Genomic DNA, 72,089 nt, shown 5'->3' with positions numbered 1-72,089 from the left:
TTGTTGGTCGCACGCCAGACACGCCCACCGGCAAGCTTCAACACGACGCTGCCGTGTGGACGTACCGTTACACGACACTTAAATGTCGACATAGTTAGCTTCATGCTAACTATGGTTGGGTTTCTTCACTGAGGACGTCTTGCTCATGTTTAAATGTAAAACTACAACCAGCGGGTAGTTAGCTGATTTTGTACGGAACAAACAATATTTGATTGACGCTGGGAGACAGATGTTGTTGCTATTGCACAAAGGTAGGCCAGCTGTTTTTCCTTATTTACATTAATTGTGCTAAGCTAAGCTAACGGGCTGGATTTGCTTCGTATTCATGAAACAAAAGAGTGGTTTCGATGTTCTCATCCAACTTTTGAGAAAAAATAAAATAGAGAATTTCTTAAAATGTCAACGCTTCATCACTAAAGGCCTTCTGAAAGGTAAATCTGGCAAAAGGTGTAAAAGCACAATTAAATGTAGCTGTCTTGATAAGTCCTTCTTTTTTTACTTGGCTGGTGACTAAGAAAAATGCAGTTAAAAAGAGCTCATGTTATGAATCACTGCTCCCCTGAGACATGTGTGCAGAAACACATTTACGTAACAGCTTGTCTGTACGCAGACACACACACAGCTCAGCTCCATCCCCTCCATACACATGAGATGTATTGCGGTAGCTATAAATAGACGGTGACTCACTTTGTTCGACTTGGGGGGGCTGTTTCATAACAAGCCAGGCGCGTGTGCTTGTGTGTATGCAGGTATATATGTTTATTGATAACTTGTTGTCAGTGCACTGGGTAATATAATCTCCCTCACTAAATGTTTCAGTATTTACTCTCAGCTTACTGCAGAGGTGGGAAGTAGTGGAGTACAAATACTTCGTTACTGTACTTACATTTTTGTGGCATCAGTACTTTACTGCACTACTTATTTTCTGACTACTTTTTACTTTCTACTTCTTACATGTTGAACACAAATACCTGTACTTTCTACATCTTACATGTTGAACTCAAATACCTGTACTTTCTACTTCTCACATGTTGAACTCAAATACCTGTACTTTCTACTTCTCACATGTTGAACACAAATACCTGTACTTTCTACTTCTTACATGTTGAACTCAAATACCTGTACTTTCTACTTCTCACATGTTGAACCCAAATACCTGTACTTTCTACTTCTTACATGTTGAACTCAAATACCTGTACTTTCTACTTCTTACATGTTGAACCCAAATACCTGTACTTTCTACTTCTCACATGTTGAACCCAAATACCTGTACTTTCTACTTCTTACATGTTGAACCCAAATACCTGTACTTTCTACTTCTTACATGTTGAACCCAAATACCTGTACTTTCTACTTCTCACATGTTGAACTCAAATACCTGTACTTTCTACTTCTTACATGTTGAACTCAAATACCTGTACTTTCTACTTCTTACATGTTGAACACAAATACCTGTACTTTCTACTTCTTACATGTTGAACCCAAATACCTGTACTTTCTACTTCTTACATGTTGAACTCAAATACCTGTACTTTCTACTTCTTACATGTTGAACACAAATACCTGTACTTTCTACTTCTTACATGTTGAACACAAATACCTGTACTTTCTACTTCTTACCTGTTGAACTCAAATACCTGTACTTTCTACTTCTTACATGTTGAACTCAAATACTTGTACTTTCTACTTCTCTCATGTTGAACACAAATACCTGTACTTTCTACTTCTTACATGTTGAACTCAAATACCTGTACTTTCTACTTCTTACATGTTGAACTCAAATACCTGTACTTTCTACTTCTCACATTTCCCAAACAGCTGGTTCCTTTAGTCTGAATGTGTGTTGGTGCGTGGTCATTATTCATAGAGTCACTGCGTGCCTATTGATTTGAACACGATCCGTGTATCCATCACTTCCTGGTCTTCTCTAAAGAAGAGGGACCAATGGAAACGTTGTCATGTTGCCGTTGTTCAGCATGGAAACATTCATTAGCTAACAATGACATTATTGTTCTATTGATATAAAGGGAGGTCAGGTACTCTTTAAAGCAGCTGCTAGCTATGGGTACTTTTTACTGAAGCACACTTCAAAGCCCTCTTTACTTTTACTTGAGTAAAGAAGTTTAGTCAGTACTTCTACTTTTACCAGAGTATTTTTAAACACGAGTATCTGTACTTCTACCTGAGTAAAGGATGTGTGTACTTGTGCCATCTCTCAGCGTACTGCGTCACTCATAACCCCAAGAGTCAGGTGATGTGTTTCTGGGAAACCACCTTGAGGTAATCTCCCCTCTCGGAGCCAACAGAGACCCCGCTGTCTGCTGCGTAATCAGACACAACACAAATGTGAGCGGTGGCCCCTGACACACATTAGAGGAAAACATTTCGAGACTGATTTGTGAGGAAGAAAGCCAAGAGACTTAGAGCCGGTTTCCTCATGCGTCTATTCTTGGGATCTAATATACGTCACGCTGTTTCCAAAGCAACTGCTTTCGATGGTTTGAGGGTGGGGAGGGAGCGGAGGGCTTATGAAATGGTCGTAAAAACATATGACGTGTGTTGGAGGGGACATGTCTGTTACGACTGGAGGACACAACAAAATGATAGGACCCAAATGCACGACTCCAGACAAAAGATGATTCAAAAAAGGTTTTACTTGCGGTGATAAGCCAGGCAACACAATCACATAAGCAGAGTTAGGACTCCAAAAAACGAACCGAAAATTCACAATAGCTTCGATAACAAACTGGCTGACTCGTATCACAAGGTTCAAAAACGATCTGGCACAGGGAACACACAGAATATATACACATACACGGGACTCTACAGGTGCAAACAATAAGGGCGGGGCAGGTAATCAGGTCGGTGAGCATACTGACAAGGTAGGAGTCGAAGTGCCTGAAATGAGAAAAGAAATAACAAAGTAAAACAGGAAATGGCAGACAACAAAAAGGATTAGCAGACGCGGACGTGACGATATTAACTATACAGAGAAATAATATTAACAAATCTGACGAGACACAACAATGTCTCCGGGGGGGGGAAGGATTATTCAAGATAACAGGGAAACCAGCACAACAATCAACTGGGGGAAAATGCACTCATGTTGCCGGGTTACATTGTATATGAAAATATGCTTAAATGCTAATCAAGCAAATATTAAGGAATCGCAGGGTTTGTTTTCTGCTCTGTCATAATTGCTCACAGGAAGGGGTCCATCAACACTCCACGTGACATAATGATGCAATTAAATAAGAATACAATACATTACGTTTATTTGCACTTTATTAGTGTTTATTTTAAGACATATGTACATCACTCACAGCTACATGTAAAAAAGAAGAACACTTAAAGGGGACCTATCATGCAAAATGCACTTTTTGATGTCTCACGTAAATATGTGTCCCCTGTGCTCTTGAAAGACCGCTCCGTATTTTTTTGAAAGTAATTTTTCTGTACCATCGTCTGACAGACATTTCACATATGTGACCTGCTCCATCGAAATCAGTCGCATTGACCCGAAGACACATTTTGAGTTGTATACACGGTTGAAAAGAGGATATTCCTATCTTTCTAATGATATCAGGATTGTTTTTGTACTCCAAATATTAAGCGAAATATGTCACATTATATAACGACTGTCACAGAGTCCTCATTTTGAGAAAAAGGCCTTTAAAGTTTCCTCTTCTCTGGAATCCCTCGATCTGATTGATTATTAGTGGAGCAAATGATCAAAATACTACGGAGGGAAGATATTTTCGTTTGGAGGGGAAGCTCGCGAGTGTGAGTGTATACGTGTGCGCGTGTGTGTATTTGTGTATTTTTGCGTTTGTGTGTATTGTGTTTGTTTCCCAGAGAAAACCCTCACAAGAAACACCGGCTGTTGTTGTGCCTGCTGTGGCGTTAAATTACTCCGTTCTCCGCTTGTAATTATGCCGTTACAAGCTTCAAAGTTATATTTATCATCTGAATTTGCCGAAACAAGTTTAATATTCTGAAAGCCAAGACTCTGTTTAATTTAAATCAGATGAAAACAAACTGTAACGGACCCTGCCGTGTTATCTATGATTACTTTACTCTTACGTTCATAATGTCAGCCGGAGGGAGTGGGGCGGCGCTGCTGGAAGAGCAGAGTGCGAGTGAGAGGTGCTTGTCTTCGTCCCTTCACAAGCTTCAAAAATGTACTTATCGTGTGATTTTGGAAATAAAAGTTTCATATTCTGAAAGCCAAGACTTGGTTTGTTTAAAATCAAACAAAACACCCGAACCCTGAAAAAATTGTTTTTTACGTAAATCCACGTTTACTCTGAAATGAGCCGTTGCGACTTCCGACTGATTTCGATAGAGCGGGTCACATATAGACAATTACATGTAAGTACATAACTTTTATTACACGAGATCTCAGTCCTGTATCTCTTGTGTCTATTTTGTTCAATGCATAGTTTTGAGTAATGTATTGTGTTGTCGGACACACATCTAATCTCCACTGATCCTGTGGTTTGTTGTTGACCAACAAAGAAGTAGTGAGGAAGTCCCGGTGTGTCGGGGAACTCACGCAGCGTCAGGAAAACCCTCTCTCTTTTCCTCCGTACCCACATCTCTAAAAACGGGGAACAACGGAGCTGATCCAGATTTGCGTCCGATATGACGTCATATCTGAAATGAGGACCCACGGGCCAATCAGAAACGCTGCTATCAGAAACAATGCCCGACTGTTTTGGACGTAATATGGTCGGTGTTTACATTAGCATCGCTAGCACTCAGAGCTAACCTGTGCTGGAGAGCATGTGTGTGAAGAAGCAGGAAGTAGAAAGGAACTCACCTTGTGGTGTAACCGGCAAGAGAGAAAGCCTTTGAGCTCCAGACTGTTTCAGAGATACATGATGAGAGGAAACTGCATTTTCAAAAAACCACCCGTACGAACAAATGCCACACTTCATTGCATCTCATCAAAAGGTGTTGGTCTGTGGAATAACTGTAATGATGAAATATTGTACAAGTCTATCTAAACTGAAAGTATTATTTAGGAGCCAAATCATTAATGGTTATGAACAGGACCTGTAAAATCCCATTTGTTGTTATTTCTTGTAATTGTAAAAGTAATTTCTTTCTGATTGTTTTGTAAAAAAACAAATTAACATGACAAACATGTCGCTGATGACGATGACCTAATGTTTTATTCATAAGAAACATATATGTTAGAGGGGGTAGGACCAGACAAGTTTTTTTAAGCTTCTTCTTGCCCCTGTTGAACATGACAGAGACTACCTGAGAATTATTTTGTTGTTATTATTTGTTTTTTTGTACTTTGTTATAATTATTAATTTGAGTGAGAAAAAAAAAAAGAGGAAAAAACAGAATATATATATATATTATTGTTGTATGTTTTTGTTTCTGACATGTTCAATAAACTGACTACTCACGGCAGTATTTAGTTTAGACAGTAGCTGCTGGGTCCCGCTTGAGCTCAGACCCCTCCTTTATTTTCTTTCTTTTCTTAAAGCTTTATCCCCAAATCAGCACTTTTGAAACAGGAAGTGAAACAGAGAGATATGAGGCGTGGGTAGAATGGGTGATCTGTTTGGTATTTGGAGCAAAACACTACATAAACATGTTTTTTATATATTTGAGACCTGTGCTATTGCCTAAAAATAGCATGATAGGTGCCCTTTAAATAGAAACTGGTGATTTTATGAAACATATTGTCGTTATAAGGGTGATAACTGAATTATTTATTATAAAAATGAATCAACTTTCACACTTAGGAGCCTTCCCTTGACTTAGAACAATCACACAATCCTTCAACAATGCCTCAAAATAATACATATCACAACATATTCTTGCCACTCTCCATATTTTCTATATTTGAATCTCTTTATACGGCTAGAGTTACTGCATGACTGAGTGAGTGGACAGAGCACAGTATGTAGCACCTAATCGTATCTCATTAAATCAAGTACAGAATGCTTTGTGAGTTTCAGGGCCAAGAATTACAGACGTTTCCCTTCCAGACAGATTCCAAGGAACGGTCAAATGTCAAAATAAAACGATGTTGATACTAACCAAAAAAACAACAACCCCTTTCTCTATTTCCCAGCAGCCTCTGAGTTGTAAAAATAAGCAATAAAATCAAGATTACAAATGTATTTTTAGGCAGAGATTTAAGAGATTTGGCAGGTCATAATGCACTTTCCGGAACGCAAACTGTACCAACGTTATCAACACTAATCGTCACTTAAAATAACTCTGAGTGCACTCGATATATTCATAAACAGCCTCTCATTAAAGCGCCGATTTGCATTACTTGCAATATGACCTTTATCTCAAAACAACAACAACAACAACAACAGATCCCGGTGTTGATGCGGTTTCGAGAGGGCAAGGGGCTTGGATGGAAAGGGGGTCGGGGCTTTTGAATGATTCACTCGGATGACAAAGGGTGCTCAGAGAAGGAGAGCGTGGCCGTTGCAGGTTATGTAGAGCATGCTGTGCGGTTGCATAATCCATTTATAATCAGAGGGTAATACAAATATAGATGGCCCAGTTTCCAGCTTGTTGGTTCCAGCGTGACAGTGGCTCAGTGTCCGACTCAGGCTCACCCGGGGCATCCGTGGAGGAGGACGAGATTCTCTTTTTATTTGGGCCTCCATCTTTGGGAGTCAATGAAAAGACTATTAAAGGTCACCGATGAGGACAAAAATCCACTTCTTCGTGTCTCTTCTACATCAACATGTGTCCCCTCTTCTTCATGTCTCTTCTACATCAACATGTGTCCCCTCTTCTTCATGTCTCTTCTACATCAACACGTGTCCCCTCTTCTTCATGCCTCTTCTACATCAACACGTGTCCCCTCTTCTTCATGTCTCTTCTACATCAACACGTGTCCCCTCTTCTTCATGTCTCTTCTACATCAACACGTGTCCCCTCTTCTTCATGTCTCTTCTACATCAACACGTATCCCCTCTTCTTCATGTCTCTTCTACATCAACACGTGTCCCCTCTTCTTCATGTCTCTTCTACATCAACACGTGTCCCCTCTTCTTCATGTCTCTTCTACATCAACACGTGTCCCCTCTTCTTCATGTCTCTTCTACATCAACACGTGTCCCCTCTTCTTCATGTCTCTTCTACATCAACACGTGTCCCCTCTTCTTCATGTCTCTTCTACATCAACACGTGTCCCCTCTTCTTCATGTCTCTTCTACATCAACACGTGTCCCCTCTTCTTCATGTCTCTTCTACATCAACATGTGTCCCCTCTTCTTCATGTCTCTTCTACATCAACATGTGTCCCCCCTTCTTCATGTCTCTTCTACATCAGCATGTGTCCCCTCTGTGGAAAGAGACTCTGAAAGTTTCAGGAACAAAGATTCTCTCTCTTTTTGTCCTGATCCATTTCTATAAAAACCTGTCTGAAAAAAAGCTTAATTTAATCGAGAGAGAGAGAGAGACCACCTTTATCTATTTAATATAATTGTAAAAAATAAAGTAAGAAATCATTCCAAAGTGTTCTATAGGACAGTAAAAAAACAGTTTAAAAGGGGAGTGATTAGTAATATGGATGAAGCAAAAGAAAGAATACTAACTAGGTAACATAAGATAAGAATAAACAAGTTTAAATGATATGTTATTGGTTGTGATCATATTCTAAAGATGTTTGGATCATTGATAAGTATACAGCTCCCTCTCATCTGAGTGTCGAGAGCTGAACCCATAAATCCATTTGTGCTCAAAGTGCACAGGATTGATGTATTTCACAAAAATCTTCCCGGGGGAGCATGCCCCCGGACCCCCTAGAGGATGTGAGGTCCACCGCCAAATAAAGCAGTTAAAATAATTAAATTGCATACATTTTATTTTGATTGTTTGTTATGTGGATGTGTAGTATTTGTGTGACTGTATGTTCAATAAAGGTGATTTAGCAAAATACACCTGTCGAGCCTCAAGAGCCTTTCAATAGGGAAAGTGCTGTACCTGTATGTCTCTTGTTTGTTTCTTTGCCATGTGATATGTGATCTCTGTTCTGTATCTCCACTGTAAAATGTTTGGCTGTAAAGTTACAGTAAATTACTGGCTACTAGTTGCATGGATTTCACAGTAATTGACTGTAAATATTTCACAGTAATTTACTGTATATATTTTACAGTTAATTAGAATACAAGTACAACTAAATACTGTGACTTTGCAGTTGCCATGCCCATGGAATTACTGTGATATAGCAGTACAGAGCTGTGGTATTATGGTACCTTGCTGTCCATAAATTACAGTAATTACCTGTATATTCACACTATTACTGTAGAAGTAATGCAACACAGTAGCCAGTAATTTACTGTAAATATACAAATCTAAATAATACGATAATATATTGTAAATTTGACTGGGATTGTACCATAACTACACAATTCAATCAGCTCAATCAACAAAGAAAAACAAAGAAAATGCCCATTTAAACTTTTTTAAACTATTACTCCATTGAAGTGCAAAGTACATTTCACAGTGTCTTGGAAATGTTGTTACGGCCCCAACCTCTACTCCGCGGTAGTGGCTTGTGCTGAGACCCGCAACATGAAAGAATACACGCAATAACCGGTACTTGGTAACGAGCATTTATTTAATCAGCCGTTTGCTCACACAAGCGAAACAAAAAGAGGTCTGGAGGACTGGCCAAAAGGAACAAACAGAAGGAGGGAACCCGAGCCAGCCACACCACGGGCCGTAGGACCCAGAACTCCCCCGCCTAACCAAAAATCAAATATAAACCCTATGGGAAACAAAATAAAGCCGTGAAAACTGGAATGCCAGGTCCTCCGGGCTAAACATAAACACATCTGCAAAAATATGGCCTACAGCTCAGAATGGCAAAGAGGTATTCTAAGGACAGTGTCTCGGGCGTTAGGATAGCTTCTCTTTATATATACACACGGCTGAGTGGAATTTGGAACACCTGGCAGAGGCGGAGCCAGGGGCAGATCAGGTGCACCTGGGCAGAGGCGGAGCCAGGGGCAGACCAGGTGCACCTGGGCGGAGCCAGGGAGACAGAAAACAAGGAGGGGAGCACTTAACACATGTCTACACAGACATCCACTCAAAGTCAACAATTTTTCTGAAGAATGTGCTGACATGGGGGTTTAAATTGCCATGCCTCTTTTTGGCTTTCGAGTCCGTCTCAGGATTAATGCAAAATGCACCTGAAAACACTAAGCCAAGACAACAATTTCAATTTTACATAGATGTATATGTTGCCTCATTTATTTGAAGGCACATGCAGCGGTGCCCCTTTCAATTTAAGTAAAACCTGCACCAAAGAAATAAATTAGTATTTAAAGCCAAGCAAGAACGATAAAAGCAAGAAAATCACTTAATTTGTTGTGTTATCACAGAGGATGGTCTGAATACAGTATTTTACTGTGAAATAATACGGTAACATGTTGTGAAATCCTGGTAATCATTTATCCTGTACATTCACAGTAATTAAATGTGCCTGTATTGATTTCACGGTGAAATTCTAAATTACAGTGTTATATTGTGAACATTACAGGTAAAGACTGTAAAGTGGTAAAACAGTAATTTATTGTAAAATATTACAGCTAAATATTGTGAAATCATGGTAATATTTTACAGCGCAGTATGAACACTTCAAAAGCCCCATGTTTTAATCGTTAGGGACAAAGAGTCTAGAGTTACTTTAACTTTATATTCAGTTGACAAAGGCCACACCGGAGAGGATTGAAGGCGGGGCTTAGCAAAATAGCTTTATGGGCGAAATGTTGGCTTTACTTAGAGCAGGGGTGTCAAACTCAATTTCCTCTCGGGCCACATTAGCATCATGGTTGCACTTAAAGAGCCAATTTTATAGATAAGACTATATAAAAATATATATATATAAATATTTAATAATATAAAATAATGTATTATATTGCATTATTGCATTGGATTATTATGAGATAGGGTAGTAACTTCATAATTAACTACGTCTGAAAGCAGAAGTCTAGGGCAAATCATTGCAAGTCCCTTCAGTAAGAATGTCACAAAATGATTTAAAAAGAAAAACCAAATTCTGAAGAAAAAGAAAGTCAAAATAAAAAAAAGAAGTCAAATTTTGAGAAAAAAAAGGCATATTCGAGATGCATTGTGGGACATGTAGTTTATGAGCAACGTGCTTCTGTAAAGCAGCATGTAACTGTATAATAAACATATTATATTCTTTGCAAGCTCTTGCGGGGCCACATAAAATTATGTGAGAAGAGAAACTAATAAGGTCCAACCCCTGATACTGTTTCCAGTTCTTTTTATACGTCCATGGTCACTTCAGTCCAGTTCTGAGGTCTTTACACTGACTTCCTGTCAAAATACTGCTGCTGGTTTATAAAGAACTGAATGGTTTAGTGCCAAAATACATTTCTGATCTCCTGTCACGTTATGAACTCTCAGGTCATAAAACTAAATATGGAGAAGCAGCCTTCAGTTTTTATGCTCCATATATCTTGAACAAACTACCAGAAAACTGGCACTTCTTTTAAATCAACAGTATACTTTTCTTTTTGCCAATGCCTTTTATCAATTAATTCTCTTGTTTTAAAATGTATTTCAAATAAACTTCCGGTGCTTTGCCTTTTACTGCATGAATATGGACAGATGTGGATGTTGTTTCTGGCGTGAGTCATCATTTGTTTGTTCGATAATCTCTCCGCTTCCTGAGACCTTTTGTCGTGACTCTCCACTAGAAACACAACATTTTACAACCCCTCTAAGCCATGGCACAGATTACATCCAAAGTAGACAAATAATGTTTTCTAATGTTGTCTGTTTGTGTGTGTATAATCTCCAGAGGTGGGAAGTAGTGGAGTACAAATACTTCGTTACTGTACTTAAGTACATTTTTTAACACAAATACCTGTACTTTCTGCTTCTTACATGTTGAACTCAAATACCTGAACTTTCTACTTCTTACATGTTGAACTCAAATACCTGAACTTTCTACTTCTCACATGTTGAACACAAATACCTGTACTTTCTGCTTCTTACATGTTGAACTCAAATACCTAAACTTTCTACTTCTTACATGTTGAACACAAATACCTGTACTTTCTACTTCTTACATGTTGAACTCAAATACCTGAACTTTCTACTTCTCACATGTTGAACACAAATACCTGTACTTTCTACTTCTTACATGTTGAACTCAAATACCTGTACTTTCTACTTCTTACATGTTGAACACAAATACCTGTACTTTCTACTTCTCACATGTTGAACTCAAATACCTGTACTTTCTACTTCTTACATGTTGAACTCAAATACCTGTACTTTCTACTTCTCTCATTTCCCAAACAGCTGGTTCCTTTAGTCTGAATGTGTGTTTGGTGCGTGATCATTATTCTTTAGAGTCACTGCGTGCCTATTGATCTGAACACGATCCCTGTATCCATCACTTCCTGGTCTTCTCTAAAGAAGAGGGACCAATGGAAACGTTGTCATGTTGCCGTTGTTCACCATGGAAACATTCATTAGCTGACAATGACATTATTGTTCTATTGATATAAAGGGAGGTCAGGTACTCTTTAAAACAGCTGCTAGCTATGGGTACTTTTTACTGAAGTACACTTCAAAGCCCTCTTTACTTTTACTTGAGTAAAGAAGTTTAGTCAGTACTTCTACTTTTACCAGAGTATTTTTAAATTCATACTTCTACTTGAGTAAAGGATGTATGTACTTTTGCCATCTCTGATAATCTCTCTGGTTGCCACCTGCAAATCAAACGTGATACTTGGGTTTGTCTTTTGTTTTGTCTTCCGCAGCAGATAGAGTTTGCATTGGTATATCGAAGCAAAAAGCCACATTTCATATTTATTATGAAAAGTAATTGGTGTAGATTTTCCAAAATGTACACAAGTATGCAAGAAAACCATTCAAAAAGTGCTATTTTTAAAATGTCTCATCACTTTTCACCAGTTCTCGCATAAAGATTGTCTACCCGCCGAGTAATAAACCAATTACTGAATGGCCGACTGACTTCCACCCTGGAGGCGCAGCTCGACAGATGGGAAGAGTATTTTGAAGAAGCCCTAAACGCCACGACCAAAGAGACACATACTGAGTGCCCAAGGCCAGAATACCAGAACAAATTAATACCAATGCAATTAGAAGAAAAAAAATGCAATCGTGACACAAGAAATAGGTCCTGAAATCCCACCTGAAGCCCTTTACGGAGACTCATCAAAAGACTTGCTTTATGGATTATTTGGGAGAATTTTGGAAGAGGAAAATACAGCCATTGTCTGAGGAACAGGAACGTGACATTTCCCCGACATTTAACAACTACTGTATACGAGATACTTACTCGACCTTGTTACATGTTCAACTGTCTTCAGGAAGACGTAGACAAGAGGACCAGGAAGCAGGGGAGGTGTGCACATCCATTCATGTCTTGGGGTTTGTTTGACAACGTGTGTTTTTTGATGAAGACGACTTTATGAATTTAACTTCTCAATCTGTAACTTTTTCCTTCTAGAGAAGCATCTTCTGAACTTGTACGTAGCCGTTCCTTTATCTTGTATATTCATAAGTCTTCTTCACCCGGCAGCCACTTCATCAAGCTGACAATCACTTTCAAAAAGAAGAATCAGAAATGGATAATAATTGCCTTGCGTTTCAGACCAAGAAGAAGGTCTTGTTGAGTCTCATGAACCTTGTTCATTAACAACATGTCTTAACAGGGGTGTCTTATTACAGAGGTGGAAGAAGTACTCAGGTCTTGTACTTGAGTAAAAGTAGAAGTACTCAGGTCTTTTACTTGAGTAAAAGTAGAAGGAATGAGATCTTGTACTTGAGTTAAAGTAGAAGTACTCAGATCTTGTACTTGAGTAAAAGCAGAAGTACTCAGATCTTGTACTTGAGTAAAAGTAGAAGTACTCAGGTCTTGTACTTGAGTAAAAGTAAAAGTACTCAGGTCTTGTACTTCAGTAAAAGTAGAAGTACTCAGATCTTGGACTTGAGTAAAAGTAGAAGTACTCAGGTCTTGTAATTGAGTAAAAGTAAAAGTACTCAGGTCTTGTACTTGAGTAAAAGTAAAAGTACTCAGGTCTTGTACTTGAGTAAAAGTAAAAGTACTCAGATCTTGGACTTGAGTAAAAGTAGAAGTACTCAGGTCTTGTACTTGAGTAAAAGTAGAAGTACTCAGGTCTTGTACTTGAGTAAAAGTAAAAGTACTCAGGTCTTGTACTTGAGTAAAAGTAAAAGTACTCAGGTCTTGTACTTGAGTAAAAGTAAAAGTACTCAGATCTTGGACTTGAGTAAAAGTAGAAGTACTCAGGTCTTGTACTTGAGTAAAAGTAAAAGTACTCAGGTCTTGTACTTGAGTAAAAGTAAAAGTACTCAGGTCTTGTACTTCAGTAAAAGTAGAAGTACTCAGGTCTTGTACTTGAGTAAAAGTAGAAGTACTCAGGTCTTGTACTTGAGTAAAAGTAAAAGTACTCAGGTCTTGTACTTGAGTAAAAGTAAAAGTACTCAGGTCTTGTACTTGAGTAAAAGTAAAAGTACTCAGATCTTGTACTAGAGTAAAAGTAGAAGTACTCAGGTCTTGTACTAGAGTAAAAGTAGAAGTACTCAGGTCTTGTACTTGAGTAAAAGTAGAAGTACTCAGGTCTTGTACTTGAGTAAAAGTAAAAGTACTCAGGTCTTGTACATGAGTAAAAGTAGAAGTACTCAGGTCTTGTACTTGAGTAAAAGTAAAAGTACTCAGGTCTTGTACTTGAGTAAAAGTAGAAGTACTCAGATCTTGTACTTGAGTAGAAGTACCAGAGTGTAGGAATACGCTTACAGTAAAAGTCCTGCATTCAAAATGTTCCTCAAGCGAAAGTAGAAAAGTATTCTCATGAAAATATAGTGAAAGACAGTAAAAGTAGTCGTTGTGCAGATTGGTCCATTTCAGAATAATATATATGATGTGTTTTATAATGATTGATCATGAAAGTGTTCTCCAAGCTGGTGAAGGTGCAGCTAGTCTGAAGTACTTTGTAGACTGCAGGGTAGCTGGTGAAGGTGCAGCTAGTCTGAATGGCTTTGTAGACTGCAGGGTAGCTGGTGAAGGTGCAGCTAGTCTGAAGTACTTTGTAGACTGCAGGGTAGCTGGTGGATTTACTCCAGGTGGAACTAAAGTCTGATTCAACACTAGATTAGATTTCACATCATTCATCCACATCTGAGAAGTAACTAAAGGGATTAAATACATGTAGTGGAGGAAAAGTACACCATTTACCTCTGAACTGTACTGGAGTAGAAGTACACAGTAGCATAACATGGAAATACTCAAGTAAAGTCCCTCAAAATTGTACTTAAGTACAGTACTTGAGCAAATAGTTACTTCCCACCTCTGCTTATTGGTGCGCTAACGTTAGGTCAGTCCGAGAAACAACGGGTAAAACTTTCCACGATAATGGACACATTGTACTTTTCCTGACGTCACATACTTTAAATCTTTAATACGTCTTAACTTAATCCTGATACACGCAGTATATTTACTTAACTAGTATGCTTTGATGCAAACAGACTTAATCTCATTTAACACTTAGTAATTGCTTATGCTTGGTTCGTTCTTTTCCACAAAGCCATGAACTGGGCCTTATCGGATGTTGTGTTGTCTACAGTTTGTGTGTATCTGACAAATCTGTTGGCGCCTCTTGACATTTCAAAAATGTTCCTTCCTTAATTCCCGTAATGCCCATCGGCACGTTGAAATGCTCAAGGCTTCCTTTTTTGGTTTGACTTTCATCGAGGATGTTATCTCCCCTTTTATGTAACGCATGTGATCCTAATCCCAGGGGAGTTCCATACCGTGGACTGAATGGATTTTCTTGAGAGTCGAATGAGAATACCATCTTTCCTTTAAATCCGAAAATAGACCGAGCAGCAAGAGAGGCACACCATGCGAAAAGGGGCTTTGAACAGTCGACAGAGCTTAACCAGAAGTGAACTGCTCCACCGAGGCTCAGAGCCAAAGCGCCAGCAGCCTAAGGACAGGAGAAACAAGTATGCTCAGTGAAAGGCTTGTTCCAAGACTGATCGATAACATCTCTTAGATTAGACCACCTTGCCCCCTCAAATAGTAAAGCAACTCTACATGTTCCTGCATTCATGGCAGAGGTGGGAAGTAGTGGAGTACAAATACTTTGTTACTGTACTTAAGTACATTTTTCTGGTATCAGTACTTTACTCCACTTCTTATTTTTCTGACGACTTTTTACTTTTACTTCTTACATTTTGAACCCAAATACCTGTACTTTCTACTTCTTACACTTTGAACACAAATACCTGTACTTTCTACTTCTTACACTTTGAACACAAATACCTGTACTTTCTACTTCTTACACTTTGAACCCAAATACCTGTACTTTCTACTTCTTACATGTTGAACCCAAATACCTGTACTTTCTACTTCTTACAAGTTGAACTCAAATACCTGTACTTTCTACTTCTTACATGTTGAACTCAAATACCTGTACTTTCTACTTCTTACATGTTGAACACAAATACCTGTACTTTCTACTTCTTACACTTTGAACACAAATACCTGTACTTTCTACTTCTCACATGTTGAACACAAATACCTGTACTTTCTACTTCTTACACTTTGAACACAAATACCTGTACTTTCTACTTCTTACACTTTGAACACAAATACCTGTACTTTCTACTTCTTACATGTTGAACTCAAATACCTGTACTTTCTACTTCTCACATGTTGAACCCAAATACCTGTACTTTCTACTTCTTACATGTTGAACACAAATACCTGTACTTTCTACTTCTTACATGTTGAACACAAATACCTGTACTTTCTACTTCTTACATGTTGAACACAAATACCGGTACTTTCTACTTCTTACATGTTGAACTCAAATACCTGTACTTTCTACTTCTTACATGTTGAACACAAATACCGGTACTTTCTACTTCTTAGAGAGTAGTTTGTGGTGAAGCTAGCCCGGTAAGGAGCATATTAATACACCATTTTGCTTTGAACTCCTTTTGTGAACTTGAGTGTTTGTAGGTTGTCTATCGGCATTCATATCAAAGAGTTTGGACAATTCAAACGTCAGTAAAACTCTTGTCACAACTTTGTCTCCAAAAAGTGTCCAGAAGAGATTTAAGGGAAGCTACAGCTAGCATCTTAGATAAGCATAAAGACCAGAAACGAAGGGAAACAAAGTATTTCTAAAGGTAACACGTTCGTTATATTAGCGGCTCAGTAATTAACACTCTATACATCATGTCTATTCAATCGTAACAAACTGAAATGTTCTCTTTTACTGGGGTTTATTTGTTAGGTTGTTGGGGAGTGGGGGTCAAATGGTTGCTACTAACTTGACCCGTACTCTAACGGCCCGTCCACACTACAGCGTCGACAACTCCAATCTGCCCATTCACTTTCAATGGGGTGACGTCACGTAGCCTCGCTTTTTCGCCGAACTGAATTGTGGGTAGCAGAGCGGTCCGTCTCCGCCGTCTCCGGCGTCAGAAGTTGAACAATGTTCAACTTCTGACGCCGGAGACGCCGGAGTAGCCAGCGCCAGCCAATCAAATCCCGTTTCGGAAAATCTGACAGCTGAAGCCGTAGCCAATCAAACCGCGTCTAAGCTGGGAGAGATATCCCGCCGTTCATTTCTATATTTCAAAAAAAGTTGGAGGAGAAACTAACTATCGCCGTAGCAAATCACCCGGTTTTGTATGACCAGACCCTCTTCACCTACCGGGATACAAACCGGAGGAACCAGGCATGGAGGGAGGTGGCAGAGACAGTGGGGAAACTGGTAGGTTTTCGCCTGTTTGGGGAGTTTATATATATATTGCTCCCATACAATCCCCGGGGGTTTTTGCTTTGTATGTCGGGGGCGGGAGATTCATGTGATTGGTTGTTGGTCGCGTTGCTTGAATAAAATCCCCAAGCTCCAGACAGGCCCAGCTCCAAGCTTTTTTTGAAGCTGTAGTGTGGACGCTCCGTTAATGTTTCATTATTTGTTGGTTATAAATTCTGTTACACCCATATCGATGCTGAAACTTAAATTAATGACGTTACAGATATGTCTTAGCTTTATTACTGTTCTGTAACACACTATTGTATTTAATAGAAACAAAAGCATCTGGCTACTTGATTATTTAAAGGTCCCATGTCATGGCCATTTCCACTGATCATAATTCCATTGTTGAGGTCGACTAGAATAGATTTATATTGTGCAATTCTCCAAACTCACATTGGTTTCTCAGCATCTCTGTAAACTACGCGTATTCACTGAATTTCACTCTCTGCCTTTAACGGCTCGTTGTAGCTCCAATAGCTCCAGTAGCTCCAGCCCCCCCCCTCGCGCTAAGCTCCGTGGAGGTGTTGTTTCCTTGTTTAGTGATACACAGCCAAACTCACCCTGCCTGAGCACACACACAGTCTCAGCCGAAGTAAAAGCAATAAGTGTGGCTTGATATTGAGTAAGACAAAGGTTGATAATCGCTGTGAGAATGGGTCTGCGGAGAGCATTTCGCCGCGATCCCAACTGTCCCAACTGCTTTGGATAAAAGCGTCAGCTAAATGCAATGTAATGTAATGTAATGTCTGTTATCAGCCTGCAGCCAGGGAGGAGAGATCAGCAGAGCTGCCTGCACTGAGTGTGTGAGGAAGGCCGTGGATTGGTCAATTTGGACCAATCAGCGGGGGCTTAACGTAACGGCTACGCGGACGTAACGTAATGGCTCCACGGATTGGTCCATTTCGTTCCGGGTACGGTTGACATTATGCGGAAGAATCAAATGGACAGTGACGTATCTCCAACGAGGCGTTTTGGGGAGGTATTTTCTGTGTCACGGCCCGTCTACACTACAGCGTCGACAGCTCCAATCTGCTCCAATCTGCCCATTCACTTTCAATGGGGTGACGTCACGTAGCCGTGCTTTTTCGCCGAACTGAATTGTGGGTAGCAGAGCGAGGCGTCTCAGGCGACAGAAGTTGAACAATGTTCAACTTCTGTCGCCTGAGACGCCGGAGTAGCCAGCGCCAGCCAATCAAATCCCGTTTCCCAAAATCTGACAGCTGAAGCCGTAGCCAATCAAACCGCGTCTAAGCTGGGAGAGATATCCCGCCGTTCATTTCTATATTTCAAAAAAAGTCGGAGCAGAAACTAACTATCGCCGTAGCGAATCACCCGGTTTTGTATGACCAGACCCTCTTCACCTACCGGGATACAAACCGGAGGAACCAGGCATGGAGGGAGGTGGCAGAGACAGTGGGGGAAACTGGTAGGTTTTCGCCTGTTTGGGGAGTTTATATATATATTGCTCGCATAAAATCCCCGGGGGTTTTTGCTTTGTATGTCGGGGGCGGGAGATTCATGTGATTGGTTGTTGGCCGTGTTGCTTGAATAAAATCCCCAAGCTCCAGACACGCCCAGCTCCAAGCTATTTTTGGAGCTGTAGTGTGGACGCTCCGTTAGAGCTTTACTCGCTACAGGGTGTACTTTGAGGGTTTGTGACTCTGCAGACCGTTTACATGCAGAAAAACCTTCATAACACACGAGGGGACGGGTGATAACCGGAAAAGCATGACATGGGACCTTTAATAAAAAAGAAAAACCAACCAATTGAGCACTTGAGTTTTCATTAGCAGCGCCTAGCTACAGCTGCGGAGCTTCGGTAAATACCGCTAACAGCCTATTTCCTTATAATGGTACATATCGCTGAATCTATATTTTCATCTTCAGGTGATTGAATCTGCATAACGTCCCTGTACAATAAGATTCGAGCATTTTGTAATCCAGTGAGGAAATTCAAGACCAGTAAATATTGATTGATTAAACAACACTAAATAAAATGTTAGTGCTTTCTTCAAACTCAGACTCTCTGCTGCGGCTGTACCTCAAAGACAAAACAATTGTCTGATGATCTTTGTTGAACAAGGTCTGGTTGTCCTGTACATGTACAATGTGGGGTATTTTTAAATACTTTACTAAACCACATTCAATACTATGTTAGACACAAGTTAGTTATTACTCACATATCAAAGTCTTTTCATCTACAAGATGGAAGAATAGCTGGGTGCTGCCTGGAGAGACTGATGAGACACAGGCTGGCGTCAGCAGCTTTCCACACAAAGCCATCACATCTTCTCTTCCATAGTCCTCGCTGTCCACTGGTGCTCTGTCAAAAGAGTGAACGTCACAGCCGTCATGGTAACCCTTTGTTACACAACATACAACCAACATGTGTCAAAAGTGACCCGAATTAGTTTTAATTGTAAATATCTTTGCAATAAATTACTTTAACCATTCAGGATTCCAGGTATTCCTCAATTAACCTGTTTTGGATCAACACCAATTCTAAATTTGTATTTTTCCCTTTCTTACTTTTTGAATAAAAATCATGTTTGTATCTCTACACTTCTAAGGGACAACATGGGTCAAACATTACCCGTATTCTTTTGCTATGTTATTTCATGCATGGCTGAGTGTTTCTTTACTATACATTATTATTATTATCATAACCGGAAAAGCATGACATGGGACCTTTAAGCTAACTTACAGTAAAGGCTACATTTTCTCTTTTTATTGTCATCATGCTTTTTTAATACAACTCCCATCAAGTGTTTATACATTTCCACTCTGCCCTAGTTATTTTGTAAAATAAATTGTGCAACAAATCCATATTTGAAGCGAACTTGTGGAGAGTTTAGGTTGCAGATACATCAAAAGTAGTAGGGTTAGTCAACTGACTGTTTCTGTGTGATGTTTTGAACTCTCCCCTTCTTTGAAAATTACATAACATGTGTCTATATTTACTTTTCACATTTGGCTAATTTGCGTAACTTCCTCAAAAATCGATTTTCCGAAGAAAGTCGTTCTGTTTTCCAGAAAGTAAGTAACACAGTTCAACCCAGAGGCGTTACAGCCGAGGGCAACTGGAGACAAAGAGTTATTGAAGCCTGTTGACGAACACACATCGTCCTGTCATTGCAAGACTTCTTTATATTACTGTGGAGTGGGGTAATGTGGGATCGTGGGATTAGACGATTGAGTTTTCATTGTGTGAAAAGAGAGAAAGCGCTGGAGGGCAGTTGAGGAGGAGGAGGAGGAAGAGGAGGAGAATACAGGGTTTGTTGAGGACAATGGCTCGACTAAGCGAGGCCATCTGAGGTCTGCTGGTTCTTACCTCATGCTCCGGTTACCCAATGTTTATTCACTCATTTCACTTCAGTCATTCGAGGGAAAACACAGGAACGTCCAACAGTTGCAGCATGGCCCTCTGTGGAATAAGATAATGGGATGAAATATGCTAAATTGATGTTAATACACAGAGCGAGGGACTTCTTAACATAGATAGATAGATGGATAGATGGATAGATAGATAGATGGATAGATAGATAGATACATAGATGGATAGATAGATAGATAGATAGATAGACAGATGGATGGATAGATAGATAGATGGATAGATAGATAGATAGATAGATACATAGATAGATGGATAGATAGATGGATAGATGGATAGATGGATAGATAGATGGATGGATAGATAGATAGATAGATAGATAGATAGATAGATGGATAGATAGATAGATGGATAGATGGATGGATAGATAGATACTTTATTAATTATGTTATTTAGTATCAACAATCTGTAACTCAGGGCTTCTCAATCTGTTTCAGTTTAATGTATCCCCAAAGCCTTTTCAGAGGAATTCAAGTGTCCCGTTAACGCCCATTGGCTCATGTCTTATGAAGTGAGCCGAGTCAGTGTTTGCACAACACTCATGAGGAAACCTCCGAGCAGAAAGGCTGCAGTCTCCGAGCTCTCCGTGCTGCTGTTTGCTCTCATCAGCAACATTCACGCTGAAGAACTCATCGTCATCCGAGAGGAAAGAGACTCTCTCACCTTCGAGCTCCCAGAGGAGGCCGGCTCCTACCTGATCTCCAGATCTGTTGGCGAGGAGAAGCTGGTCCTGCGGAACACCTCTGACCTCTGACCCCAGAACTCCTCAGTACCTGAAGACCTGAAACAATGACTCGTCAGCGTGGCCGATACTTCTTCCTTCTACAAGATCAACGACCTGACCCGTTCAGACTCCAGCCTGTACCAAGAGGAGTGCTGGACTGAGGGCAACGTGACTCATGAGAAACACTTCACAGTTACTGTTTGTGGTTCAACAGATGGGACCTGGAGTGAATACATGGAAGATGAAGAAACAAAATACCTGCCTTGTCGTGGAGCAGCTGACCACCTGGATGTCCAGTGGCTCAAACGGGATTATCGATATGAACAGAAAATATGGGCCAGAGTTTTTGGGGACGATACGGCATCAGTGATGGACAATGAAAGAGGAAGATACCAAGTGGTGGAAAACACGTCAACTCTACGTATATCCAACATCTCAACAGCTGACCTCGGAGAATACAGATGGAGATGAACCAACAGCAGCGTGTTAGCAGTCACCCTGTACAGTTCAGGCTGAAAACAGAGTGGATCTATCGCTCAGTGGGAGAAACGGTGCCCTGACACTGGTTTCAATGGAGATAAGCCTCCATATTGGGAGACTACATTTCACAACATTGATCACGGACAACGTAACTACACTGTGGGCTTAGTGGACCAGAACCACTCTCTGGTGTTAACATCCGTAACGTTAAATCACACAGCTATGTACACTTGCAATACCTTGACCACTTTGAAATCATATGTGCTGCTGGTGTGCCCCAAATCACCCCCCCCCCCCTGCTGTAGAGCTCTTCTCAGAGGGACGGTGCGTCCACACAGCAATCAACAACAACCAATCACATGAATCTCCCGCCCCCCGACATACAGAGCAATATATATATATATATAAACTCCCCAAACAGGCGAAAACCTACCAGTTTCCCCCACTGTCTCTGCCACCTCCCTCCATGCCTGGTTCCTCCGGTTTGTATCCCGGTAATAGTTCTGGTCGTAAAGAACCGGGTGATTTGCTACCGTAACTTCTCGTTTGGAATATGAGGAAATGAACTGCGGTCTGGTTCTCCCTGCTTACACGCGGTTTGATTGGCTAGCGCTTCTACTGGCAGATTTGCATAAACGTGTTTGATTGGCTGGCGCTTCCAGCTCAGCTTCAAAAGTTGAACATTGCTCAACTTTTGAATCCTGGAAATCCTGGAAATCTTCGCTTCGCTCCCCCACAATGCAGTTCGGCGAAAAGCGAGGCAAAGTGACGTCATGTTAGGAACCTTGACTCAATAGCTTGGAGGACTCAAATGCACGACCCAGAGATAAAAAGGTTTTGAAGAAAAAATAGTCTTTACTTGCAAATAAACAAAATCACTCTTTTAGAGGAATGAACAAACTGACAAACGTAAAGCGCTCTCGTGGAGGGTAAAAGGCAAAACTCTGACTTTCATTAAACAATGGCTTAGATCTTACTTCTTGGAGCAATGAACAAGACGAACCGACCACTAAGAAGGGGAGACAGGACAATATATACATGAGGTAAGTGGGCACAGGTGGAAACAATCAGGGGCGGGGCAGACACTGATGATGGCGGGAAAAGGGACCAGAGCAGGAAGTAAAGGGACCTGGAATGAGACAAGGTGAGGAAAAAATAAAACAGGAAGTGGAACATAAACTAAACTAACATGACAAAACTTAACATAATTGACGGGACACAACACGTCATCCCCATTCAAAGTCAATGGGCAGATAAGCGTTGGAAGATTCAACAGCAATATGCGCAGGTGCCCTGATGGGAGATGGGTAATTCCTAATGTGTCTCTGCAAGACACAGGAGAGTATTGGTGTGCCATTGTTGACCATGATCGTCAGTGTTTGTTTTCAACCAAAACCGTCCTGAAGCACCGAGACCCATTTGGGTTCACTCCACCTTCACGCAGTGAGATGCTCAGCGCTCAGGGTTCTGCTGCAGATGCTCTGTGTTGTTGTGGTCACTGTGACCCTGAGGACCCGAACACGGGACACTTAATATCTGACAAATAAAGTATTATCGTATCGTATGATATACATCTGTTCATTTCAGTTCACTCTGTCCTCGTCCTCTTTAATACAGCGGCTCAGAAACAGGATTTGAACGCTGGATGTTAGACATTCATTCATGCAAATACAACATCTGAATCTGATCACAAAAGACAAAGTAAACCAACGGCATAATGTAATTGAATTATTATTATTTCCATTGATACATTATTTGACCATTTTCAAATCACAAAAGGTGAAACTTAAGATAGCAATACAAATATATACGCAAACATATAAATTCTCAATATTTCAAATCAAATGATTGTGATTTCATTACATGTAAAAACTAGGGCCGGGATTTTAACGCATTAATTAAGATTAATTAATTACACAAAAATGAACGCGTTAAAAAAATTAACGCATTTTAATCGCACTTATTTTTGCACAGCGGAACGTTTCTCACTGGATGAGTTTCAGGCGTACCGATTATACTGGAGCACCAACTAACGTTCATGACTTCAGCACGGGACTTCAAACAACAACAAACCACGGTGAACAATAGTCAAACATGAACGAACAAGCTGATGAGACCGCTTTGGTCGGCCCCCTGGATGGGACATTTTGTTTTAAAAAACGGACGGATGGAAGCGTCGACAAGAGCACGGCTGTGTGCAAATTATGCAAAAAAGAATGTGCATATCACCGCAGCACATCAAGCCTAAAGTATCACCTAAATGCAAAGCATGTAGCAGCTAGCGTGGACGTTAGCCCGACTCCGAGTGCAAGGAACCACACCCTGACCCAACCCACACTCAACCAGATGACTGGTTTCAGGGCCAGGATAAGTCAGTCCACGTCTGAGAGAATAACCAGCTCCCTGGCTCACTGGACTGCACTCGACTGTCGACCACCTGGAGTCACATCCATGTGAAAATGGCTTCTCACTGTTCTCAGGTCAAATATGTATATTTGATTAAAAATGCGATTAATTAATTACAAAGCCTCTAATTAATTAGATTAATTTTTTTAATCGAGTCCCGGCTCTAGTAAAAACGTTTGATTATTATTGGATTTTATGCATTTATTTTTGTTGTATATTGCAGTGATATATAAACTGTTCTCATACCTTGGTATATATCTATCAGTAATCAAGTATCTATAATAAAGCTTACAAATAACCAATAAAACATGGAAGCCAGTTCTTGCTGTTTTGATTGTGATTTCTGATTATAATAATTATATTATAATACACTATTATTATTTCATAGAGAACTTTTTCATAATCCAAACTTATATTAAAACATTCATTCGCAAAGTTGATGAGTTGAAGACATTTGTAATTTAGAGCAGAAGTAATTTAATCCTCAGTTGATTAAAAGTTTTAGAGGGTTAGTTCACTTTTGGCGGTTTCATGAACATCTTCTGGGGAAATGTGAGAGGAAATGGAGCCAAAGACACGTAATGTCCTCAAACACAGATCACTGAGATATGGAAGTACAGCCTCACAGATCTGTATGACGGGTTGGCAAGGCAAGTTTATTTATATATAACATCTGTTAACAAAAAGCAATTCAAAGTGCTTTAAATAAATGAAAACATTTCATTAAAAAGCAAAGAGATCAAATCAAACATAAAACAAGCTAATATAGAAAAACACAGGTATAAAACACATGAATAAAAGTTACAGTGCAGTTTAAGATGTGAATAGTTCAATTAAAAGCAGCGACAAAAAGAAAAGTCTTCAGTCTGGATTTAAACGTAGTCAGAGTTGCAGCGGACCTGCAGGTTTCTGGGAGTGTGTTCCAGATATTTGGAGCATAATAACTGAACGCTGCTTCTCCATGTTTAGTTCTGTCTCTGGGGACAGGAAGCTGACCAGTCCCTGAGGACCTGAGAGATCTGGATGGTTCATCATTTAGCAGGAGGTCAGAAATGTATTTTTGGCCTAAACCATTCAGTGCTTTATAAACCAGCAGCAGTATTTTGAAATCTATTCTTTGACACACAGGAAGCCAGTGTGAAGACTTCAGAACAGGAGTGATGTGATCCACTTTCTTAGTGTTAGTGAGGACTCGAGCAGCGGCGTTCTGAATCAGCTGCAGCTTCCTAATAGATTTTTTACTGAGACCTGCAAAGACACCATTGCAGTCGTCGAGTCTACTGAAGATAAAAGCATGGACAAGTTTTTCCAAATCCTGCTGTGATATAAATCCTAGATGTACTCTTAAGGTGATAGTAGTCCATTATTACTACAATTACCTCAGTCTTATCTTTGTTTGATGTAATAAAGTTCTGACACATCCAGTCATTGATTTCTTCAACATACTTACTCACAATGCTTGATTTGGAGCATAGTCTCCTGGTGAAATGGTTATTTAAATGTCTCTTCTACATAGCTGTGGTAATTTATTCTGTTGTTTTCCATTATCTGAGCCAGTGGAAGCCTGTAGATGTTAAAGAGAAGAGGCCCCAGGATGGAGCCTTGAGGAACCCCAAATGTCATATTCTTCAACTCAGAGTTACCAATAGAAATGATTACCTGTACTTTACATAGGATTCAAACCGATTTAGAACTTATGCAGAAAGTCACACCCAGTTTTCAAGTTGGTCTAGTAACATGTTGTGGTCAACAGTGTCAAATGCAGAGCTAAGATCCACTAAAACTAACACTGAGATTCTGCGACTGTCTGTGTTTAAGTAGACATCAATGAAGACCTGACTGGAACACATCCAAACTCCACATTTTAAATCCAAGAAATGACACAGCTGTTGAAAGTCAACTTTTTCAATGATTTTACTTAGAAATGGGAGGTTTGATTTGGGCCTGCAATTGTTCTTTACTAATGTGTTTATATTGTTCTTTTTTAAGAGCGGTTTAATGACTGTAGTTTTCAGGGCCTGTGGAAATAATGCTGAGTGAAGAGACTTGTTTACTATGTGAAGTAGATTTGAGGGAATGCAATGTTAAACATTTTTGGAAAAGCCTGTTGGTATAATATCAAGGCAGCAGGAGGAGGATGGCAGATGTTGTGTAATGTCCTCCAGGTCATTCTCGTTGATCAGATGGAATTGTGTCATGGTGTTTGAATTTATTTTAAATGGACACAGGGACAACACATTTCCTCTTTTAAATGTGTCAGGGAAGGAGGCAAATTCACCGCAGGCCCTGCATTTAGCTTTTCAGCACTCTCTTTTTTGTGTTCTCACAGTCATGACCTTTTTTCTATGACGAATTTTTTTTGCCAGAAACGTCCTTTCCCTTAAGAACAACACACCCCTAATGTGCTGGGTTTATGTCAGCCATTCCTCTGAGTTTCAGCAAACATCTGAAGAAATGGCCGCCCACATGCTGTTGCAGAAAGTGACGCACATGTGCTCTTTAGCAACATCTCTCTCCTCCTGGTTCATGGAAGAGAGAACAGAGCGGCTGACTCTGAGAAGTCAGTCAGTGAGTCATCGCTGGATAAATTACAAAGGTTACATAACTGAAGTACTTTCTAACCATATGTTTACCCTTCCTATGAACTCACGTCTTGGTATTAGCAATCCTTAACATTAATATGAAGGGAGGCGTGTGGCACAGTGGGTTAGTGCGTTGGTGTTGGGATCAGGGCAGCACAGGTTCAAACCCCACTGCAGTCAGCATGTCGTTGTGTCCCTGAGATGCTTCACCCCACATTGCTCCTGTGGGGATTGCCCACAGTATTGAGTATATAAAAGCGACTAACATGTAATGTAATGAACAAATCTTCACATATTAGTCTCTAAATTCATGTTATATTACAGGGTTTTAAGGATCCATGGTTTTCTGTCCTGTTAAAGATATATCATTCGTTTTCAGCGATTTTTATCATAACATTTCAACCCTTGTACATTATTGTTTGCAACACCTATACTCTGATTTGCAAGCAATTTAATACACATAATCCTGTACAAACATAAATAGTGTTGATGTGGCCTTGACATTTTGTCACTTGATTACTGAGGCTATACCGCCCTCATGTGGTAAAAGATGCAGCATCTTCACACCCAAACTATGGATAAACTGATTTATTGGAAATGTTAGAAGAATAACATTTATTTTTTAATTCATCACTATGGCAACAACTACTGAAGCCTTGTTGATAAGATCAGTCATGGTCTTTATAGCTATATATACTGTATGTATAATATAGATTCACAATGACGTGACATTATTCACTCCGATGTCTTCTAAAGAGTTTAGAATTCTTTAGACGTTTTCTTATAAAAGAAGATACTTATATTCTAAATATAGCATAAGCCCATCCTGAAGGACATCATTCTGTATAACTACCAATCATCTTCTTTTACCCCATCCCAAAAAAGGTCCGACTCCACCAGTGATTGAAGACGTATTAAGAAGAGTAAAGGTCCCAATACAAAAACAATGTAATAATGATGCAGTACATGTACAAATATGCATTCAAAATATTACTGTAGTAATGTTATAGTAAATTGACTGCACTTTTCCAGTCTTTAAGTGCTTTACTGTACAAGTCAGCATTGAACCATTCATACAGGGGCTACATAAAAGGTATTTGCTCAAATAAATTGCACACATCCGGGTGACTGACTGAACCCCCAACCTCTGATTGTAAGACAACCAACACCTCACAGCCTAAGTGGCCCCATAAGCAATGAATAACCCTTGTATCTTACATGATTAAGACCCATTGCTTTTTGTCGAGGGATCCCTTGCAATGCTATCTTCCAGGTCGCCTACAAATACGTCATCATCTTTTGTTATGGTTTCAAAAACTGATTGGAGCGGCTGTCACACGTGCTGCGAGGAACTCGGATGGATTTGTTAGAGACTGGTCCCAAATTGCCCTGTACATGAAAGAAGAATGGTCATGGGTTATAACTGTGGGCAGGGGCGGTTCTAGGGGGGGCCAGGGGGGGCCAGTACCCCCTAACACTGACCTCCCTGTGGCCCCCCCTAACAATGAAAAGTTTTTTTTGTTTTTTTTAAATACTGGTACTCAGGATTTTGTTGCTGTAATGTGAGATTGTGCAGACACCCTTATGTAAAGTAGAGATGTAACTGTTCATTGCCTTTATTTTTATATAAATATGGTGTTAGTGCAACATTGCACTATAACTTAAGCTGAAGCTAACAGTAATAACTATAAGATCTATCTGAAATAAATAAGTGTACTGAAACAAATACTAATAACTGTATTGCATTGTTTTCTTATGCGCAATTACTTCATACTGTCTAGTTCTCTTTTTCGTCCTGCATTTATTGTGCCCCCCTCAGAAAATAACTGGCCCCCCAGTGGCCCCCCCCAGTCAAATTGGTCTAGAACCGCCACTGACTGTGGGCGTAAATATAACATGATAAGTGTGAGTGAGTACTAGGTTGCTGTTTGTCTGTTTTTGTCGTTGTTTGTTGTTATTGTTTTGTGGGTTTTATTATGTTTTGTTGTGTTGTCCCTAATGTTTCTTGTCTCATCTGAAAATAAAATAAAAAATATTGAAAGAGAAATACGTCATCCCTGCACCTCTCTATAGGAGGACTGTTGCTGGTTTTCTCCAACATCACACACTCTACGGTTTGTTCTTCTCAAAAAGCCCAGGCCTCGGGGGTTGGTGGGAACTGTGGCCAAGTGACACTGGGATGCCCGAGCCAGGAAGTGAGAGTGAAAGTCCTTCCTCCGTTGGCAGAGTCACTCCGCCTGACAGATGGTACTTACACCGGCTAAACTGCGGAGATTAGAAACCAAGCTCTCTCTAGTAAATGTAATCACAGGTCAATTTAAGTTTCCTGCACTTCTTATAATGGCTTCATTTACCACTCACTTTTTGGTTCAAGGCTTTATTGTCATTTGTACCAGCCCACTCTCTTCAGTCTGCGTACACATGACACGACTTTGCAAAGGCATGAAATAGATACGCAGAAGTACGATTTTGCGTGCATATGATACTCCCACGTTACGTTATGAACGTATCTTAAATGCGTTTATTTTCTACATATCTTTGCCATTGATTTAACCCTATCCCAATAAGCTGCTGTGTCGTTTATTGCACCGCAAACATTAAAACTGTCATCGGAACGGCGATCAAGCCTGAAGCCACAGAGCTCTTCATTTTAATGTTTGAGGTGCGATATCAGCGCATCACATGCACGCAAAATCGGACTTCTGCGTATCTATTGCACGCCTTTGCAAAGTCGTGTCATTTGTACGCAGACTGTGAGACCGGGTTGATTTGTACATAGCTACAGTGTAGTTATGACAGTGAAAATCCTAGATCACAGGCTATGACACAATGTATTAGTTATCAGGCTTTTTTTACTGTCAATTGTATTTAGACTCAACTCATGATCGGTCATTAAATGCAGTGATTTTATATATCCAACATTCATTTGGGTTTTATATCCAGACTTTAAAGAGCCATTTCAACCAAAGAGGCTGTTATACAACTGTGAGTACAGGCTGAGTAGTAGTAATGGCTTTTTAATACCCGCACCTGCCTGCCAGATGAGAGGCAATCTGCACCCACACACACACAAACACATGTGCGTTAATGAACCGCCAGAAAGGGAACATTTGTGAAAAGAAACGTCAACATGTTGAACACATCGGAACCCGATTTTTCACTAGAGTCCATCCTTTTAATTTATTGTTAATCCAAAGAAAGAAATACAGTTGAAATGTGCATTTAGATCTTGTGGAGAAAGAAGCGTGAGTCTGTAGCCAACTGTAAGTGGAGATGTGTCTTCCCATAAACAGCATGACTACACTTAATAGACGTGTATCATTTACATAAACATAAACATGATGGAGAATGATACTTAAGCTTTATTTACATGCTGATTAACAGTGTTTAAAGAAATCCCCAAAAGTATTTTGACACAGATACAAAGCAGAGTAAGAAGAGCCAGAAACTGAAACTACCTTCATGATTAATCTCGCACATATGCAGCTCTAGCATCGTAGCTTATTGACATTATTATATATTATTTATTTTGATATTTGTAGGCTCGAAGGTTGTCAGTTATTTTCCTTTGACGGCTTTCCGTTGATCAGGCCGGCCTCCCAGCGTTGCCACAGAGTTTTCTGACCTCCTGCTCTTTGAACTTTTGCCTCCTGCTGGGAGATAAAACAGAGCAGGATTTAGAGTCGGAGAGTAGCTCCCGTTTTTTTGATCCTCTGAAGTTGAGATACATTCAGAACCACTTATAGTAATCCAGGCATTTGTAAAACAAAAAGCATTTGGGAATACTTCCGATCTAATGTCATCTTGTATTCAGATTAAATACCTCTTGATCCTAGAATAACACATTGGGAATTAAATGAAACCTGACTTTCTATCGTGAGATAACTTTTTAGTCCTACTTATAGTGTTTTCTCAGGATAATCCATCGTGTAGTGTGCCCCTGAACTAGTGACATTACATCATGTCACACTGTTTTCGTGCCAGTGGTTGGTGTACACGAAACACATGCAGATTTGACGGAATGACGAAGTAAACAAGAAAGAAGATTACATACAAATATTTATTTTATGTCACTTCACCTGTTCAGATTTCTTGGACAGCGGCGGCCAAACTCGTTCCAGTTTCCGACTGGACTGTTTCCTGATAACTAAAGAACAGAAAGATAGATAGATATATTACAGTTTTCCATTGAACCATTCAGGATTTCATAAATGTAACCAGGTTAATCCTTTTTGGTCTGTATGCTCTAACGTAAACAGCAACGTTAGCATATCAGGCTAACTAGCTTACTGGTGCTTACTGTGTTGCCCTGCTCTATTGGATTTGGGAAAGTGTACGCTCCAGAATACTGAGCTATACTCATCCTCTGAGATGGATTACATTGTCAAAACACAAGGTTAGTCCTCATCTTAAATCCTTGTAAACTAAAACAACCTCTGACAGCTTGCTATTGGATAAGCAGCTAAACAGGCTTATGTTGAAAAGATGTAGCCTCAAGGTCTCATCTTATGTTGTGTTGACAAAGCATTTAACCTGTAATTAGCATCAAACTTGTAATACTAAGCCAAACAATATCTCTACAACGACAGGCACGTCAACAAATAACTGGCAAAATAGTTTGAAATGCAAGACTTTGCATGTTAGCAAGTCTTTTAGCACGATGTTGCGCTATGTAGCATTTGTAAACATGCTAAACAATAAAAAGTCAGACAGAGAAAATGATTTAGCTAACGTTAGCTCAATTAGCTAACTATCTAACTACGGTTGGCATTTTACCAGACAAAATCGCTAGAAAAACCTTATAAATAGTTTTGTTAACTCCTACTTATATATATAGTCTAGGACAGTGTTTCTCAAACTTTTTCATACCAAGGACCACTTAACCAATAAAAAAACACTCGCGGACCACCTAACTCCGCAAATATAAAAAAACACATCGTTTTTCTAGAACAGATTACGAATCGCCTGATAATGGTACAAACAAGTGGCAACATGTTCGATGAAGGTGTTGCGCTGGGCTATTTCATGCAATCGAAAGTGAAACTTAAGCTCGCTCCATTGCGGAGATATTTCCGCGAGGGTGCGGAAAACTTAAATATATTTATTTATTTCAAATATGAAATGTTACCAATATACTCACGGACCACTAGGGGGCGCTCACGGACCACCAGTGGTCCGCGGACCACACTTTGAGAAGCACTGGTCTAGGATTCAACACTTGCCCTGTAATCATTGAAAAACAGGAAGCAAAAAGAGAACTTGACAGGAATATCAACAGCCGTAGCGGGGGGCCAAGTTCAGCCTCAATTTAAATATCTTAGGTTGGCACTCTTAGCATGCTAAATCAGATTCTGTTTTGACAGTTGAAAGGCTTTGATGGGACAAGATTAAACATTATTCACTGTATATTTTAACCTATGAAGGTTATATCTTCATTGAAGTGTCAAAACTGTCTGGGTGACACATTATCATACAGGTTTGTGTCATGACTGGTTAGGGTAACACACTACAGCTTATTCAACCTTTAGAACGAGTCATTTCCTCCAGTTGATCCCAGTTTTACCCTCACACACATTATCATGTTGTCACACCACGTAGCGAATCTTCCTCACCTCGACTCAACCCCACACATCATCACCATGAACATAGTAACATGGTGCTACATAATGACACACTTCTTGGCTGGCTGCACTGTTTTGTCGCGGCCCGAAGCTCTGCTGCTATGCATATAGGAAACAACATCAACAAAATACATTCACACAAACCGTACATACTTTCAACAAGACCTATCAAATGTCTGAAGTCATTGGTATTTACACAACACTATAACGGGACCATATCTGCCCTTAGGCTCCAGCTGAGGTGCAGATAGTCGCCTTCATGTTGTCACTCAGCCCACTGGCATTTGCTGACTCAGATCAGACGGCTGTTGGAGTGATTCGCCCTTAACCGCTTGTGACAGGGTTGACACTAAGTTGTCGATAAGTCTGCTTAGATAACACTATGTGACGCTAATGTGGAGAGGCATTCATTAAAGCGCTCAGACTGAGTGTCAGAAGGCCGGGATGTGGAATGAATAAAGATCTAAATGACTCTTATAAGACATAGTCATGCATCCTAGCAGTCTGATGGAAATAACCCATGAATCTTTTATTACTTTCTATTTATTTTTCTCCAAGCGTCGTCTGTAATGTTTATCCGAATGAACAGATTGTCGCTGAAATGTATAATAACTTTGGAGAGTGTTTAATTAATGTGCAAATTAACCTCTATGGTGCATGCAGTCGCACACAGAATACTTATCATTAGAGATGGAAGAAATCAGCAGAAACTAAAGTAAAATAAGAAAGTCATGGAAAAAGTAGAAATTAAAGTCATGCATTATAAAATACTTTGTACAGGGGAATCGGAAGGAACAAAAGTACTTTTTTTATTTTTGATAAATTAGTAAAAGTAACCATTTGAGAAGTATATTATTTATTCTACTGGATTGTGCCATGATTGCCCTCTGAAAAAAATGTAAAGTGGAAATACTCAAGTACCTCATAATTGTACTCGAATGCAGTACAATTCTACCCTTGTATGACGGAGACCACGCAGACTTACCTGGTCCGAGCATTGTTTCAAATCGTGATTTTTCTTCGTCTTTATTTCTTTTCCCGTGTTCTCCGTACAAAGTGCGTCTCTGTCTGCGCAGCTCTTCCTCTCTTTCTTTGGCTTCCCGGATTTCTTTCAATACTTCTGGCTTCAGAGCGAGAGCTGGACGCAACTTGAAGAAAGGGTTATGTGTAAGGATTGGAGATTCTTGTTTTGTGTTTCCATCCAGAGTTTTACTCCTAGCACCTACGTCGCACGTGAAGACATCTTTGTTTATGGAGTCCATGGATCTGTACTGGCTTGCCTTCCGGTCTTGTTTTGCGAAAGACCATACGCATTTTTTGTCTAGAGAACCGCCTGTGGAACTCAGCGATCTGGAGATGTCAGGACTTTTCTCAATGTCTTGAAGCAGTCTGAGGGAAGGTGATCTGGATACAAGGCAGCTTTTCAGTGACAGCAACCTCATGCTACGTGTGCGCTCTAGCACAGAAGGGTAGACGTGACCTTTCGTCGGCGAAGTAGGTGGTTTCCGGTGTTTTCTCGGACCCTCTGTGTTGTCCTGTTGGAAAGCCTCAAACACCAGCTTTGTCTCCTTTAACTGGCGGGTTTCCTCCTTGCTGTACCCACCTGGGATCTTCCCCTGGTTGACCAGCACCAGCTCCCTCTGAAACTCCTGACTTATCTCCTTTTTCATCTTCTGCTCGGAGAACTGCCAGTCGCTGCGCTGCTGGTCCGGGCCATCCTTCGTCGGCTCAAACGGCTCCAGCAAGATATTGGTCTTAAAGGGAAACTCGAGCACATCTGGATTATCCGTGAGATATAAGAGGCCACCAGATCTCTGCAGGTTCTGCTTCTCCTTTGCTTCCTCGAAGATCTGCCTCTCCAACAAGGGCTCGTCGACGGAGAGTCGGTGGCAGGAAGATAGGAATGGAATTTCGGTAGAAGTTTCAATGGGGTCGATCGGAGATTTGTCTTCATGTACGCAGCTGTAACTTGGGTCATCATCGGAGTCTCCTGAATGTGCGTTATACTCTACAAACATTGTGCACGAGGACATTCCTGCTTTTACATATTTACTCTCATTTATTTGCTCTACAGGGTAAAATCTTTTCTCTTCTGTCTCAACTCCACCTGGCAGATCGTCTTCTCTTGCCTTCATATCATCTTCTTCATCCCAAGCTCACCCTCTGTCTCACCTCCAGTCTCTTGGACCACCGTCTTGGAGGTACAAGGACTCTCTGGAGTACATACGTCTTGTCGCAGCTGCACCTGTTGCAGACGTTGAAGCAGTTGCTCTCCTTGTTGGATTTCAGTAGCTATTCTTACACTCCCATCTTTCTTTGTCACAATCTCTTCATAGTCTTCAGAGTCCAGGGACCCTTGTGTCTGGCTGGTGCCACTGTCGCTCTTCAAGCGGTTGTGTTTTCTGAAGGTATAGTCGTCAACATCCTCTTCATCATCGTCATCATCAATAAACATCTCTCTCGGGATCGTTGATACCTGTGGCTGAACGTACATTGATGCTTCCATCTTGTTATGGCAGGACTCGAAATAGTCATCACTCAGACAAGACAGTGTCGGGGCTTTTGTCTCCACATCATCAATATTGTTGGTGTTTAGTTTGGACTCAATGTCCTTTGATTTTTCATCGTCTCCCTCTTTGTCAAGATGTGTCACATCTTCAGGATATTTATCTCTTCCTGCTTCAGCTTCCCTCCACTTTTTCTGGCCCTCAATCAAAGTTGAAATATCCTCAGGCTCTTCATTTGATTCTTCGTCCCCTGTGCTATCCTGACAGTGTCTTCTGAGTGAATCGTAACATGTCTCCTCCATCAATGTTCCGTCTCGTATTTGGACCGTGAAACGCTGTTGTCTCCTTAGAAGTCTGCGCTGTACTTTCTATCATCCGCCTGATTCACTGCTGCCATTAACGGCCTCTCAGCAGGGTGCCCGTCTAAGCCACTGGGATTATCTCTAGGCTCTGTGGCGTCAGATGGCCCATTTGTAAGGGTCATACTGGAATTATTCATCTTAATAGCCTTGCTGCCCTCTGCAGGCAAACAAGGTGCCATGTAGGAGGGAGGAGGTGGCATGAAGACAGCGGCCCGATTCCAATCCCTTAAACCTGACTGAAAGATCCCAAAACCTCCAACAGTGAGTCTGCATCCACCCAGATGAATCAACTGCCCTTCTGAACATATGTAATGCTGTTTGTGTTCCTCATGCCACTCGCTGTGGACAAATAGCTCCATACATTTTGTCGTTCATTGTATAAACAACTTAAATGTAATATCATACGTTTTGTTTTAAACTTGGGATCATATGTATGTCTAGTCTAGAAAACAGTAGAGGTTAATTGTACAGTTTTAGTACATTTCCTGAGAAAGCTGCAAAAAACCAAGCCGCTAATAAACATGAACATTTGACTGGCCAATCAGAATCCAACACTGAGTCAGGTGGTATACATACGGATGGTTACCCTAATGCAGGGGTGTCACTCAATTTCATCACGGGCTACATTAGCATTATGGTTGCACTCACAGGGCCGGTTGTAACTTTAAGAGTATATACAAATACATATATAAATTAGGGCCGGGACTTTAACGCGTTAATTAAGATTAATTAATTACACAAAAATTAACGCGTTAAAAAAATTAACACATTTTAATCGCACTTATTTTTGCACAGCGGAACGTTTCTCACTGGATGAGTTTCAGGCGTACCGATTATACTGGAGCACCAACTAAGGTTCATGACTTCAGCATGGGACTTCAAACAACAACAAACCACGGTGAACAATAGTCAAACATGAACGAACAAGCTGACGAGACCGCTTTGGTCGGCCCCGTGGATGGGACATTTTGTTTTAAAAAACGGACGGGTGGAAGCGTCGATAAGAGCACGGTTGTGTGCAAATTATGCAAAAAAGAATTTGCATATCACCGCAGCACATCAAGCCTAAAGTATCACCTAAATGTAAAGCATGTAGCAGCTAGTGTGGACGTTAGCCCGACTCCGAGTGCAAGGAACCACACCCTGACCCAACCCACACTCAACCAGACGACTGGTTTCAGGGCCAGGATAAGTCTGAGGAAATAGCGGGGCTCGACATTAAGGACTGCCCGATGGCCCGGGGCCATCTAGTATTTAGCTCGGGCAATGAAGCCTCACCTGCTGGTTGCCCGATCGGGCAATCTATTATGCCAGTATCATGCAGCTCGCGGATCCAGTAATGAGTGACCCGACAGTAAAACTAAACATATCTATAACTAGTTACGGTAGTTTGAGAGGTAATTGAAATAGCTACGTGTGATATTCTAACCTGAAGTGTGTGTTTTGTTCCGCTCACCGCTGCATGTGATCATGCAGAGCTGCGTGTCGAGTCTCGACTCGTCAGCAGCAGCTGATCTCTCTCTCCCGTCAGATTAGACTTCACTCGCGTTTATGTCCATATCGATCAGATCCAGCTAGTTCTAGCTAATGATAGGACTACCTGCTTATTAAAAGACAACTACACAATAAGTGTCGCTATGCAACTGGATGAGGCCACCAAGTATAGCGCAGCATTATGCATTTGTTTACATGCCCACCGGAAGCCCGAGGCATTACCAACAGATCAACGCACAATCAACCCATCCAGGACATCTCTTTCTCCACATTACGTGTTAGACATTAGAGTTGACTATTCTTGTCTGTCACATACTCTTCTTGTCTGTCACGTTTAGATCATTCACCAGGAAGCAAGGAAGCAAGATGGCGCCGGGTTGTCTGGCAGGCCGTCCAAGCATCTCTGTTTTAGTACTAGTGTTTGTTCTGTGTCTGTTTTGCTCAGTGACAAGGACCATAGACTCTCTGTTAGTATACAACCGACACGAGCTGCTTAAGATCGATGAAAATGTGGGCTTTTTTGCGAAGTTTGGCCAGGGTGGACACACCCCCCCCTCCCCCCCTTCTATCGGATGTACCTGCACACCTACTGCGGGCCGGGCCCTCGTTACCCCGAAGACGCAGACGCCGAGGCACACGCAGTGGCCGGCTGATTAGGGTGAAAGAGTGGCTAGCGTGGGCTCCTGAGCTGGCTCAGCACCCTCTTTCCCCGGAATATGGACCTTGTTTTCGCCGCCTGGCCTCCCGACGCCCCCTTGCCATGGTCGGCACCTGGCTGGTACCTGTCGCTGACCCGACTCAAGATCTGCATATCCTGCGCCCCCAGTGGTCTCGCCTCTCCCCCCCTGATGGAGTGAACCACCGCAACCTTCGGTCGCTGGGTCGTGAAATTCATGCGACTGTTGCCCCGGTTCCAACTAAAGGTTCGCTGATAAATGCGAGATCGATCGCAAACAAAACGTTCATCATCCAGGACTTCTTCACGTCACATGCTGTGGATGTGCTTTTCATAACGGAAACCTGGATGTCTGCGGGTGAGTCTGCTGCTTTTACAGAGCTATTGCCCCCGGAGTGCAGTTTCATTAATTCTCCACGGACCACGGGTCGTGGAGGAGGTATAGCGACTGTCTTTAGGAGCAGTTTATAAACCCACGCCGTCTATCTCATTCTCCTCCTTTGAACTGAGCCTGTTTGAGCTGGGACGGATTAATCCTGTACTGTGCGCGGTGGTCTACCGACCGCCCAAGTACAACAAATACTTTATAAAGGAGTTCTCTGAACTATTGGCCGGTATCGTGACAAACTATGACAGCGTTTTAATTGTCGGGGATTTTAATGTGCATGTCTGTTGTATCTCTAAACCACTAGCTAAAGACTTTCTTGATGTTTTATATGCTTTTGACTTCATACAACATGTCTCTGGCCCCACACAAGAGCATGGGCACACATTAGACCTAGTCTTATCCCATGGTCTGCCCATTTCAAATGTCAATGTGTGTGAGGCAGCTTTATCGGATCACCTGCCTGTGCTATTTCATTTTATTCTGCCCTGTCATAGTCTTAAATCATGCGCTCCTGTCCGTCACGGTCGTATGATGAAACCTTCCACTGCTGCTAGTTTCTCCCCTGCCTTTGTTAAATTAACACAGTCTGATACTATGTCCGCTGACTCCATGGACACTGAGCTATTAACCTCAGCCTTTCTCTCTTCCTGCACTGGAGCTCTTGACATTGTTGCTCCCCTGAAACTCATGCGCCCCAAAGTTAAATCTGAACCCTGGCTCAATGACGTCACTCGTGCTGCCAGGCGTGAGCGCCGGCAGGCTGAGCGCAGGTGGAAGAAGGACAAGCTTCATGTAACTCGTGACATTTTGAAAGAGAGTTGGAGAAAGTATCAGAGCACTGTAAAAGCCGAAAAGATGAGTTACTTTTCTGATGTTATTTCTAGTAATTTAAACAAACCTCGTGTTCTTTTTAAAATAATCGATGCTATGTTAAACTCTCCTTTATCCACTTGTATTGATGCTTCAACTGAGATGTGTGAAAAATTCCTCTGCTACTTTATAGACAAGATCTCCACTATTAGAGACAGTATCTCACCACCCTCTTTTGACCCCTCCATTGACCTCACATGCACTGCTGTCTTCCAGCAGTTTGGACCTGTGTCGTTGTCATCTCTCAGTGACATTGTTGCTAAATTAAAACCCTCATCTTGTCCCACAGACCCAGTCCCTGCTCGACTTTTTAAAGAGGTATGGAACACTATTGGACCTAATGTCCATAACATTATAAATAGCAGCCTAGAGTCCGGTTCTGTGCCAGATTATTTCAAACAAGCGGTTGTGGCACCCCTGATAAAGAAAACTAATCTGGACACTTCTGTCCTCTCTAATTACAGACCCATCTCGAAGCTTCCTTTTATTTCAAAGATATTGGAGAAAACCGTACTCTTACAGCTGCAGTCTTTTATACATGCACACAATATTTTCGATATTTTTCAATCCGGTTTTAAAGCGCTTCACAGTACTGAGTCTGCCCTTCTAAGGGTATTCAATGACCTCCTGGTCACGACAGACTCTGGTGACTCTGCCATCCTTATGCTCTTAGACCTCACAGCTGCTTTTGATACGATTGACCACTCCATCCTTATCTCTCGTCTAGAGCACTGTGTGGGTATCAGGGGCGCTGCCTTAGAGTGGTTCAGGTCCTATCTGTCCAAGAGATCTTTCTCTGTTACGCTTGGTGACTTTACATCCTCTTCTGCCCCCTTATCCTGTGGAGTTCCCCAAGGTTCTATTTTGGGGCCTATTTTATTTTCCTTATACCTTCTCCCCCTTGGACTGATTTTTAGAAAATATGGCGTCTCCTACCACCTTTATGCGGACGACTCCCAATTATATCTACCCCTAAGAAAAAACACTAGCTCTCTGATGCCCCTGGTTGACTGTCTTAATGACATAAAGGCCTGGATGGCGCTAAACTTTTTAAATATAAATGAGAGCAAAACGGAGGTAATTGTGTTTGGATCAAATGGTGATGTCCCTTCCATTGACCTGGGTTCCCTGCAACAGTATGCAAAACCCATGGTCACTAATCTGGGTGTCAAAATCGACAGTGCTTTTAAATTAGATAAACAGATAAACTCTGTGGTTAAATCCAGTTTTTATCACTTGAGGCTCCTGTCCAAAATCAAACCAGTTTTATCCTTTTTAAACTTTGAGCGTGTAATTCATGCCTTTGTTTCAACTCGTTTAGATTATTGTAATGCACTTTATGCTGGCCTAAATAAGACTTCGCTAGCCCGCCTGCAGCTTGTACAAAACGCTGCGGCGCGGCTGCTCACAGGAACCCGCAAGTTTGACCATATCACACCAGTTCTGGCTTCGCTCCACTGGCTTCCTGTCCATTTTAGAGTCCATTTTAAGATTTTATTGTTTGTTTTTAAATCTCTTAATGGGCTGGCCCCAGAGTACATCTCCGACCTCTTACAGGTGTACACCCCTTCAAGGGCTTTGAGGTCGGCTGATCAGCTGCGGCTGATAGTCCCAAAAACAAAGAAAAAGACCAGGGGAGACCGAGCGTTCTCATCGGTAGCCCCCAGGCTCTGGAACGACCTGCCCCCTCATGTTAAATTGTCGCCCACTCTTGAAGCTTTTAAGTCCCGCCTAAAAACCCACCTATTTTCCCTCGCTTACCAGTCAGTCTGAGCTGAGCTATGTCATACCTATTTGTATGCTTTCACTGTCTGTCCATGGCCTTTATGTGCCTTGTTTTTATTCTTATGTGTGCTTTTTTTATCTATTCGTGTAATATTATATTTTATTATAATGTTATGTTCATTGTGAAGCACTTTGGCAAACCCTCTGTTTTAAACTGTGCTATACAAATAAAGTGGATTGGATTGGATTGTCACATAAGTGGCGCAACTGAAGCGGTATTGCTCTAAAGGGAAATTATTTTGACCGAAGATATTTAGATTTGCCGGCTAACGGGAACTCTGACGTGTGCTTCGCGGATGCGCTCGGCTCCTCTCCACTGCTGCTCGGGTCTGCTCGGTCAGCTTCCGGATGAGGAGGCATTCGTTCGACCAATTTACAGTAGTTAACATTACAAACATTTTTAACAGGGGCCATAATAGTGTAAATAATGTTTGTTTTGGCAGTTATAACTGAATGTAATGTATTCTACTTTTTTCCATCTGGGAAGGCATCTGCCTTCATCAGATGGAAAGTGTCTTGATCAACAACTTAAGTATTTCTTAAAGCTATGCAGGGCATGCAAGCGAGCAAACACAAACAAGAACAAACAAACAAGTGAAATGAAGAATACAATTGAAATTGTACAATATAATATTGTGGTGGTTCATCTTATAATTCAGTCTAGAGAATGCACCAGACAGCATCTAAGACCTGCAAAAATTAAAAAATGTCTAGGGGGACGGAGGCCCCCCAAACCCTTCGTGCCATTTCGTCCGCGTGCATTTTTCAGGGCAATCTCTATTGGGCTCAGGGCCATCTGTAAATTAGCTTAGATGGCCCTGTGCTTAAAAATGCGATTTAAAAAAATGCGATTAAAAATGCGATTAAAAATGCGATTAATTTCGATTAATTCATTACAAAGCCTCTAATTAATTAGATTAATTTTTTTAATCGAGTCCCGGCTCTAATATAAATATAAAATAATGTATTATATATTACATTATTGCCTCTGAATTGGATTATTATCGGATAGGGTAATAACTAACTACGTTTGAAAGCAGAAGTCTAGGGCAAATAATTACAAGTCTCTTCAGTGCGCATGTCACACAACGAGATGCATTGTGGGACATGTAGTTTATGGGCAACATGCTTCTGTAAAGCGGCATGTAACCGTATAATAAACGTATTATATTCATTGCAAGCTCTTGCGGGGCCACATAAAATGAAGTCGCGGGCCGGATTTGGCCCCCGGGCCTTGAGTTTGACACCCCTGCATTTAGGCAGGTGGCCTAAAATGTTTATCTGCTACAAGCACCTGTTATTTGGTATGCGGCCGGTAACAATTTCATTCCTTGAGAGGCGGTAAGATTTCAAAAAGTGAATGTGATTTTCAACAATTCAAGTTTCCAAATAAAACTAATAAAACCCTGCTTGCAAATGATTCTGAGGAAGGAAATGCCAGCAGGTTTGTTCGGCCTTTAGGATGAATTAACAACGCTTTTTCTTTATTTTAAGGGAAATAAAACAAACCCATTACAAGCTTAGGGCACTTCTCATTTGTGCCTGTCTTGAACTGTTTGTCCGGTCTTGCTACTTCACCTTCATACGGATCGAAAAGGTACATATTTCTCTCTTGGCTTTATTGTCCTGTCGTCCAGATTCCACATTTGTCTGCCTGTAATGATCACGATATTTTGTTTCAGCGCTGCATAAAGCCTCCGTGTTGTTGTGGGGACTTTTCTCCCCCGGTGACCTCGCACGCCCAATTCTGCTGACAAAGGGAACGAGTAATCGGCTTTCCTCCGTCTGTATTGGCAGGCACACGGCGTACAGAGACTCTGATCATCTCACCACCACTGACAATTATGCTTCATGTATAATCAACCTTTACTCATCGGGGTTACATCCTGTCAGGGGCGGACTGGGGGGAAAAAGTGGCCCGGGGATTAATTGACAGACAGGCCCACTTAATGCGCGGCATGTATCGGCCGGCCGGCGACGAAAGTATGTTACTTAACAAAAAACCCTATGCCTTTAATGTTATTTTGGACCATTATTCATATAGTAATCACATTGAGCCCTTGAGTTGCCTAGAGCAAAAATAATTACGGCATATATTTAGTGATTTTAATGTTAACAGATCATTGATGCAATAACATTTTGACCCAATTTGCCTGACTTGACACATGGAATAAAACATGGGCGACGTACGAAGCATCCTCAATGTGGGTGAGACAATTTAACAGGGGGTGTGGGCAGGTGATGGACCTCACCTCCTCTAGGGGGGTCCGGGGGTAAGCTCCCCCGGGAAGATTTTTTTTAAATGTCGAAGTTAAAAGCATCAATCTGGTCCATTTTGAGAGCAAAATTAGGGACTAAATCTATGGCAGTCAGTAGGGGCTTGGACTGTGAGCTGTAGGGTCGCCGGTTCAAGTCCCCGACCAGACCTATTTGGAGTGTGGACTTCTACTTGGAGAGGTCCCAGTTCACCTCCTGCAAGAAACCAGACAAGGCTGTACCTTTAGTAATGAATATTACATGTTGTGAGGAAATCTTTCCACCAATAATTCCAATATGTAATCCAAAATGTATTCACTTCAGGTTTACGAAAGTAACTGTAATCAGATTACTCGTTTTTCAAATGTAACACGAGCTGAATACAGTTACTTGATTTTTGTATTCTGATTACGTAACGCCGTTACATGTATTCCATTACCCAACCCTGGCCACACCCCACTGGGCTGGGCTGGGCCGGAACACTTACAAATGTGGGCCGGTAGGATTTAGGCAAAAAAAAAAGATTTTTTTTTTTTTTCCGTTGGCCCTACGGCCCACACACAGCACCGGCCCACCGGGGAAACTCCCGGTATTCCCGATGGTCAGTCCGCCCCTGCTTCCTGTTATCCACGAGCCACGGAGACTTTATTTTATAGGGTTGCATCGATTCACTTAGTCTTGTGTCTTATTTTTATAGAGGAATAATTATTTATTTCGTTTTAATTATTTTGCCTCCATGTGTCTCTTAACCTGTTAACATGTTATAATTGGTTGCTCGGTCTTAACATCTGATCTGAGGGGAATTTCTTGTTGTTTATTTGTAACGTGTGATGTGTCGCCATTTTGTAACGCGGCTGCACTTGCTGTATGAAAAGTGCTACATAAATAAAGCGTTATTATTATTAATATGTGTACGGCTAGCTGCACCCGCACTGCGAGGGGGACCCAAGTTCCCATCAGCAAAAACACGTGGGTTTATTACATGGGTTTGCTATCCTGGCTCCAAGATGGTGGAATGAGCTCCCCATTGACAGCAGAAAGCTTACACACCTTCCGGCGCAGACTGAAAACTCATCTCTTTCGACTCCACTTCGAGCGATAGAACTATTAACAAAGCACTTATATACTAACAAAGGACTGGCTTCCCTAAAGCCAGTTGAGTAGCACTTGAAATGTTTTAGCTCTATGAAACCTGATGTACTTATGATTCTGTTTTCTTCAAGTTTGTATCTTCTTGGTCGAATGCACTTATTGAAAGTCTCTTTGGATAAAAGCGTCAGCTAAATGTAATAAAATATCAGAATGCTCCGGTCTTGCGTGAGTGGTGGAAATCCAGTAATTCACCAGGACCAATGGGCAGTAAAAGCTAAAAGAAGATCCTGTATTTTTTGTAGTTGTCCTCTCTTTAACCTCAGACATATTCCGGTCACAGAGGTGTCCTGTCAGCGTCCTCAGCAGGATGTCAGGGGACTGAACCGTGACCTCACATCAACCCGGCACAACACTCTCACACTCATGCCCAAGCGCACAGCCATGGATCAATGCCTTCCTTCCTTTCTCTCTCTCTGTGTGACTGAAGCTTTGACTACTTTCCAATTCTCTGTCTCCCATTTCAGACCGACACGCTCAGAACCAGAATACTTTATTTATCCCGGTAGTTATAAAGCGGTGCCGTAATGGCGTATCTTTGCAGACACACCCAGATGTTAGCATCACTGGGGCTACTTTCACAAAAAAGCAACGTTATTCCTCCAATGAAATCTGGATGATAATAATAACAACTGCCGTATGTCGCTTTGGATCAAAGCGTCAGCTAAATGCAATGTGTACGCCATGCAGTTTCGTTGAGTACTTTGTTAAGACGTTTTCTCCTTGATATAAATGTTATCCTGGTGTCATCCTCTTCCTGAGCTGCAGCTTTAAATCGATGACTTTATACGTACACCTGTATTCAGGAGCTTACCACCAGCAGCAGCAGCAGCACACTGTACACACAGAACATATTAATGCGCCTTAATAAGCTTAACCTGTATATTCCATCATCCTTTCAAGGAACATTTTCCACGCTGTTGTTAGAAAGGTTTTTATAGATTATTTAAAATGCTGTTTAAATACTTTTACATTACAATACATTGTACATGCAGTTTGTGGAGTCTGTATATAACATTACAAGAGGCGATTAGACACAATGACTAATCCCAGGTTCTGATGGGTCAGATACCAGCGAGGGGAATAGTCAATTGCAATAATAATGTAGCAAGGTCAGGTGCAGACGCTGGAAGAATATAAAGAAGGATCCTTAAAGGACTCCAGCCTTGGGCTTTGGGTCCGCTGAAGAGTCCACTTTTTCTGTAGAAACGTCATCGAAAAACAAATGACGTACGGTGATGGTGCCAGAGTAGGGCGGGACTTCCACAGGCCGGCCGGATGCTGATTGGAGGATCATGTTGCCAAGAGACTTTTTTTTTTAAGTCTGCGCACCTACCAACGAGAGCCAAGTCTTTGCTGTCTGTGATTTCTATGACGTGACGGAGTCCTTGGCCAAGTGAATATATGTCTTTTGCTCTCTCATAATAAATAGTTAAACTTAGAAGTCGTGTGTCCTTCCTGGAATTTGGAACACAACAAGTTACATCATTTAATTATCCAATATTTGGGAACAGACGGGATAATGGCTGCTGTGGACACTTTCAACATGCGTTATTAAGAAGATGTACCCGATAGTGGAGTGGAAGTAAGACATGCATCAAATAGAAAAACTCAAGTAAAAGTACCTTACATGTGTTCTTAAGCATTGCAAGTACCTGAGGAAATGAACACTTAAAGTAAAGACAAGTGGACATGTAGACAAGAGTTGTGAAATGGGGATGAGACTCCTCCAGTGTCCACACCTGCAATACATTACAATTACATTTGGCAAATTTGATCGAACAATACCGTTTCCAAAATGAGACTTCAAAGCCTTTCCTTCAAAGCAAATGCTTGTATTCTGCAGGAGAAATAACAAATCTGATTATTACAATCTTTGAAGTCTAAAATTCAAAAGTGCATTACCTTCAGGGAAAAGGTTTTACTTTTGTGTGTGTTATTTTCCCACAGAAAACAGTGTGAAATGATTATGCAATTCCCTCCTTAGGATATTTAAAAACAACACACTTTAGAGCAGGGGTCTCAAACTCAAGGCCCGGGGGCCAAATCAGGCCCGCGACTTCATTTTATGTGGCCCGCAAGAGCTTGCAAATAATATAATACGTTTATAATACGTTTAGAATAGAATATGCCCATAAACTACATGTCCCACAATGCATCTCGTTTTGTGACATGCGCACTGAAGAGACTTGCAATTATTTGCCCTGGACTTCTGCTTTAAGTTATTATCCTATCTGATAATAATCCAATTCAGAGGCAATAATGTAATATAATACATTATTTTATATATATATTTATATAGTTACAACCGGCCCTTTGAGTGCAGCCTTTATGCAAATGTGGCCCGTGATGAAATTGAGTTTGACACCCCTGCTTTAGAGACATTGTTCGTGTCCTATGTGGAAGCTGTAGTCCTGAGTACTGGGTAAGAAAAAGGTACAATTTCAAAAAGAATCTGAATATATTACCAATGTTTCTCATTTGCAAATACATGTCAAAGTATACACATGACAGTATGGCTTTTTTTCATTTCAAGAGCAAATATGTTGTATTTTAGCTGATCATAAGGCACCAACAAGTCCCAGAGATATTAAATGAGAAAATATCATGTTGAAGTTCTCAGGTTTGTCCACCAGAGGGAGGAAGTGGATTTAAAAAGTCTCTCAGAGCTGCTTCAACATGATATATGTCTTTCTTTGGCAAAGTGAAGTAAAGTGATGGGTGCTCAGAGCCCAGCACGTTGTCAGGCGACACCAGGTGGTGGTCTGCCTCTCAGATCAGTCATGTAGGCAGCATGTAGTGTGTAATGGAAGTCACGATTATGACAAATGATACGATTAAGGCTGATGAGGTGAGTCTCTCTCTTCCATCACCCCCCCTCACATGACGGAGCAGCACTGACAGCTCTTACGCTTGGGAATGCCTCCACCTTCTGCTACACTGGGGGAAGATGAATTATGCAGCCCCTCGTCGGCTTCCTCTCCGACGTTCGCTCCGTTTCCATCCAGGGGAATGTCCTGAAACTCTTTGGACTCTTTTCGGGGCGTTTGGGGTCCTAAGACGGTTTCTTCCCCTTCCTCGTCGATCATCACTCGCTCCACGGTGATCGGACCTTCGTCTTCCTCTTGGCTCTGGTCGGAGTATCCCATAAACACCAAAGTAACCGGGCCTTCTTCTAGATTCAGATCCTCCACGTTATCGACTTCTCCGGGAATGTCTCGTACCGCCATGTTGCTTCTGTCCACTTCGTTGTTTCCAGAACATTCCTGTGTCTTCAGATCAAACTCGTTGCTTCTGTCCACTTCGTTGTTTCCAGAACATTCCTGTGTCTTCAGATCAAACTCTTTGCTTCTGTCCACTTCGTTGTTTCCAGAACATTCCTGTGTCTTCAGATCAAACTCGTAGCTTCTCGAGGTGTCTCCCGGCGTCTCTTCCTCGTTTTGACGGCTAAAAACAGACAATAATTTTCCCTTCGGAGCTTTGTTAGCGTCTTCGTTCTTCATCTTTACCTCCTCCGGCGTGACCGTGACTTCGTCCAGCAGGACTCTCATCCCAATTCCGTCCACGATACTCAAGATCTGCCCGAGCTCTTCGGACGAGGGTTGGTTTCCCGATCCTCCGACAGCGTGGATGCTCTTCCTGCCGTCGTCGAACACGGTGGTGGTCGCTCCGGACGGCGAGGACAGGGGGGCCACGGAGCGAATAACGGTGGCCCCGGTCTTAGGGTCTCTCTCCACCTGCACTGACAACATCCCCAGGACTGAAAACACAAGAGATGGAAGTGGAATTAAATTATAGTTATTTTATCATTTTTTAATTTGTATCTTTGATTTTATCTTTAATTGTATTAATCTGTGCTGTCCTGTTTTTCGTCCTTACCCTGTTGCTGTTAAACTATTATTTTATGATTTTTGATTAATAAAAGGTCCGTCTTATCTTATCTTAAAAATTGAATATATAAATGGTATAAATATATAATAATAATCAGATTACTTTATTTGTCCGAGGTGGGGGAAATTAGGTTTTGTGATCCCCATTTTAGAATGAAATTAAAACACAAGAAAATGAGGGTGAAATAAATAAAACCAATAATGAAATATACAATAATACTAATACAAATAAAATAATAAAAACAATAATAAAACAACATAATTGTAAAGTCAAACATTTTAATAAAATCATTAAAACTAGTTGGTAGAAATGTGGAAAAAACAAGTAATACATGAGAAGTTTGATATTTAGAAGTGTCAAATACTGTAGTATTATATATAGGCCCTTATCAATAAAAGCTGCTTAAAATCTGTGATATGAATTCATTAGATTGTTTTATCTTTCAGTTGAAATGTAACCTGACAGCAGAAGGTTCCACTATATATGATCCGGCACAATAGAAAGTATATAAAAGACAAACACGGTAAGTTTGTTACTCCAGCGGGCAAAACAAATTAACAGAAATAACAAAGTGAGTAAATATAACATTTTCTGAGTCTGTTACGTCTGCACCGATGTTAAGTCCCACCCTGGGGGCAGAGTGACTTTAAGGGGTCATCATACGCAAGAGGAGAAGAGAGAGTTGAATACAAATAACTTTTGTAGCCTACATTTCTGTTTATCTAGTTTAAAATTATTTAACATTGTGGGGGTTTTTCAGCTTTGTTTTAGTCGCACAAACAAAACGGGCTGTAGCCAAACTTCTGAAGAACCTTTTAAACTGTGCAAATAAATGCTATACAATACATTTTTTAATTTTATATACACACATTGACTTATATAATGTGTGTATAAGTTTTTTTTTTTTAAATTGATCTGTGAAATGAAAGCCAATTTCCCCCGGGATAAATAAAGTACTCTTATTTTGATTAAACTCAAATAATGAATGTATACATTTGGTATGCTCCGTGCTAGCGGCCATTGCACCATAATAAATAGTGAACACCTACATTTACGATAAATTCAAAGAGGCTCTTCCTGTCTCTCACCTGAGCGTCCATCTTGTCCACTTTCAGGAAACGTCCTTTGTGCCATTTTTGGGGAGAAGTGATGCTTTCTCTCTTTATTCACTGAAACAGAACATGTTGAAGGTAAGTTTGAGAAACCGGCTCGAGATTAACTTGTTGTTATATTCCATGGAATGCTCTTAACGTCCCGATAGCAATGAATATCTGAAGTGCTTTGACAAAAAATCCATAAAAATATTTCATCTGTGGAAGCCGTGGCGCTGTAAAAAGCACGACCAATCATCTGAGCCGGCTAAAGTAACTGGATGGCCTACCTGCCTGTCAGCCTTCCATCGGGGCACAAACTTATCTCGTGCCCTCATTGGTCATGTGCGCGTTCGTGTGTGTTGGAGGAGGGGCTCTGTAAGGAAGTAGTGGATTTCTTCCGGTTGTGTATTTTCAAATTCTAGCGCACTCGAGCTGGTTTCTCCAAAATTCAAAATTTCTCCAAAACCGGCTCGAGATACACTTGTTGTTATATTCCATAGAATGCTCTTAACATCCCGATAGCAATGAATATCTGAAGTGCTTTGACAAAAAATCCATTAAATGTCATCTGTGGAAGCCGTAATACTGTAAAAAGTACAACCGTGTGCATTGCAGCAGTACTTCAATGACTCGCCAGCAACAGGCGGCCACTTTCACCAGTCTGCTGACGTCATGTGCGCGTTCATGTGTGTTCACGTGTTCATGTGTGTTCACGTGTTCATGTGTGTTGGAGGAGGTGCTCTGTAAGGAAGTCTGAAGGAAGGGGCGGATTATTTTCGGCTGTGTACTTTCAAATGTTAGTGCACTCGAGCCGGTTTCTGAAATGTACCTACCCCACCTTTAAATCAAGTTAAATACAATTATATTTCTCACTCACTCGTGTAGTTATGTGGCTTTGCATTATGCTGATATTATATCAATAATAATCTATAATTGTATTATTTTTAGAATGAAATTAGATACAACTAAAATAATGATATAAACATAGGAAGTACATTTCCAATAAAAAAATAACATAAAATAAGATAAAGACTATTATATAAACATAAGAAGTAAAGTTTAAATGTCCAGTAAAAACAAAATATAATACAAATATTGATATAAACACAAGATGCTGAAGTATGAATATGTAATAAAAAGCTAAAATAAAAATATTAATATAATCATAAAAAAATGTAGGTAAAATGTCCTATAAAAAATAAAATATTTATTTAAAGCTAAATATGAACATTGAACTGCAATATAAAACATGTATATTACAATATACATACAGTGGTTACTACTGAAATATCAAACTTAGTTCAATTGTCTGAAACTGAACCTAATCAGAACACTTTATTTATTACAATGAAGTAAAAATAAAAGATAAATAAAAATAAGGATAAATAAATTAAAATATTGTTTATATAAACATAGGAAGTAACTTGCAAAAAAGCTGAGTCAAATGTTCAATAAAAATAGAATACAAATATGTATATAAACTAGGGCTGTCAGTCGATTAAAATATTTAATCGCGATTAATCGCATGATTGTCCATAGTTAATCGCGATTAATCGCACATTTTTTATCTGTTCTAAATGTACCTTAGAGGAATATTTTTCAAGTTTTTAATACTCTTATCAACATATGAGTGGACAAATATGCGTTATGCTAATGTTGATTATCATTTGAACAATGACAAATATTCTCATGAATATTAAACACAACAACCTGGAACCTCTCTCATTCAATACAAATGGTGTGTGTGTGTGTGTGTGTGTGTGTGTGTGTGTGTGTGTGTGTGTGTGTGTGTGTGTGTGTGTGTGTGATCGTTGGAGCTATGTGCAACTCAAGGCATATGCTCGAACGGGAGCTGCCTGGACGCTGCAATCATGTTGCTGCAATCATGAGTGTGCTGACTTCTCCTACAATGTCCCGCTGTCTGCTTCCTGCATCAAGTCAAGTGCTCGGTGCAGTTGTGTGGATAGGGTGCTCCTCTGTTTTCATTTAAACAGCTCCTTATATCCGTTAGCGCAGCTAGCTAGCACCAGATGCTAACAACAACAATAGCCGCGTTCACACTGCGGTACGGTAATGCACGTACGGTCTCTCTCTCGCTCGCTCGGGCCACACAGACACACACACACCCTCCCGGTCCTCCCGATGGCCAGTCGGTGCCTGCCGGTGAGCGTGGAAGTGTGGTCTGCCACAAGCGGGCGGCAGGAGAGGGGCTGTCAGCAGCATCAGCTTGTAGATGGTATTTTAAACCGTTATTAACGCGTTAACTTGACAGCCCTAATATAAACATTAAATTATAGTTAAATAAAAATATGCACATTGAACTGCAATATATCTATTTTTATTACAAAATATACATGCAGTGGCTACTTCCCCTAAACTTTGTGCACATTGTGATATAACCTGTATATTACAATGTATACAATGATTACTACTCTTAAGCTTTGTGCACCAGGTGGAGACAGGCTGAAGGGGTCGGGCTAAACTTTCCCCCTCTAAGTTAACGCAACGAAGGACTCACACGTGAGCAGATCGAGGGCAAGCTTGTTTCTCAGCCTCGGCTCCATTCTGTCACCCCGATTTAAATTACCATTCTTCGTGCAAAGACTTAGTCATGGCAAATTATCATCCGTCAGAGGGAGAGAATAGACTCTGGATAGGCGAGTCATGAGAGTGACAAAGAGGGGATGGAAGCTGATGCTAAGCTAATGACCGTTTCTTACCTTGTCCTCCTCAGTGCCTGCGGGCAAAAAGCGAGGAGACAATTTAAGTGCTCTCTGCGGTGCCACACTTAAAACAGACACCGAGTCTGCAACTTTAAACACATGCCTCCCCCTCCTCAACTCGTAACCCTGCCATAAATATTTCACAGTCATCATCAGATAAGTGTTGGAGCGAGCTTAGTGCCGTCACATCGAGAGGACATTACAGCTGGATACCTTTTAGTTAGAGCTAAATCTGGGCTGTACAGTGAAGAGGAACATTAGATTACATGTAACCCTGTCATCGCACAACATATGACCAAGTACTGGGACGGTGACATGCAATTAACAATTTACCAGAAGTGCAAGAGGAGCAGAGCAATGTTAATGAATTAATCATGGTTAATCACAAGTTTAAAATACTACTTGTATTTTGGGGGGAGATCCCCAAAGAGAGATTGGCCTGGAGTCGGTGCAGTACCATGAGCAACTTTCTCTACTTGCTTTGTCTTTCCACGGCCATGCGATTCATGTTAAATATCCACGTTGGAATTAGGGGACACTTTGGGTAACACTTTGTAAAAAAACACGTTTAGATTTTCCAAATTAATCCAGAGCGTTGACACGTTACAAGTGACAGCCTTTACATAAATATGACAGATGTAAAAAAGCTAAAGTATAAACAATATTAACAGTAGTTCAAAGGTAGTACAAACAGTATTATAAAGACAGTAGTATATACAGTGGTAACCCTATAGATCAGTATTGACACTATAAGAGATGTAACCAATATAGTCGGTTGTATGAATAAAATGATGATACATTTGCCAAAGAATATTATGAATGTAGGCTGAAATTATATTAAAATATCTTATGTTTTTACCGAAACATCTGTTTTTAGTCCACATATTAAAATAAAAGGTATTTTATTCTCCTGTACAGTATTTGATTTTACATTCTCATTTAACATCTGTTTTATCTCATTCCATACCTGACCTTTATGTCCCTTGCACTGTTTATTAAAGTGGACCTATCATGCTATATTTTAATAATATATTGTAGAGCCATACCTATATAAAACATGTCTGTGAAGTTTTTTTTCAAAATACCAAAGAGATCATGCATTTTAGCCATGCCTCATTTCGCTCTATTTGAGCCCTGTTTTTGCAAGGGCTGATTCTGTGAGAAGTCTTCTTCGCTGCTTTTGTGGCAGACTACAGCGCCACCTACAGGCCTGGCATATGAACTACAGCGTCTCCAGCGCTTTCGAGCGGCAAAGGCCGTGGCTGTCTCCTCCTGATTGGTGGAGAGTTGCCCATATAGGCGGAGCTCCCCGTCTCTGACGTCAGAGCATTTTAAAATCTGGATCAGTCTGTTTCAGATCCGTTGCAGCCCCGTTTTTTAGAGATTTGGGTACGGAGGAAAAGAGAGGGTTGTGTTTTCTGACAATTGGTGAGTTCCCTGACACCGGGGACACATATTCATGTATAAAAGACATACAAAAGTGCATTTTGCATGATAGGTCCACTTTAAGATATTAATTGCCAGTTGTTGTTGTTGTCGTTGTTGTGCATATGACAATTAAGCCCTTGAGTCTTTACTTGAATGTTATTCATGAATACTTCTTGAAAACAATGAAGACATCTGTTTCATTATTCACCAAATTCAGGGTAAAATTCTGTGTTTACTCATGCAGTGATGAATCATAATGTGGTAGGAGTGTTCTCTATTTTTTATTCATGAAACATAATTCCAAGCGCTCGCATCCCATCTGTGCAGGCCAGCAGACTATTCTTCTGTTTTACTGTAACATTTATTTATTTACACATCGACTGCCTGGGATGTGGCGCGAGGCCAAACTGAATAACATTTACATCTTTTGACCTAAGAGATCAATTTGTTCCCTTATTCATATTCAGCAGATGCAGCAGTACAGATTTTTTAAAGTTCAGCCTTTGGGAAGAAATGACCTTATGGTGCTGCCTTTAAAGTGTCTCAAATCTTAAATATATAAATGCTATTTACTGCTGCTGTGTATCAATTTGCATAATTAAGACAAGATTATTGATCCCAATTTCGGTAATGTTTGCGTTGAAGCAGCATAAAAAACAAGGCATTGCCAGAAGTAGACATTAAAAGAATAGAAATAAACAATTCTCAAAGTAGAAATAAAACAGCATTAAAAAAGGTAGAACATACAAGTTGAGCGTAAAGATAAAAAGTCTGTCTGACAAATAAAACACTATTAAAATGCCGATTTACAGTAAATCCAATATAAAGCAGGATATTATATACGTTAAGTGTGTAAGGAACGGAATATTAAATTAAATATAAATGTATAATGTGAATACTTGTGTACATTACACGTGATCTTTTGAGTGCATAAGTGCATCCCAATGTAAAGCATGGGAAAATGAGTACCATGATAGAACCCTCATATGGTCAAAAAGGTAAAAACTCAACGACGGCCATCTTGGCTACGTAGCGAAATTGGCGGGAAAACAGCGATATACAAATAAAAGTTACACATGTGTTTATTTTTCCTCTATTTATCAAACGTACCACTATACTGTAGTCAAAAGAAGCCACCGTTACTTGTGTTGGGTTTATAAAGCAGTTCGTAATGATTTTGGAGTGTGATATAACGTTGCTAGCTAGCAGCTCGTAACTGCAACGACCGTCCATTGCATCCCATGTGCGGTTTAAGAAAACAATACAATGTCTTAAACTGTGTCTTTTCTTTCGTTTCTTTCGCCAATCATCTATACTAGTGTGACGGGGTTCTATTTGTCCGTTTCAAAACATAGGCAGAGTCGGATGATTTAAGCTCCAAAACTTTATTTATAACAGCAACAAAAGAATATATACTGTTTGATAAAAGTTGAAACAGTATAACTTAAATAAACAAAATCAAAGTTACCAAATTTGGTTGTCTATTACTCATGGAGTAAACACATTCTAGCTGTTGCCTTCACTGCAACAATCTCCCGAATGATTCTTCCAGGGCCAACACCGTCCCTTTTGTACCCATAGCCCCTCCCCACAGGCTTACCGTCAACCGGTTACACAATTATCTCCAAACCACATTGTCAACATAAATGTAATTTCCTCAAACATGAGGAAACTATCTGCACCAAACATACACAGGTTAACTACCTCTTAACAGTCATTCCCCATAATTAATAAACACAAAATAAATAATAAATTGCATCCTATTTAAATCACGGAAGTGATGCGCCTCCGTCTTTTCCACCTTCCCTTTGCTGGGGAGACGGCGGTGAAACTCCGCCCGCCGCTCCCCACGTAAGTATGGGGTAATATAGTTAAATGTATGTTGAAATAATTGTAGACTCACAAGCGTGCACTTGTGGTCACGCTACAGAAAGGAAGGGGAAAAGGTGGACGTTTTAGTGATGATTTAACCTTATTTATTGACGAACGGAAGAGAGCAGGAAACGTTTGGTGTGTGTGTGTGTGTGTGTTGCCGCTATGGCTGTCAGTGGCGGAGTCAGTCACTCTGTGATCCGCTCCGTCACAACTAGGCTTTGCTTATTGCTGTCCTTAAATGCTTAAAGATGCATGTACTCATATTTATCATTCTAACCCAGAAGTATTGTGGTTATTTGGTAAATTGCACCTGTATCTCTGCATGGAATGTCTCTATATTAAAGGGGACCTACCATGCAAAATGCACTTTGTGATGTCTTTTCTACATCAACATGTGTCCCCGGTGTGTCGTGGATCTCACGCAGCATCAGGAAATAAAACCCTCTCTCTTTTCCTCCGTAACCAAATCTCTAAAAACGAGGAACAACAGAACTGATCCAGATTTTTGTCCGATATGACGTAATATCTGAAATGTGGACACACGGGCCAATCAGAAACGTTGCTATCAGAAACAATGCCGGACTGTTTTGGACGTAATATGGTCGGTGTTTACATTAGCATCGCTAACACTCAGAGCTAACCTGTACGGGAGAGCATGTGTGTGAAGAAGCAGGAAGTGAAAAGGAACTCACCTCGTGGTGTAACCGGCAAGAGAGAAAGCCTTTGAGCTCCAGACTGTTTCAGATCCTTGATGATCCATGATATGGCGTTTCATCACGGCAGCATTTAGTTTAGACGGTAGCTGCCGGGTCCCGCATGAGCTCAGACCCCTCCTTTTTTTTTTTTTTTTAAAAGCCGTATACCAAAAATCAGCACTTTTGAAACAGGAAGTGAAATAGAGGGATATGAGGCATGGCTAGAATGGGTGATCTGTTTGGTATTTTGAGCAAAACACGTCATAAACATGTTTTTTATATATTTTAATATATCTGAGACCCATGCTATTGCCTAAAAATAGCATGATAGGTGACCTTTAATTTCCGTAAATTGGCTGTTGATATAATTTCATTTGTAATAACAGTCTTTGTCTGTATATGATTATTTGGTTGATTGTATTTCCTCTGTTTTATTAATTATTAATATAATTTCCTTTGTTTCTATCATTGTTCCAGACCACAGCCTGAATAAATAAACACGACTGGAAAGGTCTTTCTTTAAACGGGACACATATCCTGAGCAACTACAACACCCTAAGTCTCTCTTTTTTCTTTATAATATACAACATGGCAGTGCACTAAGGGAAGTTTATGAATTTGGACTGAATATATACATCTCCTAGTTTTCAAATGTCATTTTTTGAGGTAAACCTGGGTATTAGAAACATCTGCTTACTGTATCTCACCTGATTGTGGCTGTGTGTTGTGGCTTTACAGTTTACAGATCCCTTCTTTATTTCTTGGAAGACTTCTTCCTCAGGATTCTTTTGGCTTCGGTTTTTCTCCCTGACACATTGGCACAGAAATTATATTCGTTAACACACAAAAAAAATCCCAATTACAGCCCATAACATAACTAAATCAGAGCAGTGGAGCAAGAGAAAATAGACATTGTGTGTGTGTGTGTGTGTGTGTGTGTGTGTGTGTGTGTGTGTGTGTGTGTGTGTGTGTGTGTGTGTGTGTGTGTGTGTGTGTGTGTGTCCTTGGGTATAATCCATCACATTAGCTGTCACATGGCTGCCTCCTATTTTATCTCGTCACGGTCAAGATAGAAGTTTAACTGTGACGAAAATACTGTACTGCCTGCTTCATGGCCCATTATATCTTTAGACGTGAAACCCTGAATACAGTATCTACGTGCCAGCAGAGGGCAGAATAAATAGACTCAAAACCACAAGTGTTTCAGTCCTCCTTATCATGAATGTCTGTATATTGATATTGAAAAATTGTGATTGAATTAAGCTGTTAAAACATCACTCACGCTGTTTAGTGATCGTCTGCTTCTGTTCGTAGCGGCGATTCACTGAGCCACGTACTACCTCTCTGAGACCAAAGAAAAAGCAAGAAAAAGTTCAGCCTAAAGGTCAGTTAGAAAAGTAAATGTTTCAGGATTTTATCTCAGCAGTCTCCATTAATCATTAAACCCAGTGAGTCTCTTTCCTCAGTTTGTGTTCAGTTCACACAGGCAACACAGTATACTGTACTAGTCTATACACAGTTTCACATAATATCAGGGTCAGATTAACCACCATCATTTTTAAAACTATTGGTCTTTACTTTAGCACGAGGTAAACAAGATATCATGTTAAAAGACTAAAGCTAATGGGTCCATAATTTTCCCACTAGCTTACATATTTAGTATTTTAAAAGGTTTATTTCTAGTTTCAACTAAACCAAAAACCTCTTTTGGTGTGTGGATTAACTTGAGTCAAATGTATTACTTTCTTGGGTAATGTTGGCTTTTAGCAGCCTGAGAGTTAACTTTACCCCCTATAAAATATAAGGAAAGAGTGGCTAATGTTAGCCTGATAGCATAGAGCAGGGGTGTCAAACTCAAGGCCCGGGGGCCTAATCCGGCCCGCGACTTCATTTTATGTGGCCCGCAAGAGCTTGCAAAGAATATAATACGTTTATTATACTGTTACATGCTACTTTACAGTATATCTATATATGTTCATTTGAATTAATTTCTTATTTTATAGTTATTTCTTATTTTTATTTTTAATTGATCCTTAATTGTATTAATCTGTGTGAATCTTTGCTGTCCTGTTTTTCAATCTTACCCTGTTGCTGTTAAACTACTGAATTTCCCCACAGGGATTAATAAAGCTCCATCTTATTTTACAGAAGCAGGTTGCCCATAAACTGCATGTCCCACAATGCATCTCATTTTGTGACATGCGCACTGAAGAGACTTGCAATTATTTGCCCTAGACTTCTGCTTTCAGACATAATTACAAAGTTATTACCTTATCCAATAAAAATCCAATGCAGAGGCAATAATATAATACATTATTTCATATATATTATGTATTTATATAGTTACAACCGGCCCTTTGAGTGCAACCATAATGCTAATGTGGCCCACGATGAAATTGAGTTTGACACCCCTGGCATAGAGCTAGTTAGCCAAACATGCTAATGATTTCAGCTTAAAGTGGACCTATCATGCTATATTGGAAACATATATTGTAGGGCCATACCTATACAAAACATATCTGTGAAGTTTGCTTAAAATACCAAACAGTTCACCCATTGTAGCCATGCCGCATACTGCTCATACCCCTCTTTTGCAGCCCTGTTAGAGAAACGCGGATTTTGGGTCCTTAGCTTGAAAAAGAAAGAAAGAGGAGGTGGAGCTAATGCCTGATCAGAATTCTACCAGAGATAAAGTTAAATGCTGCTGTGATAAAACGCCATCTTGTTCTAAACCACATCAAGGATTATTTCTGAAACACTATGGAGTTCTAACCCTAATCCCTAACCCTAAACAAATGCTTTTTCTCTTGCGGGTTTAACACAAGGTGAGTTCCTTTTTTTATTTCCTGCTTTTTAAACACATGTGCTCTCCAGTACAGGTTAGCTCTGAGTGTTAGCGAGGCTTGCTAATGTAAACAAAGACGAGATTACGTCCAAAGCTCGTCAGGCATTGTTTCTGATAGCAATTTTCTGTGGGTCCACTGCCGATTTGACGTCAGATCGGCAGCAAACCTGTATCCGCTCGTTGTACACCCGTTTTTAAAAGATTTGGGTACGGAGGAAAAGAGAAAGGGTTTTATTTTCTGACGCTGCGTGAGTTCCCTGACGCATCGGGGACACATATTTATGTATAAAAGACATCACAAAGTGCATTTTGCATGATAGGTCCCCTTTAACTCTCAGGCAGCTAAAAGCCAACTTTACCCCCAATATAATATAAGGAAAGAGCGGCTAATGTTAGCCTGATAGCATAGAGCTAGTTAGCCAAACATGCTAATGGTTTCAGCTAACATCGTAGCACATACTGTTTTATCCATTTCTAAACTGTGTTTCTTGAAGAATTAAAAAGGCACTGTCCTCTAAAAGCTTTGGATTTAGAATATCACGCACACTACAGCCCCATAGCCTACTGTATGCTCTGCTTCAGCATGAGAAACAGACCCGCTGAGCCTTGTTATGGATGCTAGCTAAGATTGTACAATCCCTGCTAGCATCCAGTCCACCACAGAAAACAGAGACATGAATACAAACACGATGCACCCCAAGCTCCTCTGCCATTTTGTCTTCTCCACAGACCAAACAAGGCCTGTGGAGATGAGTAAGGCTGCTGTTGTCTGAGTGAAAGTGACAGTGAAAAGGTGTCTGTGAAAACCCTGATCCTGGAGCTAACACACAATCTGTCACTCATGGCTGGTTATGAGTAGGAGTGACAACCTGAAACCTGACATGGCCTTTTCTATTTCCACACGTTTGAAACCTCAAACTCTTGATCGATCCTACTCTCCAAAAACAGATATGTGTCGTGTGCATACTGGGCTCTATTCTTGTTGTGAGGTATCGGGGGGGAAACAGAGACAGTAGTGGACATGCTAGTTTTGTAGCTAACGTAGCTGCATTTACCGAACAAACCTTGCACCAAAACACGTTCTGTTGTAATGAGCATGACAGCCAACATGCACCATTTAACAGATAGTATTTTGAATCAACCCAGTCTCACGGCATTTCGTGTTATAGTTTCGTGTTCACCAACACGATTTTCCCATTTTTTTCGTGTCACACAGAACGATTTTAAAAGCAATGTATTTCTATTCTATTGGTAGTATGTTTCGTGCCTGCACCACGTCTTTTGGTCCGGTCGGGTCGTGGAAGACCGGAAACTGTGTGGTTCATAAAAACATGTTCTTACTCATTATCAAGCCACGATTATTGTTTTTATTTAAAATTGTATAATGTCAGACTTTTTTTGCCGTCCACGAGGAAAATTGCGATAGAATTACTAACTAAGAACTGCTAACAGAGCACTTATATACTAATAAAGGACTGGCTTATCTAAAGCCAGTTGAGTAGCACTTGAAATACTTGGCTCTATGAAACCTGAAGTACTTTATGATTCTGTTTTCTTCAAGGTTGTGTCTTCCTGGTCGAATGTACTTATTGTGCTTTGGATAAAAGCGTCAGCTAAATGCAATGTAATGTAATGTAAAAAAATAAATGTCTCAGAGCCTCAGAATACTGAAATCTGTATTTTTAAAATCTTTTTTTCCTTCTAATTTGTTATTATTTGGTGCAGGCACGAAACATACTACCAATAGAAATACATTGCTTTTAAAATCGTTCTGTGTGACAAGAAAAAAATGGGGAAATCGTGTTGGTGAACACGAATCAATAGATTACATTTCGTGACTATAACACGAAATGCCGTGAGACTGGGTTGTTTGAATAGCTAAGCAAACAGCTCAGTTTTAAGTTGAAAAAGTATTGAGTTCACTTAGTGATGATGCTAACGAGAAATGCAGTGTTCTTTACAAGGTAACACCACTTTTGTCCAAAATCCACACAAAAAGACATTTCCTTGAAATAGCTTTAAATACAAAAGTGACAAACTGCCTCACGTGTAGGCATCAGAAAGGGTTGTTGTATTTTTATGACACTGCAATAGAAATGGTTTGTCTCTGCCGCTAGCAATGCATTTGCCCCAAGGCGTTGTGTGTTTGGAGAAGGCAGAAATGTGTTGTACACTGTTTGTGTTAGTGTTCAAATGTGCACGATGCAGCACAGCAGTACATAGATAAAGTGGGTTGTTATGTGTGGCTTGTTTCAACAAAGCAAGCCCTGCAGCAATGTGAAGCCAGATAATCCCCAACTCAGGTCTAAATGTCCTTTTCGGTCAACACCACTCGTCTTGTTGCAGTTTTTCTCAGCACACGGACACTGGAGCTAGGTCTTTAAAGATTCCCTCCAACAGGATTATCAAATGCAACATACATACAAACTAACTTGAGAGTAAATCAGAGTCATAATACAGGGACCCACCCAGAACTCTGCGTTGGCGAGTGAGCAGAAGTCATAACACATGACGAGATATGAGGGTGGGACACAACAGTGGTCAATTTTTAACATGAAGCAGCTGGAAATAAGAGATTACAATGGATACAAAATATCACAGCCCAAGGTTTTGTACAGCCTTGACAAGAAAAGAGTGTTCAGTAAATCACAAGCAGTTACCTTGTATCTTGTAGGCAGATTTTCTTAACCGGACAGGCTTGTTTCCACCAGTTGTATGCTATAAGCCAGGGGTGTCAAACTCAATTGCATAAAGGGCCACATCAACGTTATGGTTTCACTCAAAGGGCCGGTTGTAACTTTAAGACAATATCAAAATACATATATAAATATTTAATATATATAACATAATTTATTATATTACATGATTGCCTCTGCATTGGATTATTTTCAGATACATCTGAAAGCAGAAGTCTTGGGCAAATAACTTCAGTGTGCATGTCACAAAATTATTTAAAAAGAAAAGCCAAATTCTGGAAAAACAAAAAAAGAAGAAGTGACATTTTGAGAAAATTCTAAGAAAAAAGCATATTTTGAAGAAAAAAAGGCAAATTGAGAAAAAAGGCAAATTTGAGATGCATTGTGGGATATGTAGTTTATGGGCAACGTGCTTCTGTAAAGTAGCATGTAACCGTATAGTAAACATATTATATTCTTTGCAAGCTCTTGTGGGGCCACAGAAAATGAAGTCGCGGGCCGGATTTGGCCCCCGGGCCTTGAGTTTGACACCCCTGCTGTTGGCTGTAGCTGTATATTTATTGTACAGACATAAGTAAGGTATCAATCACCTCAACAAATGGTAGTGAAGGTATTCATAAAAAATGTCAACGTTTTACCCTAACTTTTTCCAAATGGGCTTCCGTAGAAATCCTTTAAGGTGGTAAGGAATGAGTTTATTGCTAAAGTGACACACTGTAAAAGAAGATCTTGCAGCACAGCTAATAAGGCTGGAGGGTCAAATCCACAGGTGTACACTTCAGGACGGCCAGTTTGCGCTTTTTTGACCAATATTTCCAACTTCACTTGATTTCCTGCAACAGCTCCCTCAGAAAATAAAAAAACTATTGACATCAAATCTAAACCACATTTCATTGATTGGAAGTCATGTCTGTAATCTAACACACACAGAAAGAGGATTATCTATGAATGTTTAATTACTTACCCCACACGTATAAGAAGTCCTTTAAATTAGTCCCGAAAAAGGCAGGTTAATCTGAACTAAAGCCACTGTGTCTTTAGCTAACAATACACAGATCTTGATCCGTATAATTCTGTACTTGTAGCGGTGGGTTACACCCGACTTTTTCTCTTATTGTTCAGCAGTAACACCCCTCTGCAGTCATGGTCCCTGAAGATAAGAACTTGTTGTGTATGAGGGCAGGGTTCTGGGAAAAGACGGAGAGAGGGGGGGTATTTTTAGGCGAAGTAACCGCCAGATTTAAGCGAGGAGAAACAGCTGGGATGCCGAGAGAAATACTTTAATGACGCAGCACATTGTATGCATGACTCTAATGTTTACGGTTAATGTAAGCTGTGAGGCAGGCCCTTTGCTCTCTGTGGCGACATGAGTAACTTGTGTTTGTAGATTTTAAATTAGAGAGGTCAAGCAGGATCCACTCCAACCTTTTATTTCACAGATCAGTGATTACTAAATCAGAAAGTTAATGCTTTTCTCACACTTACTTCAGGCAGTGCAGATCAAGTGCGAGTGGTCCACTGAAGTGCCATGAGACAATGTTGGTGCAGTATTTTGACATGCGGTGAGAGTTCAGTTTAAACAACACTGAAATATACAGTAAGAAGAGAGCAAAAGTAAAGACAGAAAATCGTTGTTGGTGCTTCTCTGATTCAAACATGGGGAGAAACTAAGTATAAATTATACATGAAATAGAGACTTTTATGAAAACACAAGGGGGCAATAATTAGTACACCAAGCACAGACACTTAAAGTTTCAAATGTTACAGTACATAATGTAAGTAGTTGTTGTTTTTTTCTCATACTGATATTCTGCACAATCTGTGCTGTAAAGTGTCTCTACTGTAGGCTATTTTTATTTTATGTACAGCACTTTGGCTCGACCAAAAATCGTTTATAAATGTGCTATATAAATAAAACTTGATTTGATTTGTTGTACATTAGGCTTTACTCAAACCGCCTAACATGCATCAATCTACATCACACTATAAGCAGCTGTTTATAAAACAAACATAAAAGTTCAAGAACATAATAAGTGCACGATTACACATTACTTCAATTACCATTCACTTTCCCTTCACTGCCATTCTATGCGAGATAAGGGGCCACTTGTGTTAGCTTCCCCTCGTAAATCAAATCGGTATCTTCATTTTACTTGGTGGTTAAAAATGTGTTGATTTTTCAGTCAACTTTCCCCCCATTGGTCACTTGCCTCAAGCATGTGGGACCGAAACAGGATGGAGTTATTTTATTTTTAGCCATGCAAGGGGTGTGGCACTGGGGTTGTCCATCACTTTGGTCCATATCTTATCAACAAATACTGATTGTATAATCTTTAAAATGTCTCATGTCTCTCAGAGGAAACATCTTACTGGATTTTGTGTTTTTTTCCTCACTCTTTTAGATTTTTTTTTTTTTATATACTTTATTAATCCCCGTGGGGAAATTGTTTCTCTGCATTTTACCCATCCTGTGTTAGGAGCAGTGTGCTGCCATTTTGAACGGGGCCCGGGGAGCAGTGTGGGGAACGGTGCCTTGCTCAGGGACACCTCGGTAGCACTTGGTCTTGCCGGGACTTAAACTGGTGACCTTCCAGTTGCCAAGCCAAGTCCCTATCGACTTCGCCACCACCGCTACACCATGAAGTGGACATTTGTGGTTTAGAGAACCAATGGATGGATTGCAATTACATTTGGTTCAGATATTGATGTCTCCCTTAAAGGTGGGGTAGGTAAGTTTCAGAAACCGGCTCGAGATACACTTTTTGTTATATTCCATGGAATGCTCTTAACATCCCGATAGCAATGAATATCTGAAGTGCTTTGACAAAAAATCCATAAAAAATGTCGTCTGTAGAAGCCGTAATACTGTAAAAAGTACAACGATGGCCTACCTGCCTGTCAGCCTTCCATCGGGGCACAAACTCCTCTCGTGCCCTCATTGGTCATGTGCGCGTTTGTGTGTGTTGGAGGAGGGGCTCTGTGAGGAAGTGGCAGATTTTCTCCGGCTGTGTATTTTCAAATTCTAGCGATCTCGAGCCGGTTTCTCAAACTTACCTACCCCACCTTCAAGATGATTTTGTCGTGGTTTTGGTTATTCTTTAAAATTCAATCAGCAAGCATGATTTTCGTGTGACCAAATATCGGAAAAGCTGATAACGTTCCTCAAGGCATATTTGAGATATCGCGGATGTCATAAGTGACTTTTTACCATCAAAGACTTGGCAGTTATTTCTTGAGTATAGGCAGGGGCGGCGGGTGCTGTTATTAAAAGTTATTTCGCCTTCCCAAACCTGAGCCTCACGCGCCGCCTATGGGTATAGGTGTCATGTGTGCCAATTGTACAGAAAGTCCTGTTAGGCATTCTTGAGATATCCTATGTGTGAGAATGGCATGGACTTGAGACCACATCAACCTTTGACCACCAAAGTGTAATGGGTTAATCCTTGAGTCAATGACTACATTTCTTCAAGGCAGTTCAAGTCAACAATTCTCACACATTTGAAGACATTCCCTTCAGGCGTTCCTGAAATACCAAAAGAAAAGTGAAAGGTGTCTGGGTTTGAACTCTGCCATCTTTCAGCGTCTCCATAATAATGAGGAGGCAAATTCAAACATCTATTGATTAATGGAGAAGCACTCGGCGAAACAAAGACGAGAAGCAGCGATAAAGAGACTCTATTGTACTACATTGATTACTTCACACCCCGACTCACAGATTACATATTTGAGCTCTTGCCAAGAAGAGGCTCACACACTCTCAGTTTAGACAGTGTGCGGGGACAGCTGTGGATACATATAGCTCTCATTCCTCACACGTTTAACTTGCCCTCTGAACTTTCTCCACGCCGTCCAAGCTGTAAAATGTACTTTAGCTCCACCTGTTGTTCATGTTTTCATAGGAAAGGAAAAAGTAAGAAAGAAATCATTAAATGCTGTGAACGGCAATAAAACAATTTTACCACCAAATGCTACTTAATTTAATTTCCTCCACAGATATAAATTCGTGCAGAAGCTAAATATAAAAGTAATGCTCCTTTGCTCCGTAATCCTGGGACAGATTTCAGACTTCCTTGCATGACATCAAAGCCTCTCGCTGAAAAGGCACCGTCTCTTTGAAGTCGGCAGGCTTTAGAAACCCTTGGAGATGTATCATAATGTACCGTTAATGACTGTTTATTAAGTCACAAGAGATAAGGGAATATCTGCTTCGGGGTGCTGAGGGATGAGCCGATGCACCGCCCAACGAGAGAGCCTTCACTTCAGATCGTCATTTCGTATCTGAAAATGAGGCGATGGAGTTTTGGTGAGCTCTTTTCTGAGTAATCTCTTCAGGCTTGAGGACGGGATGATATGGATTATATTATATAATGCTGTGACCTCTATGCAGAGTTGGGTAAACGCGTTACTGTAATAATATTACTTTGTCGGTAACGGAGTAGTGTAACGCGCTACTTTTATAATCCAGTAATCACACTACAGTTACTAACATTGCCCCGACATGCGTTACTTCGTTACTTTCTAAAATCAGTCATAATCAAACCTCAACAAACACCTGCAAAGAACACATGCTAAGGTGAAGCTAACGCACATAGCTGTTGTTTATTTATATCACGTAGTCTGTTCTTCTTCTCTGTTTTCCGGTTGTTGCTTGTTTTGAATGACGAATACACACTACCGCCTCCTGCTGGTGAGGAGAGTTATTGCCACTCACGCATGCGCAGTTCGTACGTGCTCGGCTGAAGTCTGGCTCCAGTGCAACACATGGCCAACACGCAGGAGAACACGCCGACGCAACAGCGTGAGCAGAGATAGACTGCGCAAAATATACAGATAGCAGGAGACAGAGGACAGCCACGGTCAGATAGCAGGAGACAGAGGACAGCCACGGTCAGATAGCAGGAGACAGAGGACAGCCACGGTCAGATAGCAGGAGACAGAGGACAGCCATGGTCAGATAGCAGGAGACAGAGGACAGCCACGGTCAGATAGCAGGAGACAGAGGACAGCCACGGTCAGATAGCAGGAGACAGAGGACAGCCACGGTCAGATAGCAGGAGACAGAGGACAGCCACGGTCAGATAGCAGGAGACAGAGGACAGCCACGGTCAGATAGCAGGAGACAGAGGACAGCCACGGTCAGATAGCAGGAGACAGAGGACAGCCATGGTCAGATAGGAAAACATTCAGGAGCTATCTGGATCAGTCTTATGCGACAATGGAAACTGAACTAAAGAGAACATTTGAAACTTTAGCAGTCTGCGTGATCTGCCTGTAGGCCCTGCGAGTAAAGTAACGAGTAAAGTAACGAGTAAAGTAACAAATTACTTTATGTAGAGAGTAACGAAGTAATGTAATATATTACTTTTTTTTTAAAGTAATATGTAATATGTAATATATTACTTTTTTTTAGAAACGACCCCATCTCTGCCTCTATGCAGGGCATGGTCCCCGCTGTAGTGATGGCAGTTTGACACTGAAGCTTCGAACGGAGCTTCAACCCTGGACTTCCTATTCCATACAAGCAGTGCTTCGAAGCATGCTTCAAATCACGTGACATGTGACGTCCGAACCAGCAACTGCTTCATTTCCTGAATGAATCAACTCACTGGTTCGCCGTCCAATCAGGCGATTCAATGCACTGCCTCGTCTCGATTCTGACAGGTTGAAACGGTTTCAAATGTGAGCGCTTCAACACTTTATAACCGCTCCAAACAATGCGCAATGTGTGGGTTGTTGTCGTAGATTGCGTTGTTGTGTTGAGTTGTTGTTGGTGTTGCATTTTAATTGGATCATTATCGAGCAAGCCAGGAAGAAAGATAGGTCGCTCTGGCTCGGGAGACACTTCGAAACGTGGAGAAGTTGTGAACAAAAAGACAATAATTACTATAAAAACACTTCAATAGTTTGAGGAATAGATAGCCCAGTGGGTAGAGCCGGCGGCCAGGGTGCAGCGATGTCCTCCGCGCAGCTGGTTCAAAGCCCAGAACAGTCAAACTTTTGATCAATGCTTTTCAACTTGAATACTTTAATAACTGATAAAAGGCCCTCTCCAGCACTCTCTAGTCTCTTCTCAATAACCGAATACACACAATTATCAATCTTTAATTGCAAATAGAACATGATATTCAGTCTTAGTGTGTGTGTGTGTGTGTGTGTGTGTGTGTGTGTGTGTGTGTGTGTGTGTGTGTGTGTGTGTGTGTGTGTGTGTGGTGTGTGCATCAAATATTTTTCAAGGCAAAGATACGTTAAACCCACTGCAGCCTTGCACTTCTCCAGGAGAGGTCGCTGTAACTGAAGCTTCGAGAAATGAACCTATTTCCGACACAATTGTCCAAGTGGTTCGATGCTTCATTCAAAGCTTCATGTTGCCATCACTACCCTGCTGGGAGTACGGATCACATGATGAGCAGGACAGGGTGAGTACAATGCTGTGGTTTCCAATATCTTTGATTTGTGTCCTTTTAAATAACGTCTATGTGAATCCCTCGATTTTAAAGGGGCCCTATTCTGCTCATTTTCAGGTTCATTTGTATTTAGTGTAGTGCCTCTACTTTGACATTGTTACATGCTTTAATGTTCAAAAAGTGCTTTTAGCCTTAAAGGCCCACACCTACCCGATTCTGGGAGTCAGAGGCCGTCAGAGGCGGTCGGGCATTCGCGGCGCCCTACTCAGGTTGGTGTGTCCCGCACCGTCGTCGCTTTACGGCACATTTTCACACCTCCCGCGGCCGATTCAACATGTTGAATGTTCTTATTATACATCCATGGTTGAATCGGCCGCGGGAGGTCAGAGGAAGTCGGGACAAAGAAATCACTCTGATTGGCTGTTCAGTTTAGCGAGTCAGTGCGTGAGAAGCGAAGCGGAAGTGAGGGACCAAAACAAACGATTAAGAAGGCACACGCACACGGTTAATCGTTTTCATTTTCATCTCACCCGGACGCAAGAGTTTCTTTTTTATGTTTACATGTTTTCCATCGACGAGAGAGAGTGAAAATGGAACCCAGACGCTATGTGTTGTTTGTTTATATCACGCAGTCTGTTCTTCTTCTCTCGGTGTACAGTCTGTCTTCCGGCTGTTGCCTCTTTTGAATGACGAACACACACTACCGCCGCCTGCTGGCCACTCGTCGACTGAAGTCTTTGCGGGGAGTTCGCAGGCGGGCGGCGTAGCGGACGTAAAAGTCGGGACGCCTTCGGTACGCGTTGTTTGGTCTCAGGTTGGTGTGTAGCGGCCTTTAGACATGCACTAAAACCTACTGTATATACACCGCACTACAGGAAAAGGAAAACCCCCAGAAAGCACAATAAAGCCACTTTAAATTATTAATCATTTACTAAGTATAGACTGGAAGTCAAAAGGATTCTAAAATGGATTTTAGAGAACCAAGGCAAGGCAAGGCCAGTTTATTTATATAGCACCTTTCAGCACCAGGCAATTCAAGGTGCTTTACACAAATGAAAGACATTCCGACAAAGGCATTTCAAAACAGTGAAAGATAATAAAAAATTAAAGACATTAAGAAAATGGCATTTAAAAACAGTCATTAAAAAGAAAAGCTAATAAAATAAACATTAAAAGTTACAGTGCAGTCTAAGATATGAATAGTTCAATTATTTCGGTTCTTGATTTTTAATTTATTCACAGAACCTCTCTTTGGAAATCCGAACACTTCCGTCCCGATTGTTAATTCAGACTGATTGTTTCCACCATGATAAGCTCGCATGACATCCACAACCGGACCCTCAGGAGGGTGTACTAGCCCCCTACTCTGCTTTGCGTCAAGCACATATTGTGTCCACTTATTAACCACACTTTTAGGATTTTTTCAGCGTTAATGCACATTTCTAGAAGTCAAAAGCTAACGTTGGGCTATAAAGGAACTACAGCACGGTCACATGAATTATTATCTAGCCCTTACATTACTTGGATGAAATGATTCTGTATAGTCATTTACAACTGGTTTATTGTTCATATTGTACATCTCATGGGGTTTGTGCGTTCTACTCCATATTGGCATATCTGTATCCTGTTCTCCTCTTTTAGTATCATTCACTTATATTTGCATACTTGTATAAACACTTTGCTACTGTTTGCACTCTGTGGTTTTGCTAAGCTGCATTGAGTTGTCCCGGCTGACTCTGGGCAACGACAACAACATGCAAATCCCATAAACCCCTGCAGCCAGGCTCCAAAGTCTGCTTTCCCACGAGAGCTGTAACGGCAACAGATAATGAAGTGACGACGATTACATATCGGGGGTAACATTTAGGTTACGGTAAATATGAGAACAAAAGACAGAAGTCAGATGAACGCTGGAGTGAGTTCCAGCAGGGGTGACAACAGACTAGAATATACTTTACACTCTCACTTTGTCACGGAGAGCCAAGCGATTTGAAATGCAGAACAAAGCGAAGTGAAGATGAAAGGAAACGCAAAGATCAAGACAAAGTCTATCTACAGGTGGGGAGCGTCTGACAGACCTCTGAAGGAGACATAATGAGGACACTTCCTGAAGGAGCTCTCGTGGGAGGTGAATATGAAAAAGAGGCTCATCGAGAAGCTCAAGGTCACTGACGAACCCCGGGGGAACTGATATCTGCTCACACACACACACACACACACACACACACACACACACACACACACACACACACACACACACACACACACACACACACACACACACACACACACACACACACACACACACACACACACACACACACACACACACACACACACACACACACACACACACACACACACACACACACACACACACACACACACACACACACACACACACACACACACACACACACACACACACACAGCTTTGAAGTGGAGAGAATATGGATATGTGTCGCCTGGAGGTAATGCGATCAGAAAGGCGGTGTTTGATGTGTCGTTGGCAGTGAAGCCGTCGTTTCACAGACACCGTTATTGTTCTCGTGGTAAGTCTTTGGAAGCAGGCCTATATGATGGATGGTAATCGTTTGAGACCATACGTATCATTTCCTCCAGAGATGGTAAGACAACCCAGCGGGACGACAGGAAGGGCACTGACTAACTAACCCTTAGATTGGATCCCAGGAGGAATCCCCACGGTCAGGAGAGCAGAACGGGAAGTCTTGCTTTGCATCGTGAACATGAAGAGCTGAAGCCGTGCAGTGGGAGATGTGAAAGCTGTGTTTCTCTCAGGAGCTATGGCAGGTTTTAAAGAAGAACTTTAAAACGTACACTATGTGATTTCGTGCCACTAGGGGGCTCTCAATCAAAACAACAACCAAAGAAGGCGTAGCCGATTATTGGATTTTTTATCTACACTAAAAAAACTGAACCGTTGACTTTAATTAAAAACACATTTCACATGACTGTTAGTTGAAAGCAACAATATGAAGTTGAACCTAGTATTTGTATTGAACTTAATGCTATTGCTTTCAACCAACGTAATGAAATCTATTGACATAATACTTTTAACTAAAGTCAATGCTTCAATTCTTCCAGTGTAGCAGTCAGATTTCCCCGATTAGGATTTCCCCCCCGGAGATATCGGGTTAGGTTTTCGTTCAGACACAGATGGAAGTATTGAGTCTAGCACCAGATCAGATCAGTGGTACAAACGAACGGGGCGAAGCCTGCGAGCTAGTTCACCTCGTCCCTCTGTGGCGTCTCGTCAATTGTGTTAGTCGTGTTTGTTTTATGTCTGTCACTTCATGTTTAGTCAGGTGTGTAATTCCAAGTCTAGTCAGGTTTCTATGTAGCGTCAGGTTTTCTTGTTACTTCATGTCATGTCTCGTTTTCCCATTTCCTGTTTTATGTTGTACGTACCTCTCGTCTTTCCTTTCAGGTCCTGTTACTTCCTCACTTTGGGTGATTTTCCGTCATTGTCAGCGTCTGCCCCGCCCCTGATCGTTTCCACCTGGTCCCTATTCCCTCATGTATGAATAGCAGAGGTGTGGACTCGAGTCACATGACTTGGACTCGAATCAGACTCGAGTCACCAATTTGATGACTTGAGACTCGACTTGACAAAATCACAAAACACTTGCGACTCGACATGGACTTGAACACCAATGACTCGGGACTTGACTTGGTTCTCTTCCCCATAGAGACCGTCACGTTGCACATTATCCCTGGCATAGAGATAGATTGTGGGTCCCTTATAACATGTTGCACACAGTGGAAATAAACATTCAGGTCACCTCAACATCAGGGATCTTATACATTAAACTCCTTCTGAATCAAACCGCCACGGTAGCCTTACCTTACTGATCCCTCTTAAAATAGAAGAACACGTGTTACTTTACCAGCAGAGAGAAAATGGATTATTAAATTATGAATGTGACTAATAAAGAGCAGTTTGATTATTAAGTATTATCCTGTTGATGGATGTCATTACATTTGGTGAAAAACACATAATGACTTGTTTATGACTTGTTTTGTCAACGTTTAGGACTTGACTTGAACTTGCCCATCCTGACTTGAGACTTGACTTGAACTTGCAAAACAATGACTTGGTCCCACCTCATGTATAAATAGTCCTCGTCTCCCTTTGTCTTGTGCCAGTTCGTCTTGTCTCGGTGTGCTTCCATGTCCAGAGACCCAGCCTTAAAACCAGAGAGGAGAGTTCTGTTTGAAATCGAGAAGTTTTGTTTTGTCCTCGCATGAGTGATTTTTTGTTGAAACTTTGTTTTATTTTTTCATTAAAATCTGAGCCGTCGCATTTGAGTCCAGTATTTTTGTACCCCGTTCTAACACCCTTTTACAACCAACCAATCACATTCTCCTAAACATGCCGCTCTATTGAAGCTGCCAGGTCTTCCTGCCTCTGCCTCGCTAGCTGCTGCTGCTGTCTCCACTTGCTATTGCTGCGTTCATGTTCCTGCTGCTGTGCTTCATGCTGCTGCTGCTGCTCGCCCCCCCCCCCCCCCCCCCCCCAGCTCCACCTGTAGGCTCGGGGGACAGTTATCTAATCATCACTCAATGTTCTTTGTACATCTGTGGAGTCATGAGGCCCGAGCCGAGACGCCAAACTCAACTATATGCTGCTGTTTGACTGAAAATCCATTAAACCATGAACTTCAAAAGATTCCCCTCCTGTTGAAAAAAACATGCGGGAATCCTTCAGCTTCCTGGTTTTGATCTTTTCATGCATACCGTTCGATAAAAAACAACAACAACAATAACTTGCTTGTACGAAACGAAAATGTTTACCGAGGCTTCTGATGCCCACAGCGCAGGAGAGAGGAACTGCAGACGGGTGGGAAATACGTTTCATGCTCGCTGTGCT

At 40.9% G+C, this 72,089-nt stretch overlaps 1 protein-coding gene across 4 annotated transcripts; it reads right to left on the bottom strand.

Moving 5' to 3' along the window:
* Positions 1 to 44,467: 44,467 nt before the first annotated feature.
* LOC117442569 (palmdelphin-like) lies at positions 44,468 to 61,954 on the bottom strand. 4 transcript variants are annotated; one of them, XM_071202439.1, is made up of 6 exons: positions 61,759 to 61,954; positions 56,536 to 56,597; positions 55,961 to 56,060; positions 55,251 to 55,391; positions 48,527 to 48,607; positions 44,468 to 47,307 (listed from the first exon to the last, which is right to left on the bottom strand). In XM_071202439.1, the coding sequence occupies exons 5-6, from the start codon at positions 48,570 to 48,572 to the stop codon at positions 46,427 to 46,429; spliced, it is 927 nt and encodes a 308-aa protein (XP_071058540.1). In that variant the 5' UTR covers positions 48,573 to 48,607; positions 55,251 to 55,391; positions 55,961 to 56,060; positions 56,536 to 56,597; positions 61,759 to 61,954; the 3' UTR covers positions 44,468 to 46,426. The 4 variants fall into 4 exon arrangements, with proteins under 4 accessions (XP_071058540.1, XP_071058543.1, XP_071058541.1 ...); XM_071202442.1 differs by lacking the exon at positions 55,251 to 55,391 and having other exon boundaries at positions 61,759 to 61,953; XM_071202440.1 differs by lacking the exons at positions 55,251 to 55,391; positions 56,536 to 56,597 and having other exon boundaries at positions 61,759 to 61,953.
* Positions 61,955 to 72,089: the final 10,135 nt, after the last annotated feature.

This window comes from Pseudochaenichthys georgianus, unplaced genomic scaffold, assembly GCF_902827115.2.
Source record: "Pseudochaenichthys georgianus unplaced genomic scaffold, fPseGeo1.2 scaffold_442_arrow_ctg1, whole genome shotgun sequence".
NCBI classification, from domain to species: Eukaryota; Metazoa; Chordata; class Actinopteri; order Perciformes; family Channichthyidae; genus Pseudochaenichthys; species Pseudochaenichthys georgianus.
Note: the sequence above shows the minus strand (reverse complement) of the source record. Positions and strands in the feature narration are given on the sequence as shown.

What these genes read in the sequence shown, in the direction of transcription:
- LOC117442569 (XM_071202439.1), bottom strand. Translation starts at nt 48,572, where the DNA reads ATGGCACAAAGGACGTTTCCTGAAAGTGGACAAGATGGACGCTCAG. An exon ending in TGGACAAGATGGACGCTCAG is followed by an intron (nt 47,308 to 48,526) that starts GTGAGAGACAGG and finishes TTGTGTTTTCAG; the next exon opens with TCCTGGGGATGTTGTCAGTG.